The 72,089-nt window shown below is 35.2% G+C and overlaps 3 protein-coding genes, 1 long non-coding RNA gene and 1 pseudogene across 10 annotated transcripts; 3 read left to right on the forward strand and 2 right to left on the reverse strand.

Annotated features, from left to right (window-relative positions):
* Positions 1-7,796: 7,796 nt before the first annotated feature.
* LOC122275612 lies at positions 7,797-23,595 on the forward strand. Of its 2 annotated transcripts, none has more exons than XM_043084734.1 (12): positions 7,797-8,536; positions 17,198-17,338; positions 17,540-17,836; positions 17,946-18,214; positions 18,310-18,519; positions 18,635-18,727; positions 18,969-19,064; positions 19,183-19,838; positions 20,896-21,179; positions 22,355-22,487; positions 23,077-23,173; positions 23,292-23,595. In XM_043084734.1, the coding sequence occupies exons 2-8, from the start codon at positions 17,287-17,289 to the stop codon at positions 19,570-19,572; spliced, it is 1,407 nt and encodes a 468-aa protein (XP_042940668.1). In that variant the 5' UTR covers positions 7,797-8,536; positions 17,198-17,286; the 3' UTR covers positions 19,573-19,838; positions 20,896-21,179; positions 22,355-22,487; positions 23,077-23,173; positions 23,292-23,595. The 2 variants fall into 2 exon arrangements, with proteins under 2 accessions (XP_042940668.1, XP_042940669.1); XM_043084735.1 differs by lacking the exon at positions 7,797-8,536 and adding an exon at positions 15,434-16,954.
* A 2,431-nt stretch (positions 23,596-26,026) lies between these two features.
* LOC122275613 (CASP-like protein 1B1) lies at positions 26,027-27,738 on the reverse strand. Its single transcript, XM_043084736.1, has 3 exons — positions 27,476-27,738; positions 27,200-27,323; positions 26,027-26,480 (listed from the first exon to the last, which is right to left on the reverse strand). Exons 1-3 carry the CDS (start codon positions 27,706-27,708, stop codon positions 26,238-26,240), a joined length of 600 nt encoding a protein of 199 aa, XP_042940670.1. The 5' UTR covers positions 27,709-27,738; the 3' UTR covers positions 26,027-26,237.
* Positions 27,739-28,737: 999 nt separating this feature from the next.
* LOC122275615 (protein LSD1-like) lies at positions 28,738-40,521 on the reverse strand. 6 transcript variants are annotated; one of them, XM_043084745.1, is made up of 9 exons: positions 40,280-40,521; positions 40,075-40,141; positions 39,632-39,745; positions 38,612-38,725; positions 34,003-34,113; positions 30,499-30,611; positions 29,480-29,560; positions 29,312-29,365; positions 28,738-29,171 (listed from the first exon to the last, which is right to left on the reverse strand). In XM_043084745.1, exons 4-9 carry the CDS (start codon positions 38,721-38,723, stop codon positions 29,130-29,132), a joined length of 513 nt encoding a protein of 170 aa, XP_042940679.1. In that variant the 5' UTR covers positions 38,724-38,725; positions 39,632-39,745; positions 40,075-40,141; positions 40,280-40,521; the 3' UTR covers positions 28,738-29,129. The 6 variants fall into 6 exon arrangements, with proteins under 6 accessions (XP_042940679.1, XP_042940678.1, XP_042940674.1 ...); XM_043084744.1 differs by having other exon boundaries at positions 40,075-40,172; XM_043084740.1 differs by having other exon boundaries at positions 40,075-40,178.
* Positions 40,522-61,003: 20,482 nt separating this feature from the next.
* On the forward strand, positions 61,004-61,408 carry LOC122275616 (annotated as a pseudogene).
* A 6,102-nt stretch (positions 61,409-67,510) lies between these two features.
* Positions 67,511-68,066, forward strand: LOC122275617. Its single transcript, XR_006228612.1, has 2 exons — positions 67,511-67,649; positions 67,860-68,066. It is a non-coding gene; the product is annotated as an uncharacterized LOC122275617 (long non-coding RNA).
* Positions 68,067-72,089: the final 4,023 nt, after the last annotated feature.

Here is a 72,089-nt window from a genome sequence, read left to right on the forward strand (position 1 = left end):
TTTGACAGGCAGTAGAGCTCTCGGCAGCTTCTTGTTTTGAAAGAGTTTTGAAAAATCTGTAACCACTTCAAACACTAAATACCCCATTTTTCTCATGCCGCCACATCCATACGTCTTCATATTGGCTAGGACTAAGGAGGATTTTCAGGATGTCTGAAGATACTTTTGGATTGAAGAGAGCTCTAACCTTTGAAACATCCCACTAATGGGTCTCTTCGTTTATCAAGGACTCTACTCTTGTTGTGAGATCCCTCTCCTCATGTCCAGGTACCTCACTCAATAGAGAACAGTGACCTAGAACCCAAGTATCTTGCCAAATCCGTGCCTTAGCTCTATTCCCAATTCTCCATTGGCACCCTTTTTTCAGCATATTTCTGCTTTCCCAGATTCCTCTCCAAGTATATGAAGAATTGTGGCCCAACTGAGATTCAAAGAAAGAGGAGTTAGGAAAATATTTTGCCTTGTACAGCCTATGGACTAAAGAGTCTTCAGACTTGAGAACCCTCCAAGCCTGTTTGGCTAATAGAGCCAAATTGAACAACTTGAGATCTCTAAATCCCATCTCACCCTTTGATTTTGGCACACACAACTTATCCCATGATATCTAGTGAATTTTTCTCCCATCTTTCCTTTGTCCCCACCAGAATCGAGCCATCATATTCTCTATTTCTCGGCAAAAGACTGTTGGTAGTTTAAAACTACTCATCGCGAACGATGGGATTGAACAAGCAACAACTTTTAATAATATCTCACGACCCCCTTGAGACAATAGTTTTTCCTTCCAACTTTGGAGCCTCTTCCATACTCTACTTTTTATTTCAGCAAAGGCAACAGATTTAGCTTTCCTCACTATGGGAGGTAACCCAAAGTATTTCTCATATTGTTGCACCGTACTCCCACCCCACATAGCCATAAAGGATCTTCTCATATTAGTAGGCACATTAGAGCTGAAAATCATGGCAGTTTTCTATTTGTTAATCATCTGGCCAGAGGTTTGTTCATACTTCCTAAAAAAAGCTTGAATATTAACTGACGTTACCACATCCGCATTATGGAAAACGATGGAGTCATCAGCAAAGAGCATATGATTGATACTAGGTGCCCCCTATAGATCTTGATACCCTTTACGGTTCCCTCTTTTAGCTTTTTTCAGCAAAACAATAAGAGCTTTGGTGCATAAGAGGAATAGGTAGGGTGACAAAGGGTCCCCTTGCCTAATTCCTCTAGAGGGTTAAAAGGTTCAGTAGGGTTACCATTCACCAAAACAGAAAAGGAAACTGAAGTTACACACTTCATAATGAGATTAACCAAGCTGTGTGGGAATCCCAACTTCCTCAATACCCTTTCCAAAAAGTCTCATTCTACACGGTCATAAGCTTTGGACATGTCTAGTTTAAGTGACATGAACCCCTTTCTCCACTTTCTTTTGTGTTTCAGATAGTGTATCAACTCATAGGCTACTAACACATTATCAGTAATAAGTCTCCCAAGCACAAATGCAAATTGTGTATCAGAAATAATGGAACGTTACACACCTTTTAAGCGATTAGTAATAAATTTAGCTATTAGTTTGTAAATTACATTATACAAACTAATAGGTCTAAAGTCAGAAACTGAGATAGGTGAGCATGTTTTAGGAATCAACAATATCAAGGTATGATTTAAGCCTGTAGGAAGCTAACCTGTATTGAGAACTTCAAGTACAGCAACAGTAACTTTGTCTTTAACAATGTGCCAGTATTTTTGAAAGAATATTGGTGACATTCCATCTGGGCCCGGGGCTTTCTTGGGGTGCATTTGCCTTAAAGCCGTAGAAACTTCTTCAGCAGTATAGGCTTTCTTCAGCTTGGTATTCATATCAGCCTTCACCATTGATTCCATCCCTTCAAGTACATCCATAGAGCCTCTATCAGAGGAGGTAGTAAATAAGGAACTAAAGTACTCGCTTATAAGCAAATCTCTATGTGTTCCCTCGTGCCAAGCACTATTAGCATCCTGTAATTTCTGGATAAAATTTTTCTTCCTTTGTTGGGAGGCTTTCTGATGGAAAAATTTTGTATTTCGATCCCCAAAATACATCCACTGAACCTTTGATCTCTGCTGCCACATAAGTTCCTCCCTCTCCAGCCATAGTTGAACCTCTTTCCTTGCTATCCGGTGCTCTTCAATTTTCTCGTAAGTGGGTGACCGGTGCAAAACTGCAAGTGCACAGTATCGTAGTTTTATAGTAAAGTAATAAGAAGAGTATCGTCCTCAGGGATTAGTACCTTACGTTTGCCAAATACCAAAATTATACTAAATTTGATTTTATCTAGAGGAATCACTAAGATTTTTGTAGTTGCAATCTAAACTAGATCAACTCAAAGAAAAAATGTGCAAAGGAAATAACACTGACGTTCGAAGATCAAATTAATGGGAAGAAAACTTCTAGGAAATCGATTTCACCTACTTCTTCACTATGCTTTTCTCATCCAGCTAATTTAATTTAAATCTCTTTTGTCTATTAGCAAATCTCTAATTCATCCAAAAACCTCTTTCGATAGTCAATTGGAATTGACTCTTGGTTATCAATTCACACAAGAATATGCAAATTCAATAATCAAGAATGCAATAAGACCAATGATTTAATTACTACATAGGTTCATACAAGTCTTTCGATCTCTATACTTACCTATGCTGAAATATCCAAGATCTACCCTATGATTCCCTCTTTCGATAGCAAACCACAAGATTACTTATCATCTAATCAATGGCCAGTTAATTAGAAGCAATAAATTCAGAATAAATCAGATAAACAAAGAGAGAATTGCATTAAATTAGCATAGACAATCAAGCATAGTTCGGAAATAGGTTACATCGTTTTCCTAAAATGAAGAAAATTTAGCTCATGCTAGAAATGAAATTCAACATAAACGAATTCACCATAATTGTTCTGCGAAGATGGGAAGAAGAAAATAAACACTAAAAAATCCTCCTTGCAGCCTCAACTCGTCGTCAAAAGTTCAAGGGAACGATTCAACGCTTTTCTCTCGTCCGTGCTCGTGTATGATTCCAACGTACGTGCAATAATTGGAATTCCGTCTCCAAAAACAGATGAATTGAATCCCTCTAATTGTGTTTTTCTCTCCCAAGAAGTGTTCTCCAGTCAAAACTCGCGGCTCTAGAGTGAAAAATTGCTTTTATATGGTCTCACGGCGGAAAACTTAAAATCTGTCAAAATACGATGTTCGCTCGAGCGGGGTGTCGAGCGCGCATCGAGCGTTTGACTCTGTCTGATTTCGCTCGAGCATCCTGTCGAGCGCACGTCGAGCGTTTGACTCTGCCTGATTTCGCTCGAGCGGCCAATGTCTCCGCTCGAGCGATCTTTGTTTTTCAGCAATCCGCTCGAGCTCCCTGTCAAGCGGCAGTCGAGCGTTTGAATCTACCTGAATTCGCTCGAGCGGCCAAAAGCCTCCGCTCGAGCGAACTTGTAAAATCTGCAATATGAAATTTTGCAAGTCATCAGTGGGATCTGAGGATTGGAGGTTTTTCAGCTCCTCTTTGGCTGCTTTGATCTGTTTGTGGACATTCCCAAAATTCTGTTGGTTCCACCCGTTTAATCTGCTTCCGCAAGTTGAGATTAGCTTCATGGCAAGGGCCATGTGATCTCCTTCTTGTGTTCCTTGCCAGGTGTCCTTGATGATTTCCTCACAGTCAGGGTAATTATTCATCATAAATTATTACTTAAGAAAAATGGATCCATCACATTTCTTAGAGTATTGATAATTTGGAAGGTTTATGAAAAGTAACATGTTTGGTTTGTCACAACCTTAATTACAATGTTAGTGATGAAGAATCGCAATTGACCATCATGGTGAGAAAAATATTTTTATAACGAAAATACCATTCTTACCGAGTACAGATGAAAATAATGGATTTCCATTCAAAATGACAATTTTCTATTAGACTAAATTTCACAATGACAATAAATAAGCTACAAAGGCAAACATTAGATTTTATTAGGATATATTTACCTTAACACGTGTTTAGTCATTGGCAACTATATGTGGAATTATTAAAAGCTAAAACTGCTACTTCAATTAAGGTTCTTATAAGGCAAATATCAAATGATGAATGTGAAAGAAGTTACATCAAAAATATTGTGCGTATAGAATTATTAGCATTGACATCTTCATTGAAACTTTATATAGAAAATTTAAGTTCAATATACTATTTTTTATTATGTACATTTGATTTTTATTTTATTTATGTCTATTGTTCTCATATTCAAGAATGTATTATAAAATTATTCCATGAAAAATAAATTACATGTGTTAAAATATTTTTTTTTGTCATGTACGACTGAACTACTAGGATGCAAACTGTTTATACATCTATCAAAAATATTACTTCTAGCACAAGAAACTGAAATATAAAAATGATTATCTTAAACAAATCATCAAAACGTACTGCACAACATTCACCAGCAATGTATTAGAACCTAACATTGATCGATGTCAGACAATACACTTCCTATGTTTGGTCATGATAAAACAAACTTCTTATGTGTGTGTGTGTGTTCTATTCTTTTATGTCGCATATTCAAAATAAACACTCAACTATAATAAAATATATTCCTTTGAATATTTACTCAAAACATTAGTGTATCATAACATCCAAACTTGACTTTACAATTCATGTCTAACAATGAGTTAGGTGTACATTAGTGCCAATATGTCTCATGTTCTTCAGGGCAATCGACTGCAATCAACTACTTTTAACAAGGATAACACTTAATGATTCACTACTTGAAGAAATCATTGAAAAAAAAAACCTACATGGCACATCATCATTAGTCTCAATAGTCGATGTTCAAATCATAACTAACATTAACAAAATGGAAGGTCTTGTCAAGGCTCTACAACCTATAATGATACAATTATACTCTACAATTATACTCTAAATAGTGAATTTTTGCTCTTTTGCAAGCATAGAAAGAAATAATACATTTCTTTTGTTATCATAAAATAGTGTTGTCTTTCAAAACTTGCTAATAATTATAAACACTATATCAATATCTTTGTCTAAAATTTGATATAGAAACCAAGATTTTGTATTAAAACAAGTATCTTCAAGGTTGATCTACATCAAATATTTTTCTATATATCTTGCATTGGATGTAACAAAGTGATAGGATATGAATATAATGAAACCTTCCTATATTATCATTGCAAACTCATGAGCAATTCACAACGGCAGTATGCATGTTTGGTTCATATCTTAACTTGTGAGTTTTAACATTACAACTTGTACATTCTAATTATTCATTCCCAATTATGATTGTATTTTCATTACCTTCAGTTATCGAGCCTACGTTGGGGTAGAGGATGATACCAGATGATTGGCAACTTTATTGTTTGGGTTAATTGCAGATGAGACAATTTTTTGCACAGTAATTGAATTCATGAACCATACAAATGAGGTAATTAATATAAGAATCTAACTATTCAGAAAGTACAAATGGTGCTGCATTTTATACAAATAGAAAATGAAATGTATAGTATAACTACACAATTACATTTCATATAGAACATTATAATCTTAATATGTTTGCTCTATCTATCAAGCAACCACAACCTTGTCAAAATTATACTATATAAATTCTACATTTCTATCCTTTTAGTTCCTCAATAACCACAATAAGACTCAAAACTCATTCAATGCAAGATCATTTACCCTATCTACATATATAACATTGCAATGCAAGCTTTAGAGAATGATTGAATTGTCAAATTCAATGCAAAAACAAATGAGCTTCAACAACAACGCGATAAAATATTTAATTTCCTGCCTATCCATGTTGTGGGTGAAGAAATAACATGACCTACAAATACACATCTCTCTCAATTGCTTAACCACTATTTTCATGACTTGATGAGACATTGGCTAGAATTATGCTCTCACTGAAAAAACACTATAATTTCAATTCCCATGTGTGGTCTTCTTGGCTCAACTTGCGTGAAGCTATGGTCTGATTTAACTTATATATGACTAACTTGGTACTATACTAATATGATCTAATTATTGTTGATGACTTGCATAATTTAGTATATTTCATCACTTCTTAATTTTAAATTTTAGTCTAATTTTATTTATTTTTGTTGATTTTATGTTTCATTGTTGTTATTTAAATTTTATTTTAGATTTGAAGAAAAGGAAGATCCAAATTTTAGAAGCCTATTGTCTAAGGACTCTCTCTCATTTAAATGAAAATTTATTTGAATATGAGATCTAGTTATCAGAGCTGTTTTAGAGATTAAGTTAAATTTTTGAAGAATAGAAGAAATCAAGATAAGTTAAATGACATAATTTTGCTAGAATAAAGAAGTAGATTTTTAGAAGAAGAATAAACAACGACAGATTTTTAAAGAGAATAACGATAATGTTCAAATTCAAAACAAAAGGATCGGAGTTGAAAGGTTCAAATTCAAAAAGGGAAAAAAAAAAAAGAAAAAAAGTTGATGAAAGACGTGAAAATCATAGGCCTTCTTTCTCGTTTAACTTGGAACAAAACATGAGTAACTTTATTTCTTTGGTTTTGACTTGGAATCGAGATGTGATGCGGCAAGTTGAGGGACATAAGCTGCAGTTGAGTTTTGAGCAAGATACATGCAGCAACAGGTAGAAGCTGGAACAAAAATCATGAGTTTTCCTTTGGCTCATTACGGAACGGACGTGGATGCAGCAACAGATTTTATTGTTGAGTTTTGAGTGGCATGCATGGCATGCACACTGGCCTTTTCTTGGACGCGAGATGTAAGCATGAGTGAGAAGCAAGCTGGTGGTTTGACATGGAGACACAGCAGGAGATTGGACACTGGGCCTCTTGGATTGGAACAAACAAAACGGAGGAGAAATTTTGGCCTTTTGGCTGGGTTCTTGGATGCACGAACGTGTACGTAAAGATTGTTTTTTTTTTTTTCTCTTCGTTTTGACTGGGAAGCTAGGCTCTTGCACGGACGGGACAAAAATTATTTTCTTTTCATTTGAAGAGCAGCGAAACACAATGCCGAAAAGAGGAAGGGACTAAATTTTTAGCATGTTGAATTTAATTTTTTACAATGTTCATTTTATTCCATTCCTCTCAGAAAAATATGGTAAATTCGTTTATGTTGAATTTAATTTTTAGCATGAACTAAATTTTCTTTATTCTAGGAAAACGATATAATATAGTTTTGAACTATACTTACTTTTCTATACTAATTTGAAGTAATTCTCTTTTATGTTTATCTAATTTATTCTGAGCTTGTAGCTTCTAATTAACTAGCCATTAATTAGATGATTTTAATCTTGTAATTTGCTATCAAAAAAGAGAATTATAGGATAGAATTTGGATATTTCAGTATAGGTAAATATAGAAATCGAAAAATTTATATGAACCTATGTAGTCTTAAAATCGTTGGTCCTAATACTTTCTTACTTTATAATTTGCATACTCTTATGTAATATTTGATTAACTATCGAAAGAGATTTTTGGATGAGTTAGGAGATTTTGCTAATAAACAGAGAGAATTAAATTCAATTAGTTAGATAAACAAAGTATAGTGAGGGATTAGGTGAAATCGATTTTCTAGAAGTTTTCATTCTCTTTAATTTGATCTTTGAATAACAGCTTTCTTTCCTTTTAAATATTTTCGTTGAATTGATTTTATTTCAAATTGCAATTACAAACAATCTTAGTGACTTTTTTAAATAAAGTCGAGATTAGTGTAATTTCAATACTTATCAAAAGTAAGTTATCAATCCCTGAATCACTACAAGAATTTGGACTTTTAGCAGCGATTTAAAAATCGCCGGAAAAGAAATCGCCGCATCATATCACTTATAACGGCGATTTATTACTCGCTGGGGTAAACTTTAGTCAAGCTGGCGAGATTTGTCACTCGGAGTATCCCAGCAATTTTGTAACCTTTTAGCGGCGAAAAATGTCGCTGCTAAATGTCATAACTCATCTCAGGCGCCAAACTTGAGTTTTATTTCCCTCCCCGCGAGTAATTCACACAGTACCCTCTCTGCTCTCCGTGTGTGTTTGTCATCGATTGCCCATCAGCTTCCTCGAAAATCCGTTCCGGCGAAGCCATACGTGGTAGTGAGAGTAGTAATCCCCATTCCAGAAACGCTCCCGAAGCCCAATCGATACGCCTCCACTACAATAGCTCAGCTTGTGCCGGCGAAGGTTTCTCATCCGTTCCTTCCAAAACCCAAGCTTTGCCTCCATCTTACGTTTTACCCATTAGGCATTCTATGAACCCCCTTCCATTCTTCTACTTCGGCCACCCAATACTTCGGCTACCAAAAAGTTTTTCCCCCTTCTGTTGAAATTCCAGTGGACAGACGGCGAGAACTGCCAAATACGCCCTCTGTTGTGCATTAGATCTACCAGAAATCCCCCGAAAATCCCATTATCCCATGCATCCTGTGTGCGAGGATGAGTAGTCCATTCTAAGCCCTCGGGGAGCCAAATTCCACTGCTCGGGTGCTGCTCAGCGTGTCCAAGGTATAGATTCTACTCAGAAACTCTGTTTGGAAGTCATTATTTTCTCCATACATGCATGAACATAGCGCCATTTGAGGGGTTACTTGGATTGTTGGATGACTATAACAAATCATTTTATATAAACTCTTCGTCGTTTTTTTTATATTTATTTTAATTTTTTTGTGATCTGTCGATGCTGTGGCTATTGTGGATTCATTGGTTGATTATCAGTTGTGGTAGTTGGCAATTTCCCCATATAATTCCTCTAATATATTAGGTCTTTCACTTTGATTATTTTTACTGCTGTGATTTCTCCATGATTCTAACAATGTGCATTTGAGGTTAGTTTTAGGGCTAGATTCTGGGAAATAATTGATTAGGGAAAAATGGATCCGTATATCTCCAACATGAACATGCAGTCTTTAAACAAAAAGCCTTGAGATATAGCAAGAGTTATTTTTGTTCTACTACAAGTATAAAGAATCAGGGAAACTTTGATGAGTGCTTCCATATTTACTACTAGTCTGCCCAATTTCTCCTGGTTCTAGCCACTATCCCTTCTATTATTGGTCCATGTATATTTAGGCCCCTTAGTATAAATGCCACTAAGATCACAAGCTGAATAAACTTCGAAAAACATTTCTATATATTTATAGCTTCTCAAAGCTGCTCTGAGTGTTTTTTCAGAGTAATTTCAGAGTAATTATGTAGCTGGCCTAATTGGTTTCAGTAGATCCCAACTTGACACCCTTTTTGAGGTTTATGGATGGCCATAGAATCTATCGGACACTTAATGCTAAACTAACTTCAGGTTCCTTCACACTCACACTAATATGCCAAGTAGAATAATTAAATGAGGCTCACTTCCAACTCCTTATTCCATAATAGACACAACCCACCACTACTACCCATACTGCCATCACTAAGAAGATTATGATTGTTGCAAATCATAAATTTATATTGGAATCCCATAGCATTCCTAAACCCAAAAGTTTAGGTCAATAGAGTGAGTTGCCCATAATCCAAACCAATCAACTCGGGCAGTTTTAACACTATATATGAAACATAGACACAACTCTTAATATCAGTGGCTAATACCTTTTTCAAGTCTTAAAATACCAACCTGAACAAACAATAATAAATTTTAAATTCTCACCTGAAATTTAAAATGAAATAGTGGCAATAGGAAAGTCACGAAGGCTTGAGCAACTTCTAAGATTAACCACCTCGTAAGGACCTCTAATCAAGGCTTCTTTGTATTGTATTTGCAAATACCTATGAAAAGCATGCACCTCAACTAAACTTGTACACCATTCGAGGAACGCTGACTTCAATTTTGATTGTGGTTAATAGATCTGGGATATTTGCTTAAGAAATGACAATCATGTGAAATTATAGTTGTCACATCCGATTAAAAAAGAAAAAATCACGATAATATTTACTACATAAACTCAACATCCAGAATTGCATATACAAACTGACCATATATAGCAAAAATAGTGAAAAATAGGTAATGGAGGGTAAAGCCACTAGCTTGATATCTAAGATTTAGACTTCCCTTGCCAGATTACACAAATGTAATCTAAACTCTTACCAAAACCATACATTTACTAGCATTTAAGGTCACATTCAAACTTAGCACAAGTACTAAATCTACTGAAACTGACTGAAAGATTTAGACTTCCCTTGCCAGATTTGGTATTGACGTTGTGATTCAATATCCTCATGCATCTGCTTCTCTTCATGCACAATTTGATTGCTGAGAAAACAGAGGAATAATGGGTTTGCGTATCCCACCTGTCTAAACAGCCATCTTCATGTGGCACGCGTGGATGAATTTTCACTCGCTGGTATTCTTTACTTTGAAGAATGCCAAGTTTGAAGTGCAAAAAATAATACCAAATGAAGCTAAGTTTTTTATTGGGGCCCAAAACATGGCTGGAAATATAAACAGCATAGAGATGCAAATTATTTTGGTAGCTTCACAATGGCTATACGTAAAATCATCCAAGTGACAAAATTAAATGTACAAGTGAAAAGATTGTAAACTGTATATAATGTGTGTGTATGCTAGACACAATAATTCTGCCTTAAGTGCACCTGATCTTGTGTCATGTCATACTCATGCCCTTTGCCTTTTTCTGCTTGGTTATCTCTTTATTTGTTTCAACCAATGGAACCATCTAAAAAACCCTATTAGGTTAACAAAATATAAAAATAGATCAATATTTTTGCACAATCAATAAAAATTGATTGTGCAAAAGGAAGAGTATATGTTTACTTCAGTTCAATCTGGAAAAACTCCCCTCCATTTCAGCTATAAAGCTGTTTTCTCTCTTCCTTTCTCTTTGTGGGGTCTCTAACGACCCGCCATGCATCCCAAAGGCTTGGCTCCACTTAAAATGTCTTAATTTACCTGCTTTTCTGTTATATTGCATGTACATGATGATACTTTCATGAGTGAATAAATATATAAAGGTTACTCCTCCATATTGTCTCCTTTGTGTTAGTTATGCAGTAGTATTTTTTCTGCCATTCTCTTCTATTAGGTTTTGTCATAAATTGTCCAAATTCATGCATTAAATATAATGAATACTACCTCAATAATTGAAACTTGAATACATTAGTCTCTTTTTCCAAATAGCAAATGTACAGAAATTAGAAAAATGCTAGCCTTTATCCTGCAACTTCTGCTGTTTTTCTGTGAATCTCCACAACTTCAGCAGCTAGATAGCTATCTGCTCTCCATATATATAACATGGAGATGTATGAGATGCAAAACTAGAGTGCTGCCTGCAAATTATGGATGGTGATTATCTCATTCTTACTGTACTACTTATATTTACATTGATGTACTGACTCTTTTCATTTAGATTAGGATAATTATTTAGGATAGTTAATATTCAGCCTGGACTGCTGAGTATCTAATTCTTGTGTTAATGTTATTTTTGGCTGAGGAATTCATGTTCTAAGGTAATTACCTTCAAACCTTCCGAAGGTTTGATTATCTGGAAAGGAGAATCCAGCCATTGTCTGGAGTTGCTGCTATGGAGAGACACCCTTTGAAATGTGGTGATACCAGTAATTATTATCCTCCACATCTGTCTATCTTAACCTTCATGTGCATACATAAGTTGTCTGAGAACTACTTAAAACGATAACAATCAAAATAACCACCACACAGATGGAGTTAACAACCAATCTTAATCAATAGATTGGTTGTCAGGAGAAGGATTAGTTGGGATATAAGAGTCTGTACTTCATGTTTTATATTATCTGTTATTGCATTTATCAATAACTTCACCAACGATTTGAATCCTTTAAGCCAGTAAGTAAGAGAATCTTTTACCAGCGATACATTATGCAAAACACAAAAACAATACAGAATAAATCATGAGTATAAGTCTTCCAAGGTGCAATCTTTGCACTTTGTTTGATGATAAGCGATTAGATAGGTATCTAATTAACCTTCATGATAACGTATGCTTGTATCACCTGTCTAATTTGGCATAACTGGGCATAACCTGTCCTCTTAACTTGGTTTTGCCGCCTCTTAGTAAATCCAATGCAGACCATCCTCAAACTGTAACTGTCAGTAGCTTCACATCCACATGAGCCTCGATCATGTTCTGCCATTTCCTTAGCATTGACCTCAACTTGTCTTTGGTAAAATCCATTCTCTGAAATGTTTGACACTTGTTAAAAAAAAAAACGTGTTTGTTTCTCATCCTAAAATAGCATTAACCATGTTGTGCGCAGATGAAACTATATTACATAAACATACCCAGAAATGGAAACAGGACATTCTTCCCTTGAACATCCTCAGCTCTCAATCTGATCTTTCTGTATGCATGATCCTCATCATCCTGAAGATCAGCCATTGATACCTCAATAACTCTATGTTTGATCCCTTCAGAAGCAATCTGTAAAAGAGACAGCAGATACCTTAATTAGTAGGTGCACAGATAACATTATTACTGCGTGACTGTAGAAACAAAGAAAATTTTACAAATATCATAATTTCTTACTTAATAAACAAAAAAGGAGGTATTATAATTTCTAAAAGGAAAGAGGAAGGTGTATAAAAACTTTTCCTTAATTCAGATTTAAATAGCCAAAGAAAAGTCCTAGCTGTTACCCTGCTTAAAATGAGATTCAGTACAAGGACTCGCACGAGATATTCCTGAATCCAATACTACGTCTATTTTATACTATGCAGAGCCTAGTTTGTTAAAAAAACTAGTAAAGTTGTCTTATGAAGTTAATATAACAGTCTCATTCTAGAATCAAAGAAATGATTCGCTTCCATTGAGATACTGTACGAAATCAACATCGGGACAGCATGTAGAACTGTAAACCTGGTTTTGCTCCATATCTTTAAAAAAATCATGTTCCAGAGACTTCAATAAGAAAGCGAACAACTGACCTAAATATTCTTATATAGCACCATTAATTTACATCAAGTCATATATCAATGAGAAAGGGTTGGTTAACCATCAACCCAATTTGCCATATATCAATGAGAAATGGTTGTTTCCTGAAAGCAAATATGTTACACTTGCTTCTCCAATAAGGATGAATTATACACAAATATGGAAGTTTCATACTCTTCTGCATTAAACATTGTTGTCAATACTTCATTTTGCACCCGCCATACTATCCATCGGGGCAAGATGAATATTCCCCATTATCCCCGTGCTAATAGCAAAATCTTCATTCATCAACTACTGTGCCAACACGGTCTCTGTTTATTTAACTCTTTTTCCATTCTTTTTTTTTAGATGGACAAAAGTTGGATGAACGAGGCCGATAGACTTTTATCGCCTGTATATGCCGAAGGGGTTAAAAATTTCCTCACACAAGCACGAAGGCATGCTTGCGGACGGGATCGGATTCGGTGTCCATGCCGTACATGCCTTAACAATCTGTGGCTACCAACAAATGAGGTGGAATCCCATTTGTTTATCAAAGGGATCAATCCAAATTACACAGAGTGGATATTTCATGGGGAGGAGGAGACAACATTGAGATTCAGTGATGATGATGTTGGTGACAACGTTTTACCAGAAGATGATTACATCGATGACATGCAGCATATGTTGGATGACATCCGGTCGGGCACCTTTGTTCATGTGCTTGAAGACAACACTACTGCACCAAATAGGTCACCAATACCCGAAGATTCACCATCAACTACTTTTGAGAAGCTACTGGAGGATGCCCGACGTCCTCTTTTTGACGGATGTACTAAATTTACAAAGTTGTCATTCGTTGTCAAGTTATTACATATCAAATCAATCGGTGGATGGTCAATTAAGTCATTTGACATGCTCCTTGATCTGTTGCGGTCTTCCTTTCCTGATGCGCTTTTGCCACAATCATATGAGGAGTCAAAGTCTTTGGAGCGCGGGTTGGGATTCAATTACAACAAAATCCATGCATGCCCCAACGACTGCATTTTATTCTGGAAGGAAAATGCCGCTCTTAATGAATGCCCTGTATGTAAGGCTTCGAGGTGGATTCCAAATACGCACGGATCACGCGTTATACCTCAAAAAGTGTTGCGCCATTTTCCGTTGAAACCGAGATTGCAGCGTCTCTTTATGTCTGCAAAGATAGCAGGTGAAATGAGATGGCATAAAGAGCAACGGCCGATAGAAGATACCAGTATGAGACATCCGGCTGACTCTGAGTGTTGGCAGAAATTTGATGAACATCATAGTTGGTTCGCTGCGGATCCTCGCAATATTAGGCTCGGACTAGCAAGTGACGGCTTCACTCCGTTCAACAACTTGGCTAAACCTCATAGCATTTGGCCTGTGATCCTTGTCCCGTATAACTTGCCGCCGTGGTCATGCATGAAAGACCAATTTTTTATAACATCTTTGATTATTCCAGGCCCAAGGTCACCAGGGAATGATATCGATGTTTACTTGCAGCCGTTGGTTGATGAATTGCTTGAATTTTGGGAAAATGGGGTACCTACCTATGATGCCTCAACTAAGGAGACATTTAGGTTGCATGCTGCATTGTTGTGGACAATCAATGACTTTCCTGCCTACGGGAATCTCTCTGGCTGGTCAACAAAGGGGAAATTAGCTTGTCCGACTTGTAATGCCGACACAGACTCCAATTGGTTGAAATATGGCCGAAAACATTGTTATATGGGACACCGACGTTTCTTGCCGCCGGATCACATGTGGAGAAGGAGAAAAGGGTTGTTCAATGGTAAAGAAGATCATCGCATGCCACCAAGGGATATAGGAGGATACGATATTCTAACTCAATTGCAGATGATTGGGGAGGTGATGTTTGGCAAATCTCGTAGGAAGAGAAAACGTACTGCTGAAGAGCTGAATTGGACAAAGTCCAGCATATTCTTCACATTACCTTATTGGTCAACACTTCGACTTGGGCATAATTTAGATGTTATGCATATTGAGAAGAATATTGCCGAAAACATCTTATTCACTTTAATGAACATTTCAGGAAAAACTAAAGATAATATCAACTCAAGGCGTGACCTGGAGATTTTGGGCTATAGAAAAGAGTTACATTTGAGGCATGAAGGTGATCATGTAACAATGCCAAATGCACTGTACACATTACATGGAGATGAAAAGAATAAATTTTGTGAGTGGCTGACCGATATCAAATTTCCAGACGGGTTCTCTTCCAATATCTCGAACTGCGTTTCTCTACGCGATTGCAAAATCACTGGGTTGAAAAGCTACGACTGTCATGTTTTCCTTCAAAGACTAATCCCAATCGCTGCTCAGGGTTTTTTAAGAAGTGACATTGCATTGGCTTTGACTGAACTTAGCACTTTCTTTAAAGAGTTGTGTGCTCGAACACTGGATGTGAATCGCCTATCCCAGCTCCAAACAGATATTGTCACAATTCTTTGCAAACTGGAGATGATATTCCCTCCCTCCTTTTTCGATATCATGATCCACGTAGCTGTTCATTTGCCCCGTGAGGCCATACTTGGGGGACCAGTTCAATATAGGTGGATGTACCCATTTGAGAGATATCTCGGCAAATTCAAACGGTATGTTAAAAATAAAGCTCGACCAGAGGGTTCAATAGCCGAGGCCTACATTCACACTGAATGTTTGACATTTTGCTCCATATACCTCCAAGATGTTGAGACGAAGTTCACTCGAGCAGACCGCAATATTGATGCTGATGAAGAGGAAAATATAGATGGATTCAGAATTTTTAACCAGAAAGTTCGTCCCTTGGGTATAGCTTCCAATGTGCAATTAGAAGATAAACTTTTTAAGGCAGCCATCTGGTATGTGCTCAACAATTGTTCGGAGATTGGAGCCTATATACAGTAAGCATCAATGAGTTTCCTACAAAATCTACTTACTTGCACTTTATCCAGTTTTTATATATGCAACAATAACGTCTTGCCATTGTTGGTTTGCGATTCCGTGCACCCAAATATAGGGAACACTACGAGAAATGTAAAGTGCAACACCCAAGTTGCATCGATCGCATGCATCAAACTGAATTTCCCACTTGGTTCAAGCACCGTGTAAGTTCTTCTCCATCCTTATCTCCGTTGACTTTACTCTCAGGTTTTTCTGACATGTTTTGGAAAGATGAAAATATACATTGTCAATTTTCTTCGATTTTTTTATAGATCCAGGAACATCGTACGGAGACTCCACTTGATGTATTTGCTGATCTGTATGCGTTGGCTTGCGGCCCTGACCGGTTGATTGCATCATATGATGCTTGCATAATAAATGGAAAAAGGTTTCATACGAAGCATCGTGAATCGCGCCGGCGTACACAAAATTCCGGAGTGTTGGTAATCGGGGATGACGCCACAAATAACGCAGACTTTTACGGTTGTATCCAAAATATCATCGAGTTACGCTACATGGAGTGGCGTCGGGTGTATCTATTTGAATGTACTTGGTTTGACGTTGGTGATAGAAAACGAGGGGTGCGGGTGGATGACCATATGATTAGTGTCAACATGAACAGGACTTGGTATAAGGATGAACCATTCGTGTTGGCGAGTCAAGCTGATCAATGTTTCTACATAAGAGATTTAAGGGCGAAAGGGAATTGGGGTGTTGTGCAGAACTATACAAATAGGAATGTATACAACATTCCGTCCGTGCCGAGGATTCAGGAAGATATTAATGATGGTTTTCCAAGTACTAATGAGGCTGATCAAGAAAGTGAGTCATCATATTATTATGAACCAGTTCAGTGCGATAATGCAGATCCAATGTGGAATCAACTGGATAGGATTGATATACCACCTAGTCATATTGATGCACGAGAAGTCATGCATGTGGATGGTCAATGCATAGAAGAATCTGGATTTATTAATGATGACATGATTCCTTCTGGTTCTGGAGATGCGACTAGTGAGTCATCATATTCAGATGATGATGACCTATCCACAGACGAAGAGTATGTGTTAGATTTATAATTACAAGCTATTACTAAAACCTCGTTATTGTATGCCTTGCATACTTAAAACCATTAAGTATTTCATACATTTTTTGAATGATTTGTTAAAACCATTCAGTACAATTATTGAATCCTAAAATACCTCAACGTTTATGTAGCTTTCTTCCATTTATGTTTTCATATATGAACATTTCCTCTAAATTTGATTGACTTCTAATGTGTATCATATTATTACTGTGTCAGGTGAGGGAGCAACATTACTACATTGCATTAAGGCTGAAGTGGACAAAGTTTGGGTTGGATTTTCTTCCTCATATCTCGACTAGTTTATCATGCAATCCCATCTTCAAGTTGGAGGCATGAGGAGCACTATTACTCCTCAAGGTATCACAAAATACTTGGTTAAGTTATTGTCATTCAAATACACATGGTCATCAAATACTTCATGGGTTAGGCTACCCATGAAGTAATTGAAAATGGTACATAAGTGATCAATTCATTTCAATTGTTGTCTGTGATTTAGCTGTTATTTTGTGGAATGGACCTAACGTTTAAACACAATGATATTAACTCATACACACGCAGGTGACCGAGCGGGACCCAGTTCTAGAGGTGGAGGGAGACTTCGAGGTATTCGTGCTCGGCGACATGTACCATACTCGGCTCGCCACAACCGACCACGGGGAGCGAAAATCTCCTCATATCATAGCCCTGAGGAGGGTAATCAATCATCATCGGATGACTCGACACAGCCCCCAAGTCCCCCACCAGCAAATATACTAATTCCCACACCTGCGCCTATTCGAGAACCCTTACAAGTGCGGGAACAATCGCCTCCTAGAGAAGAATCGAGAATGGAAGAAAGCAGTATACCAGAAACTGGTGATGGTTTTTTCAATATGAATGCGTTGACCCTTCCATATGTGCTTGTAAGTGTAAAGATACTTTTTTTGATTACATACACTAATCTAGTTCATATTTTGCTGCGCAGTTGCGGACGCCCCCACGGGGCCCGAACTAACGCAGCAACAGAGAAGAAGATATCGTGGGCCCGCTAGATGCATAGAGTTTGAGAAGGTGAGGAAGTACGGTAAAGTGCCCTTAAAGATAAACGATGGTGAGACAGCCCCGTGTTGTGAACACGCTTCTATGTTCACAACACGAGTATCATGGATTGTTAAGCAATTTTGTGACATGAGTCATGCGCGATGGACTGATGTCCCGGCTGCCATGAAAGAGGAGCTCATTGACCGCGTTCGGGTAAGTTATCGGGTCTCATAATTTGCTATTATGAATACTGGAGTGGTTTATGTCGTATTACATAAACATTAATACTAGTTCGCTATGTCTTGTAGTCTGACTTCGTGCTCGACTGGGAACGTGAAAACCACCGATTGACGGTGACAAAGGCACTTCGTAAGCGCTTCAACAGCTTCCATCACGACTTGCACAAGATTTACGAATCCTTTGGAAGCCATGAAGAGGCGTTAGCTCATGGGACAAGCTTAGTGGACCCCCTTGTATGGGTCAAGTTGTGTGGTAGGTGGGGCAGTGACGCCTTCAAGGTATATATGCTATTTCTCATATTAAACCATAAATCCTTCCATTAAATATGTAAACTATATTGTTGTGGCAAATCCGGTTGTTTAAGTAAGCTAACATGACTTATGTGCATGGCAGAAAATTTCAAGTCAAAATCGGGAGAACCGAAAGAAGCAGGCAATTAATCACACATCGGGACGTAAATCATTCGTCCGAATACTTGAGCAAAAGGTATGAGGATTCCTCCCAGTCCTCATTTAAGTATCTATTAAGTATTAAATGATATTGTCCTCAACATGCACACATTATTTTAGTGCTTTGTGATTGGGTGATATGATTACCTGAGCTCAAAAAGTGTGTTTTGTGATTGTGGTTAATGTCAATGATGTTGAGAATAATATGCACATGTGGTTGCCAATACTTATCTAGATCCAAAATCTAACCTTCTTATACTTAATGCTAACAAATGTAGCGCGCTGAGAATGGAAATTTGGTGGACTTCTATAAGGAGACGCGCTGGTCGAAGAAGAAGAATAAGTTTGTGACAGATGCTACTGAAGATGCTTACGTGAGTAGTACACTTATAGTCCCATGCGTCTCTACGTTTCTTTCTGATAATAATATATTGCATATTTAAACACATGACTCGATTCCCCCCCCCCCCCCATTGTTTTACCGTTGTGCAGAAGGAGATGCAAGGTAGATTGGATGGCCTAGAACCAGAGCAACGTTGTGATGAGGCAGCAGCGAGTGTCTTTAGGGAGGTCCTTGGCCATCGACCTGGATATGCGCGAGGACTCGGAGAGATGGTCATCCCTGAGTCCTCGCGACAACGTGACCAAGTGAAAATGCAATGCTACCTATCTGAGATTGAAAGACACAAGAAAGATGCTGAACAACACAAGAAAAATGCTGATGACTATAAGAGTCAGCTGGAAGAAATGAGATCAGAGATGCGGGCTCTTAGGGAGCATCAGTTTGCGACCGACAGATTGCTTCAGTCCTTTTTTAAGGATCATCCGTCATTCACTGAGTCATATCGACAGACTCAGTGTAATGAGCCCTCCGACCCATAAGGGGGGGTCCTACGTTTTTTGCCTGTTTGGGTGGTATTTTGGTAGTCGATGGTGACAGCTGGGCAATATATATATTACTATATATATATATATATATACTAAACGAACTATGTCAACACCGGGGAGATAAGCAACTCTCGGCCTAATGCCGCTTTTTGGAGGAGTGTTTTGAGCATATATTCCGGTTTTGTGATTTCTGGAAAACTTATCCGAGGGTTCCGCTGCCTCTTTGCCATGCCTAACTCGAAAGACTTCAAAACCAATAGGTAAGTACTCTCTAACGACCAATCTTTCAAGTGGTCGAGTTGACCAGAACAACTGTATTGGGGCTTAACCAGAACTTGCTTAAACGGTATATTTGTTTAAGTATTCCGGTCTCTGTTGATTATCCTCAGCATTCTACAGTGCTCTTTAGAATCCTAGTGGTAATTGGGGTAGGCTGGTTTTTGCAATCTGTAGTTGGAGTACTGAGCTATGATTAATTTTACTTGTGTTTATTTATCTGCTTTATTGAGGTAGTTGTATGCGAATCATTCGTTGGTTGTTAACATGTGACGAGTGAATTAATATATTATACATTGCTTATAAAGGGACACACTTGGATTAATAGAGCTTCCATGACTATGGGTTATAGTTTGGAACGTAAGCGATAAACATCAAATTATTCTCTATTTGGCTTGGTTATTTAGATGGTATGGTATGGCCTTGCTAATCCAAATGATTAGCATTTGGTATTGCATTTAGGTTACAATGCAAGTGACTCAGATTCAGGTGGATTGATGGGAGATGAAAAATAAGTCAAAGGTTTCAGATTTTCTGTGAACGTGACTGTAGGAAACTGAAAACGCAAGTTTTCTCCCTTTGCATTCCTCTTCTTCTTTGATAAAGCTCCTTGGTTTAACTTGCAAAATCATATCTCTAATGCTGTATTAAGAAAACTGCTTTTCTGTTTTCTTAGCATACTGGAAAAAGAATTATTGTCTCTCATATGTCTAGATTAGATATCTTAGATCTACAAGTGAAAGATATAGTCAGAGGAAAAGTTTAGTGAGGAGGATAAATTCAATATCTGTTACACTGCTGAACGTGGCTTGTCACTGTTGTTAGACTTAATCTGTTATTGCATTTTTTGACAGTCAGGCGTGCCACTTATGTGCATGAGCCAATGATTGCCTTCTCCATCATTGTTTGGCTGTTCATAACCAACTCTGTTATTGCCCATTGTATTTGCACACTCATGCATCACCAACAGAGAGGTGATTTTGTTAGACAAGGGTTGATCTGAGCCACTAAAATCCCATTTTCTATATGCGTTGTCAGCAGGCTGATACTTTGATAGGGGAAGAGGCTCGGTATCTTCGCCTGGCAATGGGGCATGAAAAACAATCCCTTGATGCTCTTGGTGAAGCACACAGTACTTGCCTAAATGATCTCATGAACTTTCCTACCCGTAATGCTTACGGTCTCTCAAGTGTTGCTGGAAACATAGAGAAGCTTGCAGCTTTGCAGAATGAATTTGAAATTGTGAAGAAGAAGATGGATGGTGATAAAGCCAAGGCAGAACAAATAGTGAGAAGAAGGTCAAAGTAGCTTCACATGGTTATGAGGTATGTGGCCCATGAGATCCCAACAACTCTTTGTTTCTGGCGTCATTTTATATCCATCAACCCAATTCTGCTTCCTGGCTGACATGGTTTTGGCTGAAATATGTTTTGGCCCATGAGATACTCTTCTAAAATAATCGATGATCTGCAACAATGAGTTCATTAAAAAGCAAACAAGAAAGCATATATATATATATGCTTAAATTTAAATATGCTCCGAGGGCCGGCCGGGAGACTCAGTACTCATGAGCTAGGCAATTAGATTAGAAGAGCATACATTCTTTCTGTATGTATGGATGAACAAAATTATAAACATATAAAGACGCACTTCACCTTCAAATCACGAGGCCTTAATTCAACTCTCATATAGTAGCTAGTGATCTCTACTGATCTCTACTAGTCATGTATTTTCTCATTTTCCAAGAAGAATATATCATATTTTCTGCAACATTAATATGTATATACATCCAGGCAGCACCATTAACATGATGCATGAATCTTCAATAATAAGTAGTTTGGATGAAGGGCGGCTGATCCTTCTAACCAATTAATTTCTGCCTGCCTGGACAGGTATTAAGTACTAATTGAAACGTGTTCAGAAATTAAGTAAAACATTATAGTCAGTTTTTCATACAGGGATCATCTGCAGATAATGGTATTAATTGCTGACCTATATCAGTTCAATATGATCAACTAATAGTTTTTGGACTATGCATCCTGATGGTCCCTCCAATCCAGAATGAAGTGCTTGGTGAGTCATCCAAATTGTAGTAAACAGGATTGTCAAAGCCTTAATATTTACTACTAGTTTGCCTTTTTAAACTGACCTTCATTTCGTCATCAATCATATATGAGAAGTTCTTTTTTTTGGGGGTGGTAAGAGTTTTGTAAGTATTAATGTTGGCTAATGTCCTCTGGAAAAAGGAAAATCTTAACTCTCCTCAAATTGACTTATTACACCATTTCTTCTTTCAACCAATTCCATACTAAATTATTGCAACTCCACGTCAGGAACTTCTCTCTCCTGTAAGCATTATACTTGATACAAAATGATTATCCAAATATTGATTTTCTATGTATGGATTCAAATGCTGAATATCTATCTAGTATGAAGCACACAGTACTTGCCTAAATGATCTCATGTACTTTCCTACCCGTAATGCTTACGGTCTCTCAAGTGTTGCTGGAAACAAAGAGAAGCTTGCTAATTTGCAGAATGAATTTGAAAATGTGAAGAAGAAGATGGATGGTGATAAAGCCAAGGCAGAAAGCCTTGAGAATAAGGTCAAAGTAGCTTCACATGGTTATGAGGTATCTGGCCCATGACATACCCAACATATCTTTGTTTCTGGCGTCATTTTATATCCTGATTTTAATTCTGCTTCTTGGCTGACATGGTCTTGGCTGTAATATGTTTGGACTTGTTCCCCCGTTAACCTTGGAACCTTTTTTTTTTATAATACCAATAACTGTACTTGCATGTGTGTGTGCGCGCTATAATAGTTGCAGTGCAGTCCAATGTCTTTCAAAATGTGAAATGTTATCCTCCAACAAGAATTTGCCATCTGGAAAAGATGAACATCATATATTTCAATGTAGTACCAAAAGCACATAGAAACAATCTTTTAATCAAGCTCATGGAGTTTTCACCTGTTAATGATACGTAGACTTGTCATAAAGTAGATCCATTCTTTTTTCCTCTGCTAATAATATGGAAACTTGACTTGGAGATCCATTGCTTTTCAGTCATACTCATGGTACTTAACATCAACCTGTATATATATGAAGTTAAATGGATAGAAAGGCTTTGTGTTTCCAAGACATACGTAGCATCCAAATAAATGGTAACTCTATGTTTGATGAGTGCTTTAAAGGGATTTAACGCATTAATTACATGCAGGGGTGGACCTGTTGACTGCATAGCAAATGAGCAATTGTACTAACTCCAACCATGGAGAAACGATGGGCCTGGGATGCACTTATGTACAAAGACTAAGGTTACTGTAGTGAAATTGATTTTATGATCAAGTTCATTTTCCTCTTTTAAATATTGAGGCTTCATACACCAATTACTTGAATACGATTTGATTAGGTTTCACTTTTCCTTATTCTCAGGGGAAAATACGCATGTACTGACTTCCATGCAATATGGAAATAGGTGTCAGCAAAATGTTCATGCTCGCCACCTTTCTCAGACAACCAAAGTGCCCAAGTGTGGGTGGAAATGTCCCAAACATAGGTCTCACTTGTTAGATTAATGTGTAACTTGGAATAGATTGGTATTTAGTGATACTACAATCTTCAAATCAATTATATAATACAGATGATAGTTTATTATGTAATTAATAGCTCAGCTTGTATTTGAGATATGATCAGAATACATTTCCACCCAATGATAGTATAGTTAATTGATTTGTCACTTGTGTGAAATTAAACACTTTGATAGAATGGTCTCAGAAATATTTGTTGATGTATGGATTGTATTATTCTCCCATGTCAATCAGGTATAATTGGATGAAAGCATGAAAATTCATGCTTGGGAACAAGTTAATGAGACCCATTATTCTTACTAGGTCTTATGAGACTTAGTAAGAATAATGGGTTATTAAAATTCGATGCTTAAGTTTTGGCGGCGATTAAAGACTCGCTGTTAAAAATGTAAAAAATAACAAATAAAAAGCAATGGGCAGGTTGTCCGGTTTAGCAGCGATTTCATAATCGCTGGGAAATATATTTCCCGTTTAGAAATCAATAGCAGCGATTATGTAATCGCTAGTTTATCCTATAGCAGCGATTTATGAACCGCTGCCAAATACCATACCGGCGATTTCTACCTCGCTGGTATATCATCTAACGGCGATTTATGAATCGCTGCCATATCATAACCCAGCGGTTTATGAAACGCCGGAATTTTATCTTCCAGCGATTTCTTAATCGCTGCCATTTAAAATTCCAGCGATATATGAAACGCTGCGATATCATTCCATATATACCAGCGATTTTAGAATCGCTGCTATATACTATGACAGCGATTTTATAATCGCTGGCAAACAAATTTCGTAATTGTAACCTATTTACCAGCGATTACAGAATCGCTGGAATATTATATACCAGCGATTTTCTAAACGCTGGCAACTCATTCTCGGTTATGAAATTTATTTTCCAGCGATTAGTGAATCGCTGTCATATACTATCGCAGCGATTAAAAAATCGCTGATATATTAATTTCTAAACCGAAACTTTATTTCCAGCGATTTAATAATCGCTGCTATATACTATGACAACGATTTTTTAATCGCTGGCAAACAAATTTCGTAAGTGTAAATTATTTGCCAGCGTTTGTAAAATCGCTGGGTTATAATATTTACCAGCGATTTTAAAATCGCCGCGAAATAGAAAACGGTTTAGGGTTCATATACCGGCGAGTTGAAAATCGCTGGGATATACGTGTTATATTCCGGCGATTTTTTTTTTCCGCCGTAGTATATTGGAAATGGCTATATAGTACCGGCGAAGATGCGGCGATTATATTATCGCCGGTATTGATGTATGGCGGGGATTTTCCTTATTTTACCGGCGATTATTAATCGCTGGGAAAGGTCGAATCTGTTGTAGTGAATATGATACTCTTTTCATCAATTTATTATAAAACTACGATACTATGCCCTTATAGTTTTGTACCGATCAATTGTGCATCTTTAAACTGTAATTTTTTATCCATTCATATATTAGTCTTTGAGATAGGGACTTTAAATAGTTGCTTACTTGTGTGGATTTTGTGTTGCTATATGTTAGGCAATATACTGCTCAATATTGCCTACTCTTTGAGTTTTAATATTAATTGTGAATTAAGGGGTAATTCAATCTGACACGATTGTGTGTTGCATGTAAGGAGTTGTACTGTATGTGTTTGATTTATGGTGGTTAACTTGGTGTCTATAAGATTTGAAAGGATGTTGATAAGTGCATAATGTCAAATCTCGTTCAATCGGCAAGCAGATTAGGGCAAAATCTAATTCATACATAGAGAACTTACATAATTTTGCAACAATGGAGAATATGATTCTTATTTGTTTATAATGGTGTGTTGGAGGGAAATGAATAATAAACATTTTGAGAATTGCGAGTAGATGTGGGATAAGTTTAAAATTTCTTTGTTACTTTGGTCAGTTGATGGACTCCAGTGGGTCGAGTTTCACATTTTTTAGTCTCTTTTCCTCTTGTATACTAGCTGTGAGCTTTGGCCTATTTGTGGCCTGAGCTGGTAGCAAGGTTTCTTGACCAAAGCAATAGATAGATACCATTTCGTAAATAGGTGTATTTGGCCTATTTTTTTCATGAAGCTAAAGCTATGTAATAAGCAATCTGCTAGTAGTGATAATTAAATCTCTTAACTTCAAAATAGAATTGTTTGCTGATTGCTCGAAGTCAAAATACTGTGAAATTGTTAGTTGGGGGAAGAGTTCTTTCCAATTGATATATATGCTAAAAAAACCAAAAGTTTTCTTGAATTTGGTTCATGCAAAATGAGGAACATCAGTTCTCATTCCTAACTTAACTTCATATCTTCTCCAAGTTTTCATGCATCTTGTTATGAGATGATAAGGTATTCTTCTATTTGAGATAATTTACTTAATTTTGTTAATTTTTTAATTGCTTCTGCAAAGGGATTTTGTTTACTTTTTCCTCAAAGGTTGAATCATGAATGCATCTCACTCCCTTGTAGTTAGAAACAAGATTTTCTTCAATTGGTGAGCCAAAAGACTTCTGATTTCTATCAAGATAACGAAATAAGCCAGAGTCCTTCAGAAAAGATATGATTTTAAAAGTATCTCTCACACTTGCCCCCGTGGACTAAAAGCCATTGTCATATTCAGGTTTTGGATTACAACCAAACAAGGTTACATTACATTGCACTACAGACTTATCACAGTAGGCGTATGCCCAAAACAACAAACACAAGGAATCAATGGGCCAGCAAATTGACACAAATAAAGAGGGAAAAAAAGGAAGAGAGAGGATCAGAACGTATGCTAGCTTAAAGATCGAAGTACTAGTTAATTAAGGGACTCCGATATAAGCGGTGTGTTTGGGCTTGAGCAGTTTGCTAATAGACATGACATTTATGATTAAAAGGATAAGGAGGCCAATGAAGGAAGCAATAAGCGCCCCACTTCCACGGTCGCAGTACGCATGGAACTTGTCGCAGATCTTGTTCCACCTTGCATGTGAGTTGCCGTTCTTCCCTAAATCTGCCATGAACGTCGCTGCCCCATCCCCAGCCGACGCCAGCGCTACAGTCATCTGTCCAAATCAACAATATTTACAATGGAAAATGCTATGATGCCCTCTCCCCGTGACCCCTCAAAGTGACCGCTGGTCACAAAATTATTTTTTTTTTAATTTGTTTTTGCTTAGTGATTAAGGAAGTGATTTTAAGTGTATTAGTATTTTTTTTATATTTTTTAAAAAATTTTAAATATATTAAAAAAATCTGAAAAGAAAAATAGAAAAAAAAAATGACCATGATGTCAAAATCAGCGGTGCACTCTGGGCGGCAGAGTAGCACCGCTCATTTACAATATGTATGTTGCATTCTATTAAGATGTAAAATAAATAATAAAATTTATATCTTTCTATTAGTTTAAACTTTTGGGACAAGTAGTGATTTCACATGATATCAGAATAGATGTTCTGAATTCGAATCCTAACTCTACACTCTACCCTATTTAATTAAATATTCTACATGTTGAATCATCCATTGAGAGTGAGTCTAGCCTACAAGTGAGAGGGAGTGTTAAGATAAAAATAAATAACAAAATTTATCTCTTTCCATCCGTTTAAGTTTTTGAGACACACATTCATCATGATTATCATTAATAATACATATAAAGTTACTTTTTAAGGTACAGTTAAAGGTAAATCCAATTAATAATCTCTACTTATAATGCTTCGTTAATCATTCATGAAGTTATCTCATAATGAAAGAGTAGCATTTTGCTCTGCATGATATATATACATACCATGTCTAAAATGGCAATGATTGCGAGGCGGAGTCCCTTGTAATCAATCTTGTGCCCATAAAATTCCACCACTATCATCATCCAATTATGGAAACTGGCCATAGCGTTGGCTACCACAAAGAACCTGCAGTATCCGCACAAAAAGAAAACGTGTACAATATACCGATTTAGATGATTCGTAAGTTAGCATTCAAATATTCCTTGTACACTAATATTGTTCGTTTATGTGCACAAACTATAGAAAAGATAAAAAGAAACAAGGGAACAAAGACTAACACAAATGCTGGGGTTTGCTGAAACTTTGCAGTGACAGCAACTTTTACAGGGGTGTTACCAACGGTGGCAACCACCACAGTGTTGGTCTGCTTATTGAGTGCCATCACAATAGTTGCCGTCGCCGTGGCAAAGAATGCAACCAACCTCAGAGACAAAAGGACCCAATCCTTGGGTTTCAGAGCAGGCGAAGAGTTGACACCAACTTCTGATTTTCCTCCACCCTGTGTGGCCATTGCGTGCGTGTGCGTGTGTTGTTGGGGGGGGGGGGGGGGGGGGGGGGGGGGGGGCTGTTGGATATATGGAGAGAACTGAGTCTGATAGCAGGGAGAGATGGCTAAATATATATATAGATCGCTGGAGAGATATAAAGGGATTAAAAATAACACCATTAAGTTGTTTTTAGTCTTAATAAGCAGAAGTAAGCATTTGTGAAATTTCTTGGGTGGTCTAACCATCCTGTGATATTCAGTTGTTGGTGCTGGGTGGTTTGGAAAATGTGAACCCCACGCAGGTTGTAAGAGATTTGGTTGTTTGGAAAACTGCTGACGAAGTGTAAACCCTTACGAGTATTTTCAGTTGGTCCAACTGTTATGTTTGGTGATCAAAAGCACAATGTTTATTTTCTTTTCTTTTTCGTTTCTCTTTTCTCAAAAGAAAAAACGTGCGCATAGAAAATTATTCCATGATCCTAATGTCCTGAATATCTTTTTACCTTTTATCTTCTTTACTTGTGATGCACTGCATGATTAGAGGAATGTAAGGTGGAAGAAATTTCTGTTCCCCATAGTTTCGTAACATGTCCAAAACATGCTTCCAACTCAATTTCGTAACATCAAATAGCCAATCCTAGCAATTTTTCAAAGAGCAAATCCAACACCATGAAACATGTGACATGGGTCAACATTTAAGTTTTGAACCACCATCGAATTACAAGTCTTTGTAGAACACAGTTGTTTTACAAATCCAATCCCAACTTTTTTGTTTTACCTCCAAACGACAGAAAGTACTCTATGTTAACCACTCAAAGCAAAACTCCCACCACTCTAATTTCTTAGACATACCATCAACCCTGGAGTGTCTTTGGCAGAAGACTGCAAACAGGTTTACACCAATTGACGACACGTCAACTTGAAAAACATTCAAGCTCCCTTTGTTTGTAACTGACCAATTTCAAGTACCTTAGGTGCATACACACCAGGAAAAAAAGCCATTATGATGACATATATCCATTAGACCTACTTCTTACGACCAACACAAAAAAATATCAGGTGAAAGCAAATTAATCGCTTACCCAAGAAAGAAATTCTCAGTCACAAAAAATAGCAGTTTTCTACATTATTTTGCATCTGAATAAGATACATACACCTCAAAAGCACGTTCACTCGGCTAAATGTGGCAAAGAATGTTCGGTGTGGGAGTAGTAGCACAAGAACCTTTTCTCTCTTCTTATACTCTTAATATATAATACATCACACGTATAAGTTCTCAGGAACTATATATTGGAAATATTTTCTCGAATTAATGTCAATCGTGGCAATACCCAACATATACACAAATAATCTCACATTTCCATCTTCCAATTGATGCGTAATATGGACTTGGATTGTTTCTTGCAAATAAAGACAGCAGCAATGGTTCTCTGAATGTCATTGAATTACTTTTTGTCTGTTGTGACCCCCACAACAACATTGCTCACCTGTGACAATCAGAATCTTATCATCGCATCTTTTTTTGCCCACAAAAGGAAAATTGTATAATGAGTTTGCAGGAGGGGGAAGGGAGGGATGGGGGAGCAGGAGAGAGAGATGGAGAATAAAAACAGGGTATAATGCATACCAATTTGCCACTTTTGTCAACAGTCATTGGATTCTCGACCACCACCGTTTGGCTCTGAGAATGAGAGAGAATGTACCGAGCAGATTATTGAGCAATCAAAGGCTTAATGGTGGTCAGCCTTGTTTAAGAGAGAGAGAGACAGACAGAGAATAAGAAGGAAGAGCTTACAGTTGAAGTGGAGGGCATTGTTCCAGAGTTGGCTGTCCCATTAGGTCTGTGCACAGGAATTGGAACCCTGGCACTGGCAATCTGCAGGATGTATAAGAAAGCATGAGAGAGAGAGAGAGAGAGAGAGAGAGAGAGAACCAGCTTTCACCATGATAAACTACGGAGCAATAATGATAGAGTTATGTTACATACCACACTCTCCTCATACTCCTATCAAATTATGTTGATGAGTAATACAAATTAAAAGTCCTAAATAGACAAGCCCTGCACTCATACTAGGTAAAAGCCCTAAATAGACAAGCCCTGCACTCATACTAGGTAAAAGCCCTAAATAGACAAGCCCCGCGCAGGCCCTTGGTAAAAAAGTGGGTCCCACAAAAAAGAACAGGTTTTTTTACACTTTTTGAGATGGGTCAACTTTTTTACAAAGAGACTATGCGGGACTTGTACAAATCATTTCTTTATGTTGATATGGCATTGCCAATCATTTCTTTATGTTGATATGGCATTGCCCAGCAACCATCAAATGATTTTTTTCTTTTTAAAATAACAAATTCAAGGGTTGATGTATAATGCCATGTCACACGGTAGGATACAAATAGGATATGGGTGTGATATATAGCATTTTCCATAATGATAAAAACTACGAAGTATATGTATTAGTTCCTTTAAACAAAGCAGAATATATGTACATCCATGCATGTGTGTACACTTGTGGCAACAATTGTACAAGTCAAAAGTTGAAACTGCTAAGCTCGTTATGCACAGCATACCGTACAGGTTTTCTCAAATTATTTTACTTTTTAAAAACTGAGTAATCTGAGAATAAGAAGCTCAGTATGAAGTAGCAAGTTTGAAAGCTCAATAAAACCAAACTGTAGTGTATTTCTAAATTTTGAGAACGTATTAAGAACTAAGAAGTAAATCCTGGAAGCTAAAATAAGAAGTAATAAGAAGTAAATTCAAATATTAAATAATTATGTCTTTGATAGTGATAAGATACATTAAATTATACTTACACCAACGTTAGTCACATAATGACAGACTGCACATTTAACAGATGGAGCTCCATATGGATACATGAGCGTTGTCCGGCAGTTCCCGCAACTAACATGGGCAACCTGGCTGGATACTTTTTTCACATAGCCACAAAAACCAAAACAGAAAAAAGTCTGTAAAAAAGCTGGAAAGTGGAAACAAAAGTTACAATAATAAAAAGAAATTATTACAATTCATCCATGCTATATATGTAATGAGACAAGATGTATATATAAGAAACTAATGAAACCAGAGAAATTTTATGAAACGTTGCAAAAGGTAGTTTACTGTTTGGTGGTAGATTTCAGTGTTTGGTTCTAAAAACTATTTTTTTTTTTTAATCAGTAAACAAGAATTTTATTGGTGATATAAATAGGCATAACCCAAGTACACGGGACATGCACAAGAGCGAGACCTATGTATGAGTGTCCAGCAATACAAGAAAATCATGGCTATTCAAGCCATTGAAATCTATTATAATCAACCAACGGAATAAAGTGCTAAAAAAAAGAGTTCTAAGTTTGTCCATTAACTGTTCACGATCATTGAAGCTTATCTCATTCCTTTCCCTCCAAAGACACCGTAGACAAATTGGGACCATCTTCCACATTGCCGGGATCTGAGATTACCACGTAGGCCATTCCAACTTTTTAAGTAGTTAACCACCCTTCTTGGCATCACTCTAGCAAAGAATTTGTTCCAGTGTGTCATGGCCACCTCACAGTGAACTAAGTCTAAAGAGACTATTATTCCAAAGAAAGAAATGGAACCAAGGGTGCCCATAACAGACAACTAAAGACAATGCTTGATCACCAGACTAAGTACAGTTATCAGTAATTCCTAACTCTCACGGTGTTTGGATTTCAAAAATGGGAACATAAGACTTCAAATAATAAACCTATATAGACTCAAACTCGGACTCTAAATTTAGGCCTTTAGGACTCGATACCAAAATTTGACCCAAAAATATAAAATAAAACTACCAAAGCGATTCAAACTCCACTAGACTCTAACTAAATTATGCAAGTTAGACTCGAAAAAAAAAATTTGAAAATTTAATGTATGCTCCTCATTATCCAGCATGTGGTGTCAAAGATGGGCCTTGTAAGCACATCTTTTCCATGCATTTTACAACTTTATAAGGGTGCTGTATTTAAAAGACTTGACTCTAAAAACATTAGGAAATAACATACATAAAATGAAACTACCAGTTAACTAACTTAAAGTAACTAAAAAATATGGCTCAATTAGAGTGCGACTAAATTTAAGCAAGCTTCGAAGTAGGCCCTGCATCATCTACCATGAGGAGTTTAAGTTTGGGTATAAGAAATATATTTTCCATGCCCTTATAAAACTTTATATGAATATTGCCACTTGTCTCCATCAAGTTACATTGCTAGTGGTCATATTTTTTATTTTTACTTTTACAGGTATTCATATATTCTATTGAAATGCAAAAGGCGTACCCAGTTACACGGGTAACATACAAGAGGAACACCTAACAAAAATATAAAAAGAGACAGGAAAAACATGGAAGCACAGTCCATTACAATCTATAGAAGGCCCAACAAAGTAAAGTATTCATGAAGAGGTTTTAAGTCCGCTCGCAATCCTCGAGATATCAATCCTTCCTTTCTCTCCATCTGGAACAGTAGTTTGTTTCTATGGGATAGGACATTGTGGGTTAGGGCTTAGTTTGGTTGTTTTTCTTTCCCTTTTAAATAGGTGGTTTTCCTGTATACTTCTTGTGTACTTAGGTACACCATTTGGCTTTTAATGAATTTAAATTATTTATCAAAGAAAAAAAGCTTGAAGGGGAGAAAGAAGAAGAACTATAAGATCTGCTAATGAAGGAACTTCATTTAATTTTTTTTATCAGTAAAGGAACTTCATTCAATTATGGAGCATATACTAGGTTGTGCCCCTAGGACTTTTTAATAAAATGCTTCCTCTTGTATACCATGTTGTGTACTTGAGCTATGCCTATTCTATTAATATAATCATTAACTTTAAAAAAATAATAATAAAATAAATTAAAATTAAAAATAAAATAAAATAAAATAACTTTTAATAAAAAGCAGTACCTTTGCTATTCATAAAAATGAGTATATACTACTGATGATTTAGAATCAGATAGAGAGGATACTTTTTTACTATCCATTGCTAGATGCATTCTAGCTATACCTCAAGTGCAGAAAGATGATTGGTGGTGCAATTCTATTTTTCAAATGCCTGATTTTTTGTGGAAACGAAGTTAAAAGGTTTAAGTCAATGATTAGCATCCATATTTGACTGCCTTAAGCGTTTCACTCAATCACACCCTCAACAATTTTTTTTTTCCTGCTGGATAAAAAGGGTAGTAGGGGACAATCGGAGGTAGCTTCCCTACCTAGGCATCACTATAGGAGCACCCTACCCACTGGGAACCAAACAGGAGGGGCCTAGATGGCAGGAAGCAGCAGGAGCTCCCTCAAGTCGCACCCTCAACAATTGAAACTAGCTTAGATTAATAACACCTCTATCCCAGTAGCTCAACACTTTGTTCCTTTACAGCCATTGAATCAAGTCACTATTTGAGGATGGGAGGCTTCAGCTTCTAGTTTCAAACTGGATATTTATGTCATGATAAAAACTTATCATGAGCTGACGCTGGATGAGCTTGAACTTTCTTACTTGATACTTTTTCCTTTGGGTAGCTTCTATAGATAGTAGTTTTATAAAGTAGCTTCTCTGGATAGTAATAGGCTGATTTTTCATAGTTTTCTCATCCCTTTTCCTATTTCTAAGTAGGTTTCCTCTTGTATACAACCCTTCTACTCAGGCTATGCCTTTTCCCTTTTTTAATTAAATCTCCAATTAATAATAAAGAAAAGGTCTTTCAATTCTAAAATTTACATAAATTTATTAAACATGACGTATATTAAAATGAATTCATTCCCGCAACTTGTTATATTGTTTCACACTGAAGCAAACAATTGCATCAACTATGATTGTAAAAATGTGTACCCCAATTTGTTGCTAACAATTATGAGAAGTGCTTTTAGATCTACAAAGAGATCTTTCAAAAGGAAGTTTACATACTGACTTGTTTTAATGTGATACGTCATATCTACTTTACCAAAAAACAAGGAGATTTAAAATTTGATGTATCATATCATAGCACGTTCGTTTGTAAGCTTACTTTTGTAACATCTCTTTATAAGCCAAGCATATCTCAACAAGTATTAGAGTTCCACATAGTAATTCATAGTAATTGCAAGGCGGATAACTTGTTTATTTGTGAAAAAAGGGCAACAAGACAAGGAATCTTGCTATATTGCAAAGCACAATATTCGAGGATTACAATAGTGTGGCAGATCACAAAATTTTCTAGTCATGAATCTTGACTTGCAGCTACACGCTATTTGAGTATGAAATGGGCTGGCAGATTATAATAAAATCTTATACAATTCACACCAAATGCACAAGGAGCATATAGATTGTACCTGGTGCAAGGTTCACTGTATGGCAGCAGGAGCATCTCACACTCGTTGCCCCACATGTATACATCAGCAATGTCCTGCAACGTCCACATATGAGTCGAGCCATTTCCGTCCCTGCAAGGGTAATATACAAGCATAGGTAATCGAACCCAAAACTCTCCTACCATAGGCATGTGTATATGTTAAATACAACCAATTAGTTTCTGCCCCCCACATAAATGTCAACATTTAATGCTCTGCACATTTCAGCATGAAGTCACTAATTCCCTCCATGCTATCCATTCTGCCAACCACCATATCAGTCTCCCTCATTTTACATAGAATCTTGAGGACATACACATGTTCATACAATGGGTTTAGAAACTTCATGATGCTCTTGTCATTTGTGAATGTGAGCTCATGGTCAATGATCAGTGAATGCAAACTGCCTAAAGATATACAAAGAGAGCAATGCCTTTTTGAGGTCAAGATTACCAAAGATAATGCCACAAGCAAAAATGACAGAGTACATTTTTTTTTTTTTTTTAAGTAAACGATAGTATTAATAGGAATAGGCATAGCCCAAGTACACAAAATGGAATACAAGAGATAAGATCTATCTAGGTCACCATAGAGGACACAAGAAAATCAGAAAATGACTGAGTAAATTATAATTTGGATACAGCACCTTTATGCCATTAGGTAGGTGGTCACTGAGTCCATGCAGTGCTTAGCAAGGTGTTTTGACAGCATGCCTAAAAGGTATAATTAGAAAACTATGGTGGAATTTGACCACTTTTGAAGACTTATGAATGTTCAATACTGATATCAAGAACTAAGCAAGAAGAGACATTATTATTGGATGATAAGTTCTCATCCCTTATCTATAATGGAATTACATTTTTGTATCACAAATTGACTTCAGAAAAAAAAGGGACACAAAAACTTCTTGGAGATTACCACCTTAGAAGGCTGAGCAATTGAACGTACATATGCTAAATACACAGGAGTGAGGACAGGAGCAAAGTATTTTGGGATAACCATAGCTTTAAGTACACAAGTTTATTTATTTTATTTATTTTTGAAAAAGAAGAAGATATTTTATTGATATAGAAATAGGCATAGCCCAACTACAAAAAGTACGCAATTTTAATTCATGACAATTGTACATGATCAATGACTCTCAAAAGGTTAGCAAGGAGTGAGGAGTTTATCAAGCCAAATTGAAAATGAAGCATAATCTACAAAGAGTAATGCTAGGAACTATACAATCATCCCATCATTATCTCATTCTGCTGATGTGGCAGTGTTCAATAACTCTTGGATATTTATCATTTTAAACAAGCATTGATCTGGGTTTTAAACATTGTCACATCAACAGAGTGGAACGATGGCGACCCACGAATTATTCAAACTGAATTCTGGCAACACTTGATTAGGCAATTAGAGGAATAGAGGCAGAGGATGGGATGATGGGGTTCAGAGAACACAATTGGGTAATTAGTATTTGGTTTACACTAACAGCTACCATGGCTGGACACAAGGCCTTTCTTGATGAGCTGAGTAATGCTTTAGAGCTTACAAATACTTGAAGACCATAGTAGTTGCAAGTGATGTTAATTGAATATGACACCCAGGACCATATAGGGTATTTTGGGAAATACGGCCTAGAACTATGCGGACGGCAAGGCCCAAACATAGTTATACTAGGATTAGGCAAAAAAGATCCAAGAAAACTTAGAAGTCCTAATTGAACAAGGATTTATTTTTAGATCATATCTGCCACCTTATTTTATAGCAGGACACACTAATTTTTTTTTTTAATAAGTAGGACACCCTAAAATTTTGAACTTTTCTCTCTCCTAATTATCTGCCAGCACATCCAAAAACTCTAGGAGTTGATTTTTCAAGCTTATCTCATGCAAACCTAATCATATACAGGAGTCTAACCCCTATGTTGCCCGCCGCACTATTTTAGCCAAAAAAAAAAAACTCTAATTGCTCTTATAAATAGGACGCCATCTTTTATTATTTCAACTTGGGCATCTATTTACCCTTACTGCCACCACCTCCAACTCCTAAAATTCAAAGATTTTTGTTTGAGAAGTAAAATTTCCGAAAAAAGAATAGTAGACCTTAACACAAGCCATAGCCGTCAAGTCCTTTCCATTGATTTAAGTTAGTTTTCTTCCAGGTATGGCAAGAGTGTAATGAACGGACTTTCGAAGACAGAGAGATCTATGGAGGAACTAAAAGCTTTCTTTTTTAGAACTCTTTGTACTTGGGCCATTGCCGTTAATTTTAATGGCCAAAACTTTCATGATTTTCTTGTATCTATTGAGCCTACGTAGTAGGGCATTCATTGTACTGAACATGGCTTTTGCCTATTCTTTTCATTAATATACTTTGATTTTACTTATCAAAAAAAAATAGTTTTCTTCCAGTTTGCTTAAGTTTCTTCCTCTTAAGATTTAAGAATAGCTTTTAAACAACCTTTATAATAAATTATCATACCTTTCTTGAATGGTTTCAACATCAACACCAATGCAAAAATCAACTGTCACACAAATCAGTGTGATTCCATCTATTCATATTCAACCCCTCATGGTTCTTTCCTAGGTTTTTGACAAAATCCCCTCTAGGTAAGGGCCTTGTTTCCCTCCTATTCTGCTGTTTAATTGTATTGATGTTGAGCTAAGGTTTTAGAGTAGCAAAAAGATGAATAGGCCTGCTTTAAGAGTGTTGTTTAGCTTTTTAAGCAATCTGTCAGCAATATGAGAAGATTGATTTCACCTCTCAACAATATAAATTTCACAAAATTACTTGATTTTATGATGTATGAATATTTGAACAATATTTTGAAGTGTTGCATGCATGTTAGTGTTTTTTCAACAAAGTTGAAATTTGTAGAATAACAAACGTCTTGCAAAGTGTACGCATATTGTTGATATTACTGGAATAAAGTCTTGCATTATCAACATGTTTCAGAAACTGGGTTGTATGATTTCACAATGAATGAACGGTAGGGCAATAGCATAAACCATGTAAAACCATCTTATTTTGTTTCATGCATCTTTGAAGGCTAAGTTTTCTTCTTTTTGTTTTTGGTAAGTAATTGGAGGCTAAATTATTATGTGCTGATGAATTTTATACAGTATTTTAATTACCAAGAAAGGCAGTTGTTAAGGCTTTTAGTTAGAGACTTAGAGTAATTTTGAAGCCAAATGCTAATAATAGACTAATGCCCTTATTAAGTTATCTTTTCTATGGCGTAAACCCTGAAATCACTTTTGAGTAAAACAGATTCTTATTAATATAAAAAATAGGCATAGCCGAAGTATATAAGACGTAAACAAGGGAAGGTTCAATGTTCAAACCCTGGAATAAACCATATAGAAATTACGACCAAGTAATCTTTGTTAATACCTTGCTGCATTTTCTCTTTTTTCATTCTTTTTTTTTTCCTATGAATTTAAGTGTTATTAATCATCAAATAAATTGTTGCTGGAGCACATAGAAAATATACATGAAAAACACCAAACAGGGAAATAATCAAAGAGTATAGAAATCCTGAAAACTAGAATTAGAAACAATGAAATGAGAATGCTCCTGCATTATCTTTTTAAGAGGAATTCCTTAAGATCCACCACTGTTTCCTTATCCCCAGTGCTCTGGCCATTTCTCTTTCTCCATATACCTTGTTGGATTTCCATCATGCACACCTACCCTATAGCATTTAAGTCCTCATAGCCATCTTTTGGTCCAAGTCCACATTTGTTTAAGCAATCCATAAGTTCCTTAAACCTCCAAGTTTTAACTTGAAAATGCCACATTTGACACAAACATCCATTAATACTCAGCCAAACCAATTGTGTCATATCTTGCTATGGATATAAGCCACCGACACATTCCTCTCAATTAACTTATAAAAAAAGAAATATTTCTCTCAATTAAAAAATGAATGTAACACCCTAGATCTATACCAGGATGATGAAAGAGAGCTTAAGTAAATGATATCCGACATTGCATGGGAAAGATAAGTTCTTGGGCTTTGGATTTATAATAATTCTCTTGGACTTACATTGTAACCTTGACTAGTCCTTTGGGAGTATAAGCTCATATGTTGCTAGTGTTTAATTGGGTCGTTAGAAATGCCATAAAAAATATTCCCACCAGAAGTGAACTTGACCCATGCCACAATAGAATGACCTGATGAGGACGTTAGGGATTTAAGTGGAAAAAATGGTAACAACTCAAATGCATAGGATAGTAGAGAATAAGAGCTTGGTTAAAGAGATTCTATATTAATCTATAAAATTAAAAAATTAAAAAGAGAGAGAGAGAGAGAGAGAGAGAGAGAGAGAGAGAGAGAGAGAGAGAGAGATTCTATATGGCCTCGAAGGGAAGATTTTTTGGACTTCATAATAACGCAAAAGCAGTCCATTGTAATCTTTAATAGTCTTTTTGGAGTACAAGCAAATATATGGCTAGTGCTTCCCAAGGTCATTGATGATAGAATTTTCAAATCAAGCATATCCACATTCAAAAGTTAATAACTTAGTCCAAAAAGTATTCAAAAACATATAAATGGCTGCAAATTTGCAATGATACAAAAGAATGACAAAGAAAATACCGGAAGGAGGGACTGAGGTTATTGCATTGCATAATGCACAACAAACATTAGTAGCTCCTCCACTATAAAGAAGAATGCTCCTGCATCCACTACAGACAAGCTGCCTCTGCATAGCTGCAATGTTAAATAAAGTCACATAAAGACATCATATGGAGAGGCTGAATGACTATCATGAGTGAAGTTCAGAGACCATCAGTCTAATTCAATCAAATTTCGGCAACAAAGGGTTTTTTGAAAAGTAACCAATATCAAGAGAAAAGAAATTTAAAAAAAAAAAAAAGGAAATTAAGATAGAATTGTCAAAAGAAAAAAATTACTAGAATTAAGTAATAAAAAGTATTCTTAAAGAACAGATGAGTGCCCAAACCATTAACATTTTATTAAGGCACCTTAAAGCTTGAGTTCTAAATATACACATCGACATTCTACAGAAGTAAGAGACAAGGCCGATCTTTTCCACAAGATCCCATAAATATAGAAAAAATGAAGGAGGATCAAAACTGATTAAGATGATGGTGTACAAGGCAGGCCACACCCCATAAGGGAGGGATAACAAATACTACAATATCACTAATTAAGCTTCAATATACGCCTAAAGGAAAGAAAGAAAAACATGAGTAAAATGAAACCATAAATCCATTGATAACCAAGAGATAAGCAATCTCAAAAGCACAATCTTCGGTACAAATTGTGGAATCTGAAAACCCTCAATCTATCCTCCAAATGAACTATATAAACATTATGGAACCGCCCTAAAAAAATAAGTAGTTCCTTTACCTTCCCAGCTATCCCTGCCTCTCCCACTCCACAAAAGCCCAATGATATTTAAGCATGACACAAGCCATACCAAACAAAGCAAAGACCAAAGAGACCGTAGGTCATGAGCTTACTTTTTGGAAACAAGATTTGGTACAAACACAAGAAGGAAATCATGGAAAGTCTATCCTAATAGTTGATGCAAGTGAAAAACAAGAAATATCACCAAGATAGATTAGGCCTAAAAAGTGTAATTCGTTCCACCTCACACTAATTAGATGTGTGCCATTAGAAGGGTCTCAACATTGATTGATCCACCGAAATGTCCATAAGCCGTAATGTGCAAATGTTGGCATCATTTTGTGTTTCCCCACCTTGCTGTAAGAGTAAAGCCATCAAAGCGAAAAAGGTAAGCTCGGTACATCCTAGTGGAAAGAATTTTTCCACACTAATCTGATCTGGAGCTGGAGAGGGAACCAAGGGTGAAAATCCTCGTGATAAAGACAACTAGGTATGTCTCAACATTTCATATTTAAGGAGGTATTTTCCGTATGTCTAAAAGTTCTAGACAGACAATTATGTAGTTTTGTTTGGAGGCAGGTATACCATTCAAAGGAGAAAAAAAAAACTAAAATTAAAAAACTGAACGGAATTGAACACAGAACCACAAAATCGCATAATTCAAACTCAGATTTATTACAATTTACCTGATTTGCTTCACAGTACCAACGCCCAGATCCTCTCAAGTATTTTGAGCAGACCAGAATAATTGTTCTGAGCAAGAAGAATCAAAATTCCAGGGTTTCTTTTTCTGAAGAAACCCAAAGAAAAAGAAATCAATCACAAAATCAAGGAATTCGATCTGAAATAAAACGCAGAAAGCTCTGAGAACATAGTCGAGATTGATAGTACCTGAAACCGCGGCGAGAATGGACAGATTTGAAGGGTGTGTAGGTTCAAAAGCTGAGATAACGGAAAGAGATCCAAACAAAAAGAGGGTTGGATCGAAGTCTCCTTTTCTTTTTCCTTTTAGTAAATGTTTTGAAGGCCGGATGTGTGAGAGAGAGAGAGAGAGAGAGAGAGAGAGAGGGGAATGATAGGAAACGGAGAAGAAAGATCCTCGTGCACTGCTGGCTTCGGCCTGACTTCTGTGTTTTTTATTTACCTGGAAGATTCTTACCGCTTTATCTAGTGGAGGGTTTTTTTTATCGAAAACTCTTCTTTCAGGCTTTGTTGCGCACCGAATCTGACCTGGAATGTTAACTTTTTGAGTAAGTAATCGTATATTAATATGTATATAAATATTAATTTTTTTATATTTAAAATTTTAATTAATATTATTTTTAAAAAAATTTATTTTTAATTAATCACATTAAATTGATGTATATATTAATACGTAATTATGCTTATAATTAAATTTTTTCTTTTTTATTATCAAGAAGATTCTTACCGTTTATTATTTTTACGGTTTGATAAAATTATCAGATGAGATAAAATAAATTGAATCAAATATTATTATTATTTTAATAATTAAAAAAATTAAATTATTTATTATATTTTAGATAAAAATTTTAAAAAAAATTAATAATTAGATAAGATTAGATGAATTAAGGAGATTTCCAAATTTAAAAAAAAAATCCAATAAAATTATCAAATAAAAAATAATAATAATATAGTGGCTATAAAATTTGTCTATCAAATGTATATAATAGTATAGATGAATTTTTTGTTTTTTTAAGTGTTATTTAAACATTCTTAACCATTAAGAAAAAATAATATATATATATATAAATTTACTCATAATCACTTTCTTAATTATTAAGAAAAAAAAAATATGAGTGGGTTATTTGATGAATATATTTAATAGCCGTATTATCATATTTTATTAAAAAATGTATCCTAAAATTGAAAAGTTATAAATTAATATTAATTATTGTGATACGTTAATTTATAATATGTTTTATTGTATCGTAAAATTTATTTTTGATGAACCACACCAATCTGGATATTTAATTTTTTTTTTTTTCCTTTTTTGGTGCCAATCACGTGGGATATATGGTTTGAGATATTATTTTATGTGTTTAAAATTATGTAAATAAATATTAATTTTAAAATAATATGAAAATATTATGTATCTATATTTGGAGACTTTAATCACGTTGGATAATGGATACAATAGGAAAATACGAAAGAAAATGTGGTATTATTTTTGTTTTATTTGAGATTTTCATAGTTTGTTAATTATGCTTAGAATATATTACATCTTCCCTGACTTTTAAGATTTTGCCTTCAAAATTAAATTTGGTATATATTCAAAGTTTTTGGAGCTAATATATAATTTTTGCACTTCAGTACTATTTATTATTTTATTATTACTTTTTATCTACTTTTTACTATTTTTTACTATTATTCATGACTATTTAATATTTTATTATTATTGTTGTTCAGATGATTAACACAAGAGGGGGGTGAATTGAGTTGTATTTAAAAAAATAACAATTATAAATCAAATATATAATATAAAATATAAACAAAATACGAAACAGTAATAAATATAAAGAGTAAGGATAAGAGAGAAACAAATTCAGTATGTTAACGAGGTTTGGCCCCACTGCCTACGTCCTCGCCTCAAACTACCCCTTAAGGATCTCCAAATTCACTATTCAACCTCCTTCAGGTGGAGATAGAAACCTATTACACTTTTGAATAATACCACTACAAAGGATTCGTGTAGAACACCATCTACACTTGCAATCACCTTACACGTGGTGATTCAACTATTCTCTGTGTAGAACACTTTCTACACGCACAAGGGTTATACACACCATTTTACTGATACAAGAGCTGATAGTGAGTAGGTTATCAGAAAACACTTCTCAATGAGTGAAATAAGAACAATACAGCGCAAACTATATTTCTCTCAAAATGAACAAGGATTAAGGCCCAATGTTTAGAGAAGAAAGAATGAAAGCTTTGAATGAATGTTGTATGCTCTGAATGTTGTAAATGTGAAGCTCTCAAATGATCTATTTATAGGCATATGAGACTTCATATTCCAATTTAAAAAGATTCGCACGTCAAAGACAACATCATTCACTTTTTCGAAAAATTAAAATAAAAAGTTCTTCTTTTTCAATTGTCAAAGACAACATCATTCATTTTTCAAAAATTTCAAACCTAATCTTTTACTTTTAACATATGACAAAAGGAGCACACTTTACTTTTCAAATTTTTCAAACCTAATCTTTTTACTTTTTGCATATGACAAAAGGAGCACACTTTACTTTTCAAATATTTCAAACAAAAACATCTACCTTTTGCATAAGTCAAAAAAAGTATCAATCACTTTTGAAAATATTCAAATAAAACATGCACATGTGAAAGATGACAATCAATGATCTTTAATATTTTCAAAGTTCAAAGCTTTAATCAAAGCATGCACATGTGAAAGATGATAATCAATCATCTTTCAAAATTTTCAAATTTAATTTTCAAAATATTCATGCACATGTGGAAAATGTATTTTAATGTTTTATGATAAAATATTCATTTTGAGCCTTAATCCTAATTTCGAATTTTTAAGAGATTTACAACATTACTTTATAATTTTAATGTGAACTTGTTCTCTTCTTGCTCATGCTTATTTTCTTGATGTGTTTGACTCCATTGTGTAGACAACTAGAGCTTGAGACTTATTTATTCTTTGAATTCATTTGTTATCATCAAAATCTATGTGTAAATATATAATTACACAAATCTTGAAACTTTGGGTTCAACAATTATATTTCTCTACTATTCACAAAATATTTGAAATCACTTTATTATCTAAATGCAACCTAAATCTCCTAAAACTTCTTCAATTCAAAATACCCGAACATATGTTTTTCCTTTTTTTTTTTTAAGACTATCAAATGTGGGTAAGATGAACATTCTTACATTTCAACAAAACTCTTTATGACTTAGTTAGTTATTCCTATTTAGGGTTTAAACCCATAGATTTCACTTGCCATGTAAGAATCAAAATATTAACTTGATAAGAATGAGCTGAACTCCACAGTTGTGCCATTTATCCGTGAATTATTGAAAGTTAGGAAGCGTTACTGAGTTATAGAGTTTTCATAAAAGTAAACTTACACGTAGATGTAGTTTCATGCCATACGTTAGATCTATTTAAAATAAAAGTAATTTTATAAACTAACATACTATATTAAGTTGAGTTAGTTTGTGAGTTTATTTTTATAAAATCTAGTTGTAACTAAAGTATTTCTCTTGAAAGTTTTGTATTTCTAACAATCTCATTGTTTCACAGTTAGTTAATATTATTCTTACATTAAACATAAGTACCTTACATAGCATTTTGTTTAGGGCAGTTTTCAGTCTAATAGCGCATAGTCTAAGAACAATCTTAAAAAGAAAAATTCAACTCAACAACTTTACATCACACACTTGCTGAGTAGAATAAAATAAAAGAGTTATTCTACTCAATAGATGTGTGGTGTAGGGTTGTTGAGTAGATATAACCCGTCTTAAAATAAGTTAAGATAGCTCGGAAAAATTCACTAACCTAGACAATATGGCCAAGTCATCAGTCTTAGCATCCCAAAAGTACTTGGATCACATTCTACCACCTTGACTTATTAGTTATAACTCTTGGATTAACCTTTTTTTTTTTTTTTTAAGAAAATGGGAGGTGAGAGCAACCAGCGTAGCAATCCTCCATAAGCGTGATCATAGGAGCTCTTCCCTGCTGAGAAATATCCGATTTGAACCATAACTATTGTCTAAAGGGCAAGCCCATCACTACAGCACCCCCAAAGTATACATCTGGTCAAAAACTCATCTCATAGTCCAAAAATCAAGTTTTACTACCAAAAATAGTTTTAACTTATGTCTTGACTCAAACTTCTGACCTTGAAGCCATGAAATACCAACTCGTGTCAACTAGGCTACCACCTTGGTGGTAACTCTTAAACTTACTTGATTGTTAGATTCTATTTATGATCTCAAGATACTATGTGACGTACAAAATTATGCTTATTTTTAGCATTTAAGCACGTCCTAAATTTTCCTTATTTTTTATGGGCCTAATTTTTGTTGTGTCAAATTTAAGATATATATTATGGTCTTAATTTTCTTTCAATAATTTTTAAATTATGTATTTTATTGTCAGGGTATTACACTTGGGTGCAATTTGAAGAGTGAGATGAGATTAGATGATTTTAGAGAAAAGTTGAAAGTAGAATAAAATATTGTTAGTGTTAGTAGTGGATAACCCCCCATAACCCATGTTGCGTCCATATGGGAGAGAAGTTCTTAATTAACTCCCCACCACTAACACAACTTTAGTGTAAAAACTCTTTAAATCAGGGTTTACGAATATTAAATTATGTGTGAAAAAAGTTAACATCAAAAAGAGAAAAACTTTCATCTCTCTGCAATTTTTAAGATATACCATCTAAACCTCTTGATCTTCAAGCATGAGATTTTCTAGGAGATTCTAGTAGCCTCCTAAGTGACGTAGAAGTGTAAATAATAAAGTGACGTGCGCTATAAGATAAGCAAAGATCCAGCCTTGTAGGAATTTCGCTCCTTGAGGTTATTCGAATTAACCTTATTTAACATTAGTATTAGAGCCTATGTCACTGGTTTTCACCCATATGAATATGATTACATGTTGTTTGATGTTTTGGAATAAGTGTAAAAGCATGCAATTGATTATAAGCCATAATTGTTTGTGTTTCGGATTTTTTATTAGAGGCTACGATATGACATGTTTAAGATTGAATTATTTACATAAGAATATTCTTTATAATGTTAGAAATATGTCTATTAAATTTGGTGAAATTTCGTTGCATATAGAAGAAGAAACTTGAAACCCAAGTTTTAAACTTCATGTTTGGACCGTGACTTTGAGCTAAATTTTAACTAATCAAATCTTATTTTGTGGAAATAAATTTTATATGATTAAAAAGCTTGGTTCATAAGCTTTAATATGACATATCATATACTTAATTCAAACTTAGTATGAGTAAGTTACGAAAAATTGAAAATAAATAGTTGAAATCAAGAAAAACCTAAAATTTAGATTGAGGAAGAAGACGATGAGCAGTGCTTTTTAACCCAGTTCCACTCTTGGTCACGGAGCGTGTAATCCACCCTTCCACTTGGGATCCCATACTTTACTGACACACCAACACATAAAGATGATTGAACTTTGTATTTAGAAGTTTGGCAACATCGTGAACAGCAAAAGTGATGTGCACTCTCCGCCGTAGCAAGTGAAGTAGAGGCAAGAGAACCTCTAGAGCCAAAACGTAGCCCACAAGAGTAAAAGGCACCTGGGGGCACGTGCGGAAGCTTACGTTGTCCAATGTTTGACACGTGTGGCACATTTACTTATATGTTGGTGTCTAAAGTTGATTAATATACTTTTTGTTGAAACATAGTGGCAAAAAAATATTCTTAAATCATTTTTAAAAAAAATAATAATAATTTTGATAATACTAAAAATTATTTTTGGAACGCTTGTCATACTTTATCAAGTCCAATGTTTCTGTATTATGTGAATATTTATATAGATTAGTTGTGGATGATCTACTGAATCATTATTAAATGCATGTCCATATTGAATGTGTTTTTAGATTTGACGACTTATCAAACTCTTCTCATTGGTTGAAAATGTGGATTCTCTATCCATTAAACCATCATGCATACCACTATAATTGAATGTTTGAGTTCATTAGTATTTTTATAAAAATTGATAGAGCTGACATTGGTAATTTGTTGGGATCATTTATAATGTATGTATTTATTTTTATCTGAATGTATAAAGTGTAGTTTATAAGTATATCGATGACGTAGCATCCCTATTTATTTATAGTTTTCCTAGAAAATTTGTAGTGGGAATTTCTTTGAAAATATAATATTGAGAATTTAATTTTATTATTGAGGCCATGTAAAATGATGTGTTTAACATCTATCGCGATATACTTAAAGGTCACCTTAACATAATGCACCAAATTACCAATAAGACTTCAGGTGGAGCCTATGCACAATGCGTTTAGTGCAATAATTATGAATTTTTCATAATTTATGAATGGATTATATGTGCATGAGATTTAAGTTTTATTTTTATAAAAAAAACTCTTATATAAATTTTATTTAAAATTAATTAAATATGGTATTTTGACTTATATAGTGAGAATAAAGTACTAGCTTTTCACAAAAATTTTGATCTCATTATGTAGGAAGAAATTTCATGGTCTAATTAAATTTTGGAATAAAATTAAATGTGTACTAATATCAATCTCGCGCAATGAATGTAGTGATAATGACCACTAAGAATATAGTTGCTAACCTTACTAAAAGAGAAAGAATGGATAGAACCAATTATGACACGTGGCATAGGAAAATCTAATATCTGCTTAATAAATAAAATGTTCTTAAAAATATCTCACCTTATGATGCAACCTAAGGAAATGAATACTTCCCAAAGTCATCGTGATATGGAAGTCTATCAGGCTTAGGCAAAGAAAGATTGGTATGCGTGGTTTACCATGCATAGCAGTATGCACAATGATCTTATTGGGGGTTTTAGAACCGCCCAACTACCTAAAATATGTAGAATTAGCTGGAAATCGCCTATAGGAGGATATCAGTGTAGTATCCAACCCTTTAACTAGCCCATTTGTATTTTTGTATTTTTTTAAAAAAAAGAATCATTCTAAGTGAAATGGTGGGTTTCACTTTGGGGCTTTTTGCTTTTAAACTTTTCTTACACACACAGTAGCTATTCACCTTCTTCTGCACTTTTCATTTTGCTCTTTGCACATTACACAATTAGTATTTTCTCATCTCCTTTCATAATTTTTTTCATTAAAATGAAATCATCATCTCTTCAAATCCGTAACGTAATTCTTTTAATTTCTGGCCATCGGTTTTTTTCTTAAGTGAATGGTTGTTCTCTTATAAAAAGCCAAAGTCTTCTTTCAAGACAATTTCAAAAATCTTTACCAGCTCTCTCTCAAAAGAATAATCTACTTTTCAAGTCTTCCCTACAACTTGATTGATTATGGTCTTGAGTAATACGACTGATTTTGGCAAGTGGTAAGTTTAGGTAACAAGGTAAGTAGGTTTAATTAATTTGGCATTTTTTTATTAGAAGATTTTGAACACTATTTCTATTAAAGCATGTACAGTTCAGGAAATAATTTTTTGCATTTGTATAGAAATATTAGAGCATCTCAAGAGATTATTATATCAAAAAATGTGCGACGCCTAAACTTTTATGTAAGATGCACATTATAATTACATGAAATATTATATGGGTTATATGATAGTATGGTGTTGTTACTAATTTTTGTTGGGGGGATAACTAGATTGAAAGACTTTGAGAAGATGTAGATCTGTTCAATGAGAAATATATGGGGATGATAAGTACACTAAAGAACAATGAGAAGGTGTAGACCGTAAATGGAAAGGGAAAATGAGAATGAAAGCTATACCGAATAATATTTAAGAAGGTGTAGATCTCAAATGAGAAGGGGTTTACGGGGAGGATTTCTACCCTTGAAGGGGTAATTTCCCAAAGACATTTTTGGAAGTATATTTATAAGAATTTTATTTTACAATGCTACCATAATGTTAGTTATTATCATTTACTTGTTCTTAGTTTATTTTTTTTAAGCTTATATGTTACACCAGATTTAATCAATCCTATTTACCGAGTCATGGACTTACCTTCCACCTGTAAAATTTTATTTTAAAGATGTTAAAAAAAAGCAAGATAAATTTGAAGCTTAGATGACATGTGGAAGGGTTAGATTAAGAGTGATGGAAAAAGTATCATTTGTGGGATAATTAGAATTTTAAACGGTGTTATCTTTATGTACGAACAGTTTAAGTTAATTTAATGTTTTGAACCCAATATATATATATATATAAGTTTTTTTTAGTTCTTTCCTTAATATTGTTTACGTTATCATTTTGATGTCAAAGGAACATCTCCAATAGTTAGAAAAAATGGGAGCGTTATAGTTGGCATTAGAGCAAAGGTTTATAAGTTCTGCAAACTTTAGGATTTTTATTGGATTTGATATTGGGTAGGAATGGGTAGAGTATTATAAATTGTTGATTTTTGATTGATTAGTTAAATTTGTTTACTTAGTTATTTTAGTTATAAACAGTTATTTTGATTTTTAGGATGACTTCTCAGCATAGTTTCTTCAATTTGAATGAGCCAATCAATGGGGAGACTCCGTCTAGACCAAGTTCCAATAGTTTCGTGCTAATACGAGCAGTGGCACAACAAGTTATAGAAGAAATTGTACATAACCCTACAATTCAAAATCACTACAAAAAAAGGCTAAATTGGCGGCGTTTATAAGCACGGCGTTTGTTTATGCGCCAGTAGATATATAAATTTTCCGGTGAATAATTTTTCCGCCAGTAAATTATTGAACTTCCTGGCGTTTAAATTTTTACATCGGTAATAATTTATGGCGTTGGCGGCTTATATAACAACGCCGCCAATATAGTAATGATGCGCCGGGACATTAATGGCGTTGGCGGCGTTTATATTGTTACGCTGGAAATAATATTTTTTTTTGTTGGCATTTAAACAAATGCCAATAATTTATTAATTATACGCCGTTATATTAACCGTGTTTGTCGGCGTTTCTAATATACCGGCGGTAATAACATATAACATCAGCGGCGTTTCACAAAATGCCGACAATTGATAGAGTTTACGCCGACAAAGTATTGAGTTTTTCAACGTTTATATCGTTTAAATAAATGCTGGCCATTGGTTAATTTTACGCCGGCGTTTATATTGTTACGCCGGAAATAATTATATACATTGGCGGCGCTTATAAAATGTCAAAATTTGATCAATGAAACGCCGGTAAAACTATTATAGATTTATTGGTAATAAAATAAATAAAATAAAATAAAATAACTTATTTAAATGATACGAAAATACACCCAAAAATTGTGCAAGTCTCGTACAATATTTCTTTTGAAAACAATAGAGTCTATTATTTAAAATTTAATCTTTTAATATGGATCTTATATTTATTCTTTTTTTAAAAAAAGTGTGTGTTGCTTGCAAACTTTATGACAAGATATGTTAAACATCATACTAAGATTCACAACTTCCAACAAGAGTAGTAAAAATAATGCATAATCCAACACTTCTCCTTTAATTTCATAATTCATCCTAATTCCAACTTAACAAAACATAGCAAACGTCGATATATGGCATAACCATAAATATAGTCTCAATTAAGGAAAGTTGTGAATACCACCAAAACAAAGCAAATGTCGATATATTGCAAATACCATAAATATAGTCTCAATTATAGTCTCACTTATAATCCCGACCCTCAATCATCGTCCTCTTCATTCTCTTCCTCTTCTTCATCTTCCTCTTGATCTTCTTCCTCTTCAGAATTTTCCTCTTCTTCATCTTTCTCTTCCTCTTCATTCTCTTTTCGATTTTGTCCTGAAGCCTGAATATAAATTCAAATGAGGGTCCAAAAATTTCAATAGAAGGTTGATTTATATCGACTAAACATATGTGGGGTGCTCACCTGTGCATGCACGAATGTGTTTACTAAGTTCCGTAATTCAGCTAATTCGTTACGCATTTTCTCAAACTCTTCCTTTGATACACCATCTTCTTGGTTTGAAGTCGGTAGTGAATGTTGACAAGTTTGCTTTGTAGGGGTTGGCCCAAAACCCAAACCACGCACACGTCCAGGCCGTTCTGGTCCCATGACTTTTGAATAAACATCATCTGATGCCCAAGTCATGGTTCCTCCAGACCCCATGTCTATAGAATTCGTGTCCTGTGTTAAAAGTTCCTCCATCTCAACCTATAATAGATAATAAAAAATACACATTATTCTTCATTTATAAATCCTTTAAAATTAAAAAAGTTATAAATTTGAAAATAAACATACCACTTTCTTCCTCGTGTCATCATTGTAGTGTGTGCCATCCTTTTTCTTATGGGTCTTGACAAACAACTGGGCTCGACTTGGCATTGCCCCAGTTGATTTTTTCTACGTCCAATATTTTAGATTAAACACATATATCGAAAACAAAGAACTAACAAATATTCAACAATAAATAAATATTAAATAAATAAATACCATATCATGGGCATATCTTGCTAAACTTTTTGATCCTCCACTATGAAGAACCACCTGCTTCTTACGACACTCCTTGTTTTTATTACATTTGGACTGCAACATGTAAAATATTATGAGAATTATAATTAAAATAACTAGTTGGTTGACTTTATAAATCTATAATAGAAATACACGCATTGTTACCATATATTCTGGATCAAACCAGAGATTGGCCAACTCTGCTAGTTGCTCTAAGTCCACCATATCGGGACTTGCCCTTGCCACAACTTGTGCTGCAGAGGTGTCTTTTTCATTAAGTAGCTTTTTCTTCAATTCATGCTTATAGTCTTTCCATTTCTTTCCCAAGTGCTTTAGTATCCATTTTTTGAATACATCCAATTTGTCATCAGGAACTTTAAACTTGCCCTACAGTCAAAATAAATTTACACGAGTAACTAGCTTTCTAACAAAATTTTCAAAATATACCTATTTAAATAATAATAATAATATTTAAATATGAAAAATCATATATACCTTTATAAGACCCCACGCTTCCTCCTTTATGGTTTTAGGTACTGACTTCCAATCTTTGTAAATTATCGGAACCAACTTATTACTTCTCGCTATCAGACCACCAAACCTTACCACCTTTGAGTCTTGCTTTTTGATGGGCTGACCAAGATTGTTGAGCTCCATTTCAATTCTCTCCCCTTCTGGAAGATGCCAAATGTCATGAATAGAGTGCAATAATCTCTTTACTCGATCTCCATTACTATCTGCAAAAATAGATTTAGTTACAGTGTTAGTATTTCGTAAATCTGCAGTCATTGTGAAATAAATAATAAGTAAGAAAAACAAAAACATACCGACGATGATGAGAAAGCGATCTCCATTGTCAGAACACATATCGACATTTTCTGCTTCCGAACTAGGTGCTATTGGTACAGATGTGCATGGCTCGGTCTCTCTGCTCATCTCCATGTGTGTGGATAGTTGGCCTCCTATTTGGCTCGATGTGGAAGGTTGGGTCCCTTGCTGGTAAGATGGTAATGGTTGGGAAGGACAATCTATAGAAGGTTGGATCCCTTGCTGTGAAGATAATGATGGTTCTATAGGAGATTGGGTCCCTTGCTGTGAAGATAATGATGGTTGGGAAGGACAATCTATAGAAGGTGGTGACTCCACCATCCTATCAACGGAAAGGGGTGGCCCATCGACAGAGGGTAATGAATGGGCTGCCCTATCAGATTGTGGCTCACTATGGACAGCTTGTAGTCTTGTAGATTGTCTTCGCAACTGTGGTATGGACATCTTTGCCTTCTTTTTTGGACCCATTGTACCTATACAAAAACAAATTTACATATATGCAAATCAAACGAAATAATAATATTTAGAGCATGATAATAACATAATAATATATTTCTTACTCAACACTATTGGGGAGTTTCGATCGTCATTCCATCTATATCATTTCGTGTCCACACAACATCGTCAATACCGGGTTCAATAGCTTCATGGTTGGAAGTGTTAATACAATATTCGTTGACTAAATATTCATCCTCATCATCGTCAGTCACTTCCTCTTCACCAGTATCATACACGTCTCTTGGTTTTGTCTTAACAACCACAACCCAATTTGGGCATCTTTCATCTGCCACATAAAATACTTGAGATACTTGGGAGGATAAAACAAACGGATCATCAGTTATCTGACTACCAGTGTGTACTAAATGAGAAAAATTTACAAGAGTAAAGCCAAACTCGTCCACCTTCAAACCTCTACCCCAAGCAACGTCTGCCCAATCACATATGAATAACACATATCGGGACCCATCATAATACATAACCTCAATTATGCGTGTTAATTGGCCATACCAAGCAGGGCCATCTTGATCAGTACATACACTAACACCACAATTCTGAGTTTTCTTCCCATTTTCATAATTCCTAGTGCGAAATTTTGTGCCATTAATGACAAATCGCTTAAATTCTTTGGCAACTTGCATGGGACCTTTAGAATGCATTACGACTTTATGGCCCAATTCACTTCTTCCATTGTCATCCATTTTCATTACCTGAAAGGTTGGATTATTAGCATTGATTAAAATGACGAAAAAAAGCTACAAAGGCATAATAAAATTGGTCTTAGGTGTAATCCTTACATAGTCTTGGAACCAATTACAAAATTGGTCTTCGTGCCTCTTCTGTAATTCATCATTCGATAAATGATTCCCATCAACTGTATTCCGTATTATTTCCAAGTGCATCCTATATATGTTCACGACATCACAAATGTATGTTATAATTACACAATATGAATGAAACATAATTTGATTCGTACGTATTAAGCATTGCAACTCACATGCGGAATGGAGTGAAATCGTCAGAGTTGAAGAGAATATAGCGATGTGCTTGGGTCCACGATGTAAAATCGAGTCGGACGTCAATTACTTTCCCTTTAGAATCATCCAGGTTTCTAGACGGTCTATTGAAAACCGTTTGAGTGGATTCTAAATAACGAGAACAAAACGTCAATAATTCCTCCAACAAATACCCTTCAGCAATGGAACCTTCTGGTGCAGCTTTGTTACGCACATGAAACTTAAGTCGGTGTAGGTACCTACCACATAAATCATTAGATGACTTTTACTATTTTTTTTTTTTTAAAAAACAAATCTCATTCAACTGATATTTATGTGTTTTTAATTCACTAACTATAGCATACCTTTCAACGGGATACATCCATCGATAATGAACAGGTCCTCCAAGCTTACATTCTGCAACTAAATGTATAGTCAAGTGCACCATAACCGTGAAAAATGATGGCGGAAATATCATTTCTAATTGGCACAATATGTAAGGTATTCTAGATTCCAATCGGTCCAAATCTTCAAGCCGCAATGTTTTGGAACAAATTCCCCTGAAGAATCCAGATAGCTCGATTAATGGTTCTATTACCTTCTTAGATAATGACCCACGTAATGCAATTGGCAGGAGTTGTTGCATCAGTATGTGGCAATCATGACTCTTCATGCCCACTATAGTACGGTGTTGAAGCTTGACACAACGTGAAACATTTGAAGAATAACTGTCTGGTACTTTTACATTTTGTATAACCTTCAACAAGTCTTCTTTCTCTTTGTTACTCATTGTGAAAATAGCTGGAGGCAAATATGTCTTCTCTGTAGCTGTTATAACCGGATGAAGTTGTGGTCTCAAACCCATCTCTTGTAAGTCAAGGCGTGCCTTTATGCCATCCTTTGATTTTGTATCAATATTCAACAGTGTGCCGACAATGTTATCCACCACATTTTTTTCTATGTGCATCACATCAAGATTATGATGCAATAAATTATCTTTCCAGTAAGGCAAACTAAAGAAAATACTACGTTTCTTCCATGAGTGTTCCTTAACATTAGTCGACCCCACAACTCTTTTTCTTTTACGATCTGTTCTATCATTGCAATTTAAATCATCTAACTGTTCCAAAATTTCATTAGGTGTTGGCATAGTAGGTGAAGGATCAATTTCTCGTGTCCCATCAAATGTTTTTGCCATCATTCTCCACCTATGATCACTTGGCAAGAATCGTCTATGCCCCATATAGGAAAACTTTTTTCCATGTTTCAGCCATCTAGATCGTGTGTTACCCATACAACAAGGACATGCTAAACGACCTTTCGTACTCCACCTAGACAAATCACCATACGCAGAGAAATCATTTATCGTCCACATTAAAACCGCCCGCATTGTGAAGATCTCTTTGGAGCAAACATCATAGGTTGGTGCTCCAACCTCCCATAATTCCTTTAATTCTGATATTAGAGGCTCTAAGTATACATCTATATTCATTGAAGGTGATGATGGTCCCGGTATAATCAACGATAGCATGAAACTTGATCGTTTCATGCACATCCAAGGAGGTAAATTGTAAGGTACCAACATAACCGGCCAAGTACTATAGGAAATGCTCATGTTTCCAAAAGGATTAAAGCCATCTGCAGATAAACCAAGCCTAGCATTGCGGGGGTCAGACGCAAAATCATCATGTTGTGAATCAAACGTCTTCCAAGCCATGCCATCTGCTGGATGCCTTAGTACCCCATCATTATTGCGGCCTATAGCATGCCATTTCATTTGTGAAGAAGTCTTCGATGACATAAAAAGCCTTTGCAACCTTGTCTTTAACGGAAACCACCGTAATATTTTAGCTGGACTTCTTTTACCTTTTCTAGACCTATCATCCATAGACTCTTTTTGCTTCCATTTTGACGCTCCGCATACCACGCATGTTTCCAGATTCTCATTGTCCTTCCAAAATAACATACAACCATTGGGACATACTAAGATCTTCTCGTATCCAAGACCTAACTCATTCATGTACTTCTTCGCCTCGTACGTATTTTTAGGAAATGATGCTCCTGGTGGGAGCAACTCATTCACAAATTCAAGTAGTTCTGTGAATATGCTATTACTCAATCCACCCAAACACTTCATATTCCAGAGACGTACAATAGCACTAAACTTAGTATGTTTTGTGCACCCTTCATATAATGGTTCATCAGCATCTTTCAACATATTGTAAAATTTATTAACTCTTTCGCTAGAACCTTGTCGATTTTCATTTTGCACTCCAGCCTCTCCAGCATCCACACCTATTTCAGGCCCACCCTCCACTATTTCAGGATCAAACATGGGGAAAACATCATGTAACATGGTTGTCATCCCACCAGAGCCTTCATTTATTTGCTCATTATTATTTTGGGCATCAGTAGCATGGTAAGATGCCTCCCCTATTCTCTCCCCATGAGCATGCCAAATGGTGTAACCTTGAGAAATTCCATAGCTAATCAAATGATCATATACCATGTGGGGCATGAACATCTTACGTAATCCACATTTTCTACATGGGCAACAAATCGGCGAATCTGTATCACAATGCTCGCATGCAAACTTCAAAAAGTCATTGACACCATCGACATACTCTTGTGTATGTCGAGGTTTTTTCATCCAACTTCTATCCATAGCTTAACTATATAATAAATATGAAAACAAAATAGAATCAAAATGCAAGATCATCAATAATTTTAAACTTCGATTATAAATAGAATAAATTATAATACATGTTGAGATACGGATTGGGAGATGGTTTAATTAAACGATGGTGATGGTTTAAAGGCCTATAATAATTTCCTTCTAGAAGTAAGGTGTACTACATGGAGCCGACAACAAACAAATTAACAAGCACCAAAAGTTAACAATTTGAGAGACAAAGATTTCTCCCTCAACATGTATTAATGTTCTGCTGTATTAAGACAAGAATATTATAAACATAATTTCTTTGGATTTTTCAGTTGCTTTCTTTGGATTTGGAGTCTCTAATTAATCAAGGCATGGTGGGCTTATCACATAAGCAGAAATTAGTAGAGGAAGCTCTTATTCACTTATATGAAATTGCACTTGGTGGTGGGCGTTTTATATCTATGGTATTGCAAATGATGTTAAATCTATAAATCTCATTAAAGTGACAAACTTTCATCTTTACAATTCCAACATGAGCAAATGTTATTCATGTTGAAATTCGAAGTAAGATGCTTTCTCTCCTCTGCTCCCCAAACCCTCACATAAATAACCTTATAAGATGGTTAATCTTATGGTTGGCACTGGAGCAGTGTCTGTATACCAAACTCTGTTATTACCATTAGCAATGAAATAAGTCCCATTTTAAAAAGTGCCTTGTGGAACCCCCCATCTCCATAAATCAGACATTTTTTACAACTACACAACAAAGACAACAACTCATGTCCGAAAGAAAGCAGATTCATGAAACAAATACGAAAATCTAAAACTTAGAATATAGACATTATTGCTTTGTGCCCAATTGTGCTACGTCCTTGATCTAATCGCTAAAGCTAAAAAAAAGCCATTAAGGATTAAACCATTAGCATTAACACAAGAAGACAGGCCGCCCCGACAACCATTTGCTCTTACTCGTTCTATTCCTCTATTTTCATGGAAACCAAACAAAAGAAAATCTACCAATCATACTTAAATAACTATATCAGTGATAATAGTTTGTAGCTAGGGAACTTGTAAATAAAATGGGAAACCATCAACTGTGTTGAGAAACCATCAACTTCTAAATAAAAACGCAATAAATTTGGTACTGACCTGTACGTATATGGCGCCCTCTACTACAGCCTCTGTATTACCGTGTACCGTGGCTTTCGATATGCACAATATGGAGTGCTCTGTTTTGAACCTACAAAACAGAGCCTGTCTTCTATCAATTGATGGACACTGTGACAGAGAAATTGCACTTGGTTTGAGCGGGTTTCCGTGTGGGGACGTTGTTCTGTGGAGGATAAGATGTGATCAGGCCGGGCGATGTGAAGGGACGCTCTGTTGAGCCGTTGCTCTGTCGGAACGTAATGCACGAGAGAAGTGTATGTGTGGCGGCAACCCTAGCCATGTTAATTATGGGGAAGATCAAACGGCAAGATATTCCAGCGCTGGTGGTGGAAAAAAATAATAATCAACATGCAATAAATTAAATACCCGACATGGCTATAAATAATTATTGAGAAAATACTTTGATCATTGGAATGTGACGTTTATGGGTGCAGATCCTTGAAGATTTAAGTATGCGTGAGATAATTAACTATGGAATGTTAAATCTATTTAAGAATCTCTTTATTTTCTATAAGTAGAGCTTAGTTGACTTTATTATAAGGATTTATTTCCTGTCATTAGTTATTGGCTTAATTTAGTTTTAGACAAATAAATGGTTCTAGTAAATTTGAGTGAATTATATTTCATATATTAAGGTTTAGTGGTCAAGTTGTTTCAAGAAAGATTTCAATCGAACTACATTTTATTATTTAAAACTAGGAGTTAAGAGTTTCTTTAAGGTCTAGTGATCAAGTTCTATATATTTGTTGTCGAAGATCTTAAGCAATTTCTTAATCATTTGATTTTCAAGCATTAGCCTTGTACAAGCATTTTCATAAGTGATATAGTATTAGTATAGTGATTTATATAATAATTTATATATAGACTTAAATTATATTACTAATAGAATTAGAGTACGTATTAGTATAAGACCATAAAGTATAAATTGTAATTAATATACATTATATACTAATGTATATTAGTATTACTAATGTACTAATATAGTCATTAAAATGAATATATTGAGAATTTATTAATTAAGCGATAAAATGTTATTAATATATATATTATATTTGCTGTCGAAGATCTTAAGAAATTTCTTGATCATTCGATCTACAAGCGTTAGCCTTGTACTCTGGCTAGGCTGCCACAATTTGATTGGCATTATAGTATCGTGTTGAAAAGTTTGTGTTGGTAGTATGTTTATATCATTAATAGTTTAGTATTACTATATCACTATAATTAATAGTATCATAGTTGTTGAGGGAAAAATGAGCGTGTTGGCATATTCTTGTGAAAACCTGTGTAAAATAGTGTTGTAACAAGTGTTGTTGCGGAAGGCTTGAAGTGGGCTGGAAGTGTGCTCATTATTGGTCAAAAGAAACGACTTCGCTCGACCCTCGCTCAACAGAGCGCTCGAGCGAATTCAGGCAGATTCAACCGCTCGACCATTGCTCGACATACGGCTCGAGCGAACTCTGGCAGATTCAACCGCTCGACCATCGCTCGACATACGGCTCGAGCGAACTCAGGCAGATTCAACCGCTCGACCCTCGCTCGACACTGAGCTCAAGCGAACCCAGGCAGAGTGTGTCGCTCGACCCTCGCTCGACACTGAGCTCGAGCGAATTCAGACAGAGTCGACCGCTCGATACTCGCTCGACATGGCGCTCGAGCGAACTCAGGCAGATTTCGGCGCTCGACCTTCGCTCGACACTTCGCTCAAGCCAATGTTCCAGATCACTTACAATGTAGGGTTTTGAACGCCTCATTTGATGGGAACTATAAATAGAACATGTTAGCTTCTGTTCTATGTGTAGAGAATCAGAGCCAAAACCCTAAGGGCCTCCAAGAACATCTTAGAGCAATCTCTCCCCCATTTGATTGATTCTTTCTTAGAAAAACATTTCTCCACCACAACATACACAAAAATCAGCTTTTACTTGAGTCCATTGAAGTGGACATTTTTGTTGGCCGGAAGAGTCCGGAGCTGCCGTTGATGCAGAGATCGAGAGGTTCTCGTGGGAAGCTATAGGAAGGTCGGAGTTCCGACACTACATGCGTGTAGAGATCGAGTGGGTCACTCGTGGTGTTGCAAGCCAAGTTTAGCTACTACAAAGGTTTTGTGAGTGTTCTAAATTGGTTGTAACAAACTAAAGTTTCTATAGTGGATTTGAGGTGGTGTCTTACACCCGGAGTAGTTTTAGATTTTGAAGAGGTTCTTCAAATGAGTTTCCACTCCGTGAACAAAATCATGTGTTGATTATTTGTGTTATTTGTTTCATTTATTATCTGCTTGTTTGATTAATTTTCAAAAGGCCATAAAAATTAGACTACACCTATTCACCCCCCCTCTAGGTGTAGTGTTGTGTAGAACCACTGCTTTTTCAATAGTGATATAGTATTAGCACTACAAAGAATATGGCTTTTTGCATCGATTTTTTATATGTGGCAAAGAATTGGATGCAAATGTGTAGTAATTGCTTCGAGTTCCGGATGGATGCACATTAACAGCATGAGTTTTATAAAACCATGTGAGATGTTTTCACTCGACCCTCGCTCAACAGGGCGCTCGAGCGAACTCAGACAGAGTTGAACGCTCGACCCTCGCTCGACATGGCGCTCGAGCGAACTCAGACAGAGTTGAACGCTCGACACTCGCTCGACAGTACGCTCGAGCGAAATCAGACAGAGTTGAACGCTCGACACTGCGCTCGAGCTAATTTAGGCAGATTGGAATGCTCGACTTTCGCTCGACACTGAGCTCGAGCGAACTCAAGCAGAATGTCTAATATAAGCATAAAGTATATTACTTATAATGGTATTAGATTGTTAGTATAAGGCCCTAAAGTATAAATTGTAATTAATATACATTATATACTAATTAATATACATTAGTAACTAATATAATTATCAAGAAGAATATATTGAAAATTTATTAAACGATAAAATGTTATTAATATATATGTTATATTTAAAGCATATGATTAAATAAATATTCATGTTTAAGATTATAATAAATTAATAATTGTCTTATATATATTTTTTATATTAACATAAAATTATAATAACATTATCTTTTATATAACATAATTATATATATTATATAATATAATTTATAAAAAATATTATATTAACATCTCAATTATACATAAGATTGGAATATTTAGATCAAAGAGTAATAAGCAAGCATAATATTATAAGTTGGCGCCTTCAGCCCACCTCAAATATTCGTACATACCCACACATATAATTTCCCTCAAAATATGGTCAAAACAAAAACTAAGTTGGCGCCCTAAACGTTCCTCAAATTTTCATAAAATTTAAATTTCCCTCCCACGGCTTACACACTGCAGACGTTCCGCTTTCCAGCTTATAAGTACATCTTATTCCTTCTTTTTGCTTCTAGGGCTTCAGAGTATCAACCAACAATTTTACCATCACCACACACACGCCGTCAACCAAGGAGATGCAGCCCAATGTAGCCGAGTCCTCTCCTGCACAACGGAAGTCCCTCCAACCAACGCCACCACCTTCCGCACTTGGAAAGATGCATCGGAAGCCACAGAGATGCCAATTCAAGAACCAGCAACCACCTGCATATAAGTACCGAACCAGCCTCTGTTTTAAGCAAGAAGAACAGAGCATTATTCTCCAAACCGAGGGCCATGTCTTGCTGCAGTTGGGCCATGTGTTTCTGCATATAAGCATAAAAAATCTTCTTTGTTATTCTCATGGCATTGTTTCTGTGTATGCTTTCTCTATTTCAAAAGCTATGGAACATTTTAAAAAATTTAACCGTTTTAACTTACAGAGAGCAATGAGTATTACTCCATCCATGGCACATCAAGTGATACAGGTACCAGGTTGCCATATTTCTATTAGTCTATGCATCTTGATCTAGTTCTAGATAGCGAGTTCATTTCCATCAACACTTTTTTTTTTTTTTTTAAAGATTTTTTTTTTTTTTTTTTTTTTTTTTTCCGTTTGGACCTAGATTCACTGCTAACAAATGTCTCCGTAGTGACTTTTCAGGTTCTTAGATCTGGGATATATTACGAATATGTGGTGGCTCCATATAAGGCTGGTGCACGGTTGGCATATCTGTGCAGACTTGAAGCTGAAAAGGGTGGTATCATTTCTGTGATTACCAAATATAGTGATCTAATAGCATATGGTTTCCAAGCTGTAAGAACTACCCATAAATTTTTTGACATTATGCAGATGGAGGTCTACTGCGCGTTTCCTGAAAACATTAGTGAATATGGTGTTTTAAGCAATGTGCACAGATTGGTAAGGGTTTGAAGAAGTAGTTTACACAGAAGCCAAGATGTAGAACGAAGAGGGGCTTATTACCGAGCTTTACATTCCTAGGAAATGCATATTTACAAACAGGTTGATTACTTCAAAGGACCATGCTTCCGTTCAGATCAACGTCGGGCATTTGGATGAGAATGGCGTGTACAACGGCCATTTCTCCACCTTTGTTCTCTGTGGATTTGTTCGAGCTCAGGGAGATGTTGACAGTGGGCTTGATCGCCTTTGGCAGAAAAAGAAAGTTGAAGTTCGTCAACAGTAGAGTAATGGAGAGAGAATCTAGTTCATTATCGTGTTTGAAATACTGTTCTTAGGTCGATGCAATGTGGTCTAAGGATTTTGACTCCTTTCATTAGTTTTATGAATATTGAAATTACTTTATGATCTTTCACGTGTGGCTGTTTGAATTGTGGATATGGCATAAAATCTAATATACCTTTTACAAAAAAAAAAAAAAAAAAAAAAAAAGCAATGTGCACATTGTACTAATTTTTAAATACTGTTAATTAATGCAATGCGGCTGTAACGTATTCGTAATGGCGTTTATATTGATGTCGTTAATTTAAAAAATATGTCGGCAATGAATTAGTGGCAGCGTTTAAAAACTTCATAGTGGCGTTTAGATAAACGCCGTTAATAAATTCAATATGCTGTCAATGTACTATTAGTGACATTTAAATAAATGCCACTAATTTATATGATGCGTTGGCAACGTAATGGGGCGGCGTTTAAATAAATGTCATTAATAAATTCGCCAAATTACTAGTAGCGGCATTTATCGTAACGCTGCTATTTTAAAAAAGTGGTGGCGATCATATAAACGCCGTTAACAAATTTAATGTGCCACTGCCAATGTACTATTAGTGGCATTTAAATAAATGCCAGTAATTTATATGACGCGTTGGCAACGTAATGGGGCGGCGTTTAAATAAATGCCGTTAATAAATTCGCCAAATTACTAGTAGCGGCATTTATCGTAACGCTACTATTTTAAAAAGTGGTGGCGGTCATATAAACGCCGTTAACAAATTCAATGTGCCGCCGCTAATGTACTATTAGTGGCATTTAAATAAATGCCGCCAAAGTTGCATGCTGCGTCGGTAATGTAGTAGCAGCGGCGTTTAAGGTAACGCCGCTAGTATATGCTAGGGATGGCAACGATAAATTGGCGGCGTTTCCAGAAACGCTGTTAATGTGGGTATTGTGGTGGCGTTTCAAAAAATGACGCTAAATTGATACAAACGCCACTAATGGGATTTACAAATACTGGCGTTTGCGCAAACGCTGGAACAATGAAAATAGCGACCCTCCAGTACCGGCGGACGGTTATGCCGTTAGAAAAACGCCGCGAATTAAGTAGCGGCGTTTTTTGGGATAGTTGCCGGCGTATAACCAACGCCGCCAATTTAGCCTTTTTTTGTAGTGAATGGACATGTAGTGAATGAAGGATACACTATAGAAAAATTTTTTTTGAGTTATTGGATAAGGCGTCTATCATTGAGCAAAGTCTTCAAAGGAGTACTGATATTTATAATACCCAAAAGAAAATACTAGCATCAAAAGAAACCAATTGTAGTGAAAATCAAGGTCAATGGAAGAAAAATAAGTCGACTAAAGACACAAGGACGAAGATGGTACATGAGAAAATTTTTCCAGATAGTCAAGATAATGGATGTGCAAAGTGTGGAAAGAATCATAGTGGTGAATGTAGAGCTTGAAAATGTGTATTTTTTAAGTGTGACAAGAAAGAACATTTTGCTAAAGAATGTCGCTCAGGCTAAGGAAGTAATTCTACTTCAGTGAACGATCAAAGGAAAATGGCTCCTGCACAGGTGTACGCACTCACCGCTGAAGAAACTTATACCCAAGAATAGTGTTGGACCATTGCAATGAAGAAATTGGGATTTCAATATTAAAAAAAAAACAAAGGATCTCTTTTATAGAACTTCAAATTTTTGGAGAACATATGGAGTTTTGTCATGGCTATTTTTCTTTATGAAAGAAATCTTGGTTGCATTTTGGAATGATAGCAAATCTTATGAGTAATGTTATACACCATACTCTCATCCTACTTTCATCTTATTAAATAAGATGTGACACATTCATCACCATTAGATAATAAAAGAAGTATGCAATAAATTATCATTCAATGATGATAAATATGCCACATCTTACTTAATAGGATAAAAGTGAGACAATAATATGGTGTATAAAATTTTTCAAATCTTATTTCTTGTTAATTATTTTGAAATAATATATGATTTTGGTCATAACATTTTCTATTCAGATGGCACCTCCGCAATTTGAAAAGGAAAATGGAGAATGAGATTCTCAAGCTTACATCAAATATAGATTAGAGTGTGCTTGTGCCTTGGGTTATGAGATATTAAAATAACGGCCTTTGATGATGCGTGTTCCCTCTATCAATAGGTACAAGTTTGCCAATGTGTATAAGTCAAGGACTAAACCAATTACCAATAATTGAAGAGAACTCCGGCAATGTTAGCATTTCTTGAAAGGATCAAGAAGGATTGTGAAGAGGAGGATAACAAAGGTAATTTTTTTTAGTGAAAATATTTTTAGAGCTGAAATATGGTTTGAGGATATATTTTTAGGTTAATTGAATGTGTCTATTCCAATCCAACATATTCGGCTCTTCTGGCTACATATAAGGTATAGTTATTATTTTGTTTGAGAGAATTTGAGGATAGAATATTTTAAGTAAAGAGGAAAAAAGATTGTTAGATGTGAATTTATATTTACTTTTGGAGTTTTTGTTTTGGAAAATCAACGCAGTTGGAGTTAAACGCGAAGGGAATATAATAATTATTTGGGACTTAGGTGTTGCAGCAATAGGCTTAAATATTTATGCAAAAGTGGATATTTTTTATTATAAGAAATGATTCCAAGAGATAACAATAAGAAATGTGACTTGGATTAGAAGTATTTTAGTTAGAATGAGTGGAAATAGTTGCCTGTTATACAAATACCGACGACGGAATTTTACAAGGAGGGAAGATTATAGTACCCAGCCCATTTGTATTTTTGTATTTTTTTTTAAAAAGAAATCATTCTACAAGGCTTTGTTTTTAAACTTTTCTTATGCGCAGAGTAGCTATTCACCTTCTTCTTCCCCTATTTTCATTCTACTTGCACTTTTTATTTTGCGCTTCGCACGTTACATAGTTAACATTTTCTATTGTCTCTTTTCATAAATTTTACATTAAGATGAAATCATCAGCTCTTCAAATATGTAACGTAGTTCTTTTAATTTATGGTCATCGGTTTCTTTCTCAAGTGAATGGTTGTTCCTTTATAAAAATCCAAAGTCTTCTTTCAAGACGATTTCAAAAATCTTTACCAGCTTTCTCTTAGAAGAACAATCTACTTTTCGAGTCTCCCCTACAACTTGGTTAATTATGGTTCTGAGTAATAGGATTGTTTTTGGCAAGTGGTAAATTTGGGTAACAAGGTAAGTAGATTTAACTAATCTGTCATTTTTTTATTAGAAGATTTTGAACACTCTATTCTATTGTCACTACAAAAAAAAAGAGCAGATTGGGCTTTTTTATTTCCGGCGACATTAATCTAGCCGGAAATAACTCATACTTTCGGAATTTTGTGGAAAACTGGTGAATTAAATACTTTTCCCGCGAGTTTTAGTCGCCGGAAATAGGATTGCCAAATATGAAGCAGTTTCGTGACTGTGGGTCATTGTAATAAGTTATTACAATGACAAATGTTTGCCTCAATATAACTCGCCGCTAAACTAGACTTATTAACGCTTAAACTAGTCGCTGTAATTAGTTTTTTATTTATTCACCCCGCCCCTAACTTTCCTTCCCTCCCTCTCCCCCCCTCTCTCTCTCTCTCTCTCTCTGGATTTAACATTCTCACGGGGATTGCCGATTGTTGCCACCGACGCCGTCTTCTCACCGTCGTCTTCTCGTCGACACCGGTCAGTTTCTCTAACTTCACCTACGGCATGAAACCCGAACTCGATTCCTGAACATTGAACAATATCATTTCCAAGTAATTGTAAGAAAAAAGGAGCCCCCAACTTGAAGATCTTAGTTTCTAGAACAGATATAGCGAATGCACCGTTTGCTTCCGAGAAACAAGAAGAAAAATATTCAAGGAAATTGTTGGCCTAGAGAAAAGTAAAATAAGATCATTAAAAGATGCATGCTCAAACAGCAGTAATTTAGTCTAATTCATCATCCTAGATGGCTTGTCAAGGTTTCGTTTCCCTTTAATTTTTTGAAATTTTATCAGCAACCAAGCAGAGCTACAAAACTCAAATTAAATAAGGAACAAACTCAATGCCAAACGAGAATCTCCGAAAGCACTAGATTGCAGATACTTTAAGCTTACATGAAACGGAATCAGACGGTTCCTGAGAGAGGAGCACTATGGTCTATGGGGTTGATGATGATCCCGGTTCCCTGCTCAGCCTTTTTGTCCTCTTTTGCTTTATGAAAGACTTTTATTTATTTATTTAATGTGCTTCTTTACTGTTGGAAGTTTGGGTTTTCCTTTATTTTTCTTTACTTACATTTATTTATGTAAGTAGTATTTATCTACTTATTTGCTGTCGATGACTCAAGAAGAGAAAGCTAGGTACAGGGGATGTGTGTATTTCACATACTGTCAAACATTTCGTTACTAGATCCTTTTAATATGAAATGCTATTTCTGTATAATGTTGCAGTTGGTGGATTGTTTAAACTGGAGGGTACATAATGAGATTGACAACATCTTAGCAGTAAGTTTGTATTATGCTCAAGATCACATTTTTCTTTCACTTGACAGCATCAAGTTCTTTATTGAAGCTGGGTTCGTAATGAAAGCAGAGGAGTCAAAGCGTGTACCATTTCCTTGGGAGGTTTGAGAAGCAACTCCTATCTGCTCCCCCCTGTCTTGCATTGAGCCCAGGTTTGAACCTCAAACCTTTCCTTCTCCAACTGTACACTCATTTATTCTCCATCTACTTTATCTTGCTGTAAACATATGCAAAATTTATAAAATTACTAAAATTGAAAGTAGTTACAAAGAAAGTAGACTTGGAAAACAAAGAAAGTTAAAGAAAGTCATTTAACTTTACTAAAACTTAAACTTTTAATCTTATTCTAATATTATTTCCATAAATGCTTCAGAGTTGATGAGATAGCCATCTAATGTTCATTCAAAAACTCTGTTTTTCCTTTACATTTCACACAGAAAATGAACCATTTGTCAGGAAGTCTATCACCAGAGCTTGGCAGGAAGTCTATCATCAAAAGTAGGGATTCTTCAGCTTCTAGCTAGCGACAGTACAACTCATGATCTCATGATATTTTGAATTAATTTCATTGTTCTTGTATATATAAATAAAGCATGCATAAGATGGACTAATATTTAGTGTATGTACGTTCGGAGCTCTCAAATATTATATATATATATATATATATGCAAATTTAGAACTAGTACTAGTACTGCGGGTATATATATGCATGATCGATCATGTGGTATATATAATAGCTAGGTGTTAAAGGACTAATTTGTTATATAGCAGTTGACTTTGGGAGCTAGGCAGTGTTAAGTACTACTACTAGTGCTAATCAGACAAATTAAGTTAATTAGTTTCAAATTAGTTTACTGTAGTTGATCAAACTGCTAGCTATATATATATATAAATATGAACGGGCTCATCAGCTAGTTTAGACGTTGTGGTCTCTATATATATATGCATGAGTGTCCACACACGTACACAGTTTATTTAAAATGTTAAACGAGATAATTCTGTCATGTAGGTTATGATCATCTATCTTTAACTAGACAGAGATCATGTAGTTTATTGAAGAGATTGCAAGTTGCTTAAAATGGACTAATTATAAAGATGTTTGCATTTTGAAGTTATTTTTCTTTGTCCTGGGTGAATACATTTTTCTTTTGGACTTACGCGAATATAATGCATCTAATATCGTTATCCTCCCCAAGTCAAAGGTTTGAATCATTGGATGCAAACAATTTATATAGTTCACGTTTCATCAGTAAAAAGATGATAATTTATCATTGTTGAAAAGCCAATTATTTATCAAATTCTTGTGTAAAAAAGATGTGTCTACAGTATTTGGGTTCCATGTCATTACAAAATAAAAAACTAACTTAAAAAAAGTCATGTGTGATGAACCAAATTTGACAAAATTATACAAAATATTGTTTGTTTGTACAAGTTTCCTTTGATTGTAGATACAGCTATTGTTTCAACCAAATTAATTAATTTTTTATTGTATGTATTGTTGGGTTGTGTACACAATACTATTTGCAGCCGCTCTAAGATCAGACGTGTAAGGTAACTTGCATGCTTAATAATTTAGGTAACATTTATTTTTGGAGGACATAACTGCTTAAATAGATCATGATTGTTTTATTTTTAACTGATTCCTTACTAATTGTGAATTGGCTAACCTTCAAAAGGGGCTTATATTTGTCTATTCTGGATGTTTGGGAGGACATAATAAGTTTTGTGGCATTCTTTTCTATTTGGTTTTACCATGTATTTTGAAAAGTCAGTAGAATTGCTGATTCTTTTGGCAAAAGAGGAGCTAGAGGAGTATCATGTCATTATTTTGATCCCTACAATGCTACGAATGAAGTGAATGGCTTCTTTATGCGTGAGTAAGTTGGGTGCTGCTATTTGAGATTTCAACAATAATTTGTTGCTATGGTGTTCTGCTGTATACTTGTTTCTTCTAGGTTGATGCTACTCTAGTTTTATTTAGATTTTTTTTTATAATCTCTTAAGCACGATTTGATTGTTGCATGGTCTATCAATGTTTTAAAGGGATCTCTGCTGACTCTTATTTGATTAATATTTCTTATCTGTAGTTTGTGGTCATGGTTGTGGAATGCTTATGGTCGTGGAGCTGCTGGATTTGCCTGAATTTTCTCGTACATCTGGTTCGTTTTACGCTTCGGGATGAGAAGGATTTGCCTATGGTTTAGCAAATGGGGAAATGGTGACAATAGTGGCTCGGATTTATCAAATAGTCTTAGTTTTGCAATTGAAAGAAATATGAGGCATTTTGTACCTTAGATACAATTGAAAGAAATAGTTTGGTGGATTCTTTTGGGCCTTATGCTTTTTTTAATGATATTATCAAACTTTAACAGTAGTACTTATCGTCTATAAATTTTGTAAACTTCAAAAATGAAGTGCATATAAATTTTAGATAAGCAGTTTAGCATTTGATTTGCTAAAAAATTTACTGTTGGCCAAGAAATATTTTACTTGTTGAGATTGAAATTCATAAAATTTCAATTAACTTTTAAGCACATTTTATTTGCTATGAAGAAGGAAAAGAAGCTCATTTGATTTTTTTTTTTAAAATAAAATAAAATAAAAAATCCCGGTGGAATTGAGGTTGCCATAGGTATTTGTGGCGTATTTTTAAAACTATTTCCGGCGACTAAATCTCGTCGCAAATAGTAAAATATTTCTGGTGATTGCTAGCATAGCCGGAAAAAATCTTTATCGGCTCAAAAATTGTGGCGAAATGCGGGCAACAACTTTTAGCCGCTAAAATGTATTTGCGGCGAAAATATTGGTATTTGCGGCTGACTTGAGTCGCCGGAAATAAAGTTAGTTGTTGTAGTGTGTAACGTATACTGTTCAACAAATAATTTTCTGCATTTGCATAGAAATATTATAGCATCTCAAGATAGATTATTATATCCTGAAATGTATGACTTGAGCCTAAACTTTTATGTAAGAGATTATAATTTTTTTATAGAAACTTTATGCGCATTATAATTACATGAAATATTATATGGTGTTACATGATAGTACAGTAATGTTACTAATTTTTGTTGGGAGGATAACTACATTAAATGACTTTGACAAGATGTAGATCTGCTCAATGAGAAATGTATGAGGATGATAATTACACTGAAGGACAATGAGAAAGTATAGACCCTAAATTGAAAGGGAAAATGAAAATGAAAAATACACCGAATGATATTTAAAAATGTGTAGATCTCAAATGAGAAGGGATTTATGGGAAGGAAATCTACCCTTGAAGGAGTAGTTTCCCAAAGACATTTTTGAAAATATATTTATAAGAATTTTATTTTACGATGCTACCATGATGTTAGATAATAATCATTTTCTTGTTTCTCAATTTACTTTTTTTAGGCTCATATGTTACACTTGGCTTAATCAATCCTAGTTATCGAGCCGTGGACTTACCTTCGACCTGTAAAATTTTATTTTACAGATGTTAAAGAAGAGCAAGACAAAAAGGAAGCTTAGATGATACGTGAAAGATTAAAAGTGATGAAAAAAGTATCGTTTATGGGATAGTTTGAATTTTAGATGGTGTAAACTTTATGTACGAGCAGTTTGAGCTAATTTAATGTTTTGAATCCAATATATATATATATATATATAAGTTTTTTTTACTTCTTTTCTTATTATTGTTTTTGTTGTCATTTTGACTTCAATGGAACATCACCAATAGTTAGGAAAAATGGGACTGTTACAATTAGCTACTAGGTTTTGTGCTTTCATTTTGAGGTTTGAGTTGTATGTTATAGACCTTAAACATATCATGATTGAGCATTTGAAGTCAATGTCTATCTTGATTCGTGATCTAAAGGCTGCTGACAATAATCTCACTAATGAATAGCAAATTACCATTGTGATACAATCTTTGCTCAAGTCAACATAGGGGCAAATGAAGCTTGTTTTGAAATATAATGAGAATATTAAGACGTTTGCTAATATATCTCTCCATTTGGAATTAGAGGCATAGAAAATAGATGCGCACCATAATATTTTACTTGTCATCCAAGCTGGGAAGTGCAAGGCATTTAGACCTAAGCATAAGTAATATGGGAGATCTATTGGAGCAACAATAGTCTTAGGCCAATGGATGGAAAAGTAGCAAAACGCCGCAGAGGTGAGCTTGCTGGTAAGGACAAGTCCAAATTGAAGTGTTATAACTGTGGAAAAGTGACACACTTTACTTGGTGAGTGTATTGAGGCAAAGAAGATATCCTCAAAACACAATCTTTCATTATTTATATTTGTTTACATATTTTTGTTGCTCACTCAATCCCTAAATGAATTATAAAAACAGGAGCAACCAAACATGTAGCTCGAGATCAAGTTGGGTTCATAGATTATAGAATAATACCAATTAGTAGACAGTACGTTATATTGGGTAACAGAACTCAAGAGGAAGTGCTTGGAGTTGGTACCTACTACTAACTCAAGATGTGTCTAGGGCACTTATTACTTCTTCACGATGTGCTATATGCACCTGGTGTTTAATGTAATCTATTTTAAGTTATTTTTATAATGGAACTTGGTTTTACTTTTCACTTTGATGACTCTCAGCTGGACTTTTATTTAGATAGGACTTTGTATGGACATGGTTTTCTTTCGAATAGTTTCTTTATGTTGGATTTAGATAATTCCTCATTTTCTTTCATGGCTTTAAATGATGATGATATTGTTTCTAATTTATTGAAATGACATGCTAGACTATGACACATAGAAAAAGATAGAATGGCTAAACTAATTAGAGAAGGCCTACTGGGTCTCTCACTAATGTAAACCTACCTGTGTGTGAGCCTTGTTTAGCTTATAAGACTTATAAGAAGCCTTTTGGAAAGGCTCATATGGCATCTTATCCTTTAGAGCTAATTCATTCTGATATCTATGGACTTATGAATGTGAATGCACGCCATAGTGCTTCTTATTTTCTAACCTTTACAAATGACTACTCATGTTTCAATCATGTCTAGTTGATCTCCCATCATTTTGAAGCATTAGACTGATTCAAGTGCTTTGTGGCTGTGGTTGAGAGTACTTGTCTAAAAAGTTTCAAGATCTATGTGAGAAAAAAGGGATATGCAAGCAATTAACGATTCTTGACGCACCACAATAAAATGGTGTTGCAGAAAGGAGAAATTGTACCTTATTGGAAATGGTTCTATCAATTACGGCACAAGCTAATCTGCCAATATCTTTTTGGGGGATGCTCTTCTAGCTGATGCCTACATTTTGAACGTGTGCCTTCTAAGTCCGTTCTTTCAACCCCATATGAATTATAGAATAGAGCAAATCAAATTTGGAACATTTGTGACCTTAGGGTTCTGCGGATTATTTTCACACTTCCCATAAATATGGGAAACTTGGCCTTAAAGCAAATAAGCATATCTTCATAAGATATTCAAAAAGCTTAAAGGGCTATGTAATGTTTGGTGAACATCCTAATGAAGGGATGACAGAAATAGAATCACGTGATATCACATTTATCGAGAATTACTTTTCCAATATTGATGAAGTACAGAATGATCTTGAACTCGTTGAGTTGCAAGAACTTGAGGGAGTTACATAATCTTTTGGGAAGGGTAAAGAATTATAACATCTTAGAATTGTAAAAGATAGTAGGAGTGACTTACCTCCTAGTGGGAGTATACCACTAGAAAGTAACTCATAAGAGTCTCAGTTACATTGAAACGAACATGGAACTATTCCTCTTTGTCGTTTTGAGATTGAAGGGAAATCTTTCATGTGTGTTACGTGTAACTTCGATGAACCTTCTTCTTATGAATAAGCACTGAGTTCACTTGTTTCAAATAAATGGCTGGCTGCTATGACAGATGAGATGAGTTCTATGGTAAATAATCAAGTTTGAAAGTTAGTTGATCTTCCACCTGGGCGCAAATCTATTGGAAAAAATGGGTTTTAAAAATTAAGAGTCAGGCTGATTGATCAATGGACAAGTAAAAGGCCCAACTCATGGCGATGACTATATTCAAAAGGAGGGTATAGATTATAAAGAAACATTCTCCCCTATTGTAAGATTTGCTTCATAATCTATATCCTCTCTTGGAGTATAGCCCTTCGCCATGAGCAAGATGATAATTGATTCTCTTACTAAGGTTATTAGTAGAAATATTTTCCAAACTCATGTTAAGAGTTTGAGACTTCATCGGATTTGATATATGTTGTATTGATAATACCTTAAACTTTATTGTATATTTGACACTGTCAGTATCTGTTGCAGTGAGATTATTGTGTTTATCTCATAGTATTAATTAATTGAT

Source organism: Carya illinoinensis, chromosome 9 (assembly GCF_018687715.1).
Source record: "Carya illinoinensis cultivar Pawnee chromosome 9, C.illinoinensisPawnee_v1, whole genome shotgun sequence".
NCBI classification, from domain to species: domain Eukaryota; kingdom Viridiplantae; phylum Streptophyta; class Magnoliopsida; order Fagales; family Juglandaceae; genus Carya; species Carya illinoinensis.

Coding starts and splice junctions, on each gene's coding strand:
- LOC122275612 (XM_043084734.1), top strand. CDS start 17,287: ATGCAATCCCATCTTCAAGTTGGAGGCATGAGGAGCACTATTACTCCT. Junction 18,215..18,309: donor AGCTCATTGACCGCGTTCGG/GTAAGTTATCGG, acceptor TATGTCTTGTAG/TCTGACTTCGTGCTCGACTG. Junction 18,728..18,968: donor TCCGAATACTTGAGCAAAAG/GTATGAGGATTC, acceptor TAACAAATGTAG/CGCGCTGAGAATGGAAATTT.
- LOC122275613 (XM_043084736.1), bottom strand. CDS start 27,708: ATGGCCACACAGGGTGGAGGAAAATCAGAAGTTGGTGTCAACTCTTCG. Junction 27,324..27,475: donor CAGCAAACCCCAGCATTTGT/GTTAGTCTTTGT, acceptor CGGATACTGCAG/GTTCTTTGTGGTAGCCAACG. Junction 26,481..27,199: donor TCATTGCCATTTTAGACATG/GTATGTATATAT, acceptor TGATTTGGACAG/ATGACTGTAGCGCTGGCGTC.
- LOC122275615 (XM_043084743.1), bottom strand. CDS start 38,723: ATGCAGAGGCAGCTTGTCTGTAGTGGATGCAGGAGCATTCTTCTTTAT. Junction 30,612..34,002: donor TACAGTGAACCTTGCACCAG/GTACAATCTATA, acceptor ATGTGAAAAAAG/TATCCAGCCAGGTTGCCCAT. Junction 29,172..29,311: donor TTGACAAAAGTGGCAAATTG/GTATGCATTATA, acceptor TGATTGTCACAG/GTGAGCAATGTTGTTGTGGG.